Source organism: Falco biarmicus, chromosome 1, assembly GCF_023638135.1.
Source record: "Falco biarmicus isolate bFalBia1 chromosome 1, bFalBia1.pri, whole genome shotgun sequence".
Lineage (NCBI taxonomy): Eukaryota > Metazoa > Chordata > Aves > Falconiformes > Falconidae > Falco > Falco biarmicus.
In genome coordinates this window covers 119,338,703-119,410,791 of record NC_079288.1, presented here as the reverse complement: position 1 = coordinate 119,410,791, position 72,089 = coordinate 119,338,703, and positions in this window count along the sequence as shown.

Here is a 72,089-nt window from a genome sequence, read left to right as displayed (position 1 = left end):
CTCTGGTTACCTCGGTTAGGGCATTTTTTCCTATTCACTATTGCAGCAAAGTTGGAAATTGCTCTGTCGCTGCCAAAAAAGCATATTTATTTGCCACTTTAAAAACTTTAGTGTTTTGCTATCTACCTACCTAATTGGTATTATACAGTATTACAATACAATTGCTATTATACAATACTAATTCAGTTAATGGCAATAAACTCTTGTTAATTACTTGAAAAAGCAACTGAAAACCTCACTGCATTTAAAGCAAAATTGAATTTTGCTGCCCTGAAATGTGTGGCCAAGACACAGTTGTGTGTGATGAGATACATATGTGGACTTGAGTAACATGTTAGACTTGCAAGTGGCTCCATATGAAAGCCATAGACTATGAATTCTAGTTTTATTGCATCTAAGGTAATTTAATTTTTAAGTGTAAATTATTAGTGGAATGCGTAACATTTACTTGCATACTGTTTTTCTGCTCCTTATTTTCTCCATTGGCTACTATTTGGTGTATTTCCAAACATTAAGTCAAAAATGGAATCTTGGAGAGATCTCGGAACCAACTGCCTTACTATTATGGATATAGATACATCAGTTCCTACTGTCAAGTAATGGCTAAAACCCCTTGAAAACAAACATCTGGTCTGGGTCTCTAAAACTGTGTTGTTTTATGCTGAAAGCCACATTCAGGCAAATGAGCAAGTTTATAATCTATAATACACTTAATGTATTTCTTAGGTTTTGTATTGGTTGTTATAAATGATATTGTGGAGGGATAACTGGTGCTTTAAACTTCTCTTCGTTGTGCTTTCCAAATCCATCCCCTTAAGAGACAACATTTGAAATAATTTTGACCAGTTTTCTAAGTAGTGATGGCACTCATATTATAAAGCTATAGCTTAATCTCTCCAGTTCAGAGAGACTTGGTTGATTTGCGTTATGATACTACCAACCATGTGTTTTGTGACTAGTTGGAACATTTATTTATATAAAAAATAGCTGCTACCAGCTTACATTTTCTTCAGCTGTAGAGTAAAATTGTTTTCCAGAACATCAAAACATTTTGCAAAACATGATTTTTGGTTTTGAGTTAGTCATACTTGATAGTCACAAAAGCTGTTATAACTAATCCTCTTGTAGGGAAGGAATAAGCTCTTTGTAACAGCTGCAGTTTAATTATAGCTGCTGTGTACCTGTTCCTTTTGGATCCAGATTCTGACTTTGCAGATTTTTCGTGTAATGTATTTCAGAGTGACTCTTGGGAATGATCTTGCGGAGCTGCTAAAATTGGACTCTTTCCAGTAGCAGAAATGGAATTTTTTCTAATGAGATTTTCAGAATAGTGGAGAGACTGTGTAGGTTCCTCACTAATTGTAATGTACATACAGGAATATAATGGTAAATAAAATGACAGTGTTTATGAACAGTTTATTCTACATAGTCCATAAATTACGTCTCATGGTAATGAGTTAACTTTTCTTAGATCCCTGTGGATTTTACAAGATTCACGTATTCTGGAGTCTTTCACCTTTCTTTGCTCTAAATGGAAGCTTTAAGATGAAACTCAGTCAAGAATAAACTTGATTCATAAAACAAAATGTTACCTCAAAAAATAAAAGCATGATTGCTTTATACAGACAATCCTATAATGTTTTCAGTAACTCCTTTTTAAAGCATGGATTTTATAGGTAGCTGAAAAGAATGGTTAATAATAGGGCTTCTTTCAATTAAAAACAAATCAACTGTTGCCAATTACTGAGCATTGCTGAATGTTATTGTTCTATCAAAAAAGCAGACATTGGTATCATTACAAGTATCGAACCAGCTGATGATCATCTGTTTTCCTTTAGTTAGGAGCACCTTTTCACTGTGACCTTTTACCTTTCTCTGCAGTTGAGAACATTCCCCTGGTGATGGAGTTCCTGCAATGCATATGTCAGTTTTTCAATGGTAACAAAAAATGGAAGCATGTTTGGACATGTTGCTGCGTTATGTTGCATACTATCATTTGAGTCAAACCTTATCTTGGATTGCATACACCTATCTTCAAGTCAGCTATACAGTTGAGTATGGCTTGGAGTCTTTAAAAACATTCTCTGAAATTCCTTATAGTGCCACTTTAAATGTAAGTTTAGGAACTTTAAATGGAAGTGTGTTAAGTTTTCTTTTCAGAGTGTTATTAACTAGAGGGATTCTGGATTAATTTAGCAGCCAGGTCTGTTCTTTCAGCCATAAGCCATGCTGTCAGGGAAACTTAATTACACTTTAAGTGGGATGCAAATGAGTTGTGACACTACATCATTTCACATGAAAGGTTCATTACTTACATTAACTGCACAATGCTCTCTCCTAAGCATAGGGCTCATTACAATTTTTCTATTTTTTTAACGTGGCTACATCTGAATATGGCTTTTACTTTTAATACGTCTTTTCTTACTACATGTCCTTTCTTAAAAAGTTTAAGCTTTAAGCTGTTGAGTTATTTAAATGAGTTGAACCTGAGTAGCACAGAAGGTACTAAAATAGAGTCAAGACTTCATAGGCTTCCAAACCTCTCAGAATTCATTTGTACTCTTCTGAGGTTTCAGGTGTGCAGAGCTGTTGCATGTACTTTGATATGAGACATCTCCCTTAGTAGGGATGTACATTTCTTGCTTATTTCCCAGAAATATCAGAACAAAATAGATGACATTGTTCTTAGTGATTTACTGTATTCATTGGGTCATGATAAATAATGATGATTCTTTTACAAAGGAATGAAATGTTTTTATAATTACTCAAAATCAAGGAATTTGATTCAGTGTTGGTCATTCTCAAGTGAGAAAATAAAACGGTACATTTTAAACTCGTAGACCAACTCAGTAGTTGCTTGGTAGGTTTGTTCCATCAAGCAGTTTCGCCTGTGCTGGTGAAATAGATCAAAAAGGGTATTTGTTGGAAGCAGTGTTTAGTTGTTTTTAAGTTTTAATTCACCAAAAGACTTAATTTTCATCTTAGTGCTCCTCTACATAATGTCCTCTTTCTTGCTTTAAAAAGTGGAGGGGTATGGGAGAGAGAATCTTGCTTTTCTGGCACAACAGTGAGTGGCCATTTAAGTCCATTGATTATTCTTTCTTGCATGAATATCCCATAAATATCGACAGCTATTACAGGGTATCACTCGGGTTTTATTTTCAACTAGTGTAGTGCAACCAATTTATAACACTTTGAAATAGCGCTGAAATTGTCAATTCCCAGGAAGTCCTGCAAGTATATTTGATAAGAAAATAAAGCTTTGGGCTTATTTTATTATCAGTAAACATATTTTGCTTGCAAGTGTGCACTAAACTATATTCTAGTTAAACTATTGCTGCTTAGATAGGGTCTTGAAGTTAAGACTCTCAGGTACTATCATCATTTCACTGCTAATTTAATAATTGCCAATTACTCTAATAAACCCCATTCCATTTCACTGAATTTAGTGCTCATGAAAAATGCCAGCATAATATCCTTGCAAATATCTAGTAATCCAAGGTCAGTGTTTTACTGCACCTGTCTTTTGTATAAAGAGCAACTTTATTGCCAATTCCCTTGTGTTCCTGGGGAATGTGCTGTAACCCTGGCTGCAGAGGGTGAAACAGTGATTCTATCTCAATGCCTGCTCAGGCTGTTGTTGAGTGCGGAGTATGAATTCATGCTTTGGTAGCATCAATTATCCTGCTAAAGTCAGGGGGTCACTATGGAACGGAGTGGGACTGTTCCTTGAAATCAATGGGCCTTCCCTAGGTCTTGGTTTCGTTATGACTTTGGTAAAAATGATACCTGAAAAAGTTCTAATGAAAAGTTTATTAGATCAGCAGGCTACCTCATTCCTAATTTTATGCATCTCTGAAGTGTGTGTATCAATGGCTCATTAACTGCAAACCTGCAATTTTAAGAAGGGTATCCAAGTTCATAAACACTGTTTGGCATGCTGCTGTGGACCTAAGCAACAAACCAACTTGCTTTTCCTTAGGGGCACCTTGGGTATCATCAAGCTGTCTCTGAATTTCATATCTTTGCCTTCTATTAGATTAGAACACAGAAAAGTTGAGATCTCATGAGCTTCCCACTAAGTTTGAAACAATGTATGAGGTAGTTTTGTGAAACTTGTGAGGATGATTGCCCAAAAGTAATCTGCTGCATTGCTTTTAAGTATAAATGCACCTATAACTATTTTCTGGCTGAAAGCTGGTTCATACGTAACTATCACTGTACCATCAACAAATTTAGATCATGCCCCTTCTTTGAAAATTAATCACGCTGAATATACATTTTGTTTAAAAAATAATAGAACATTTTAGAACATGAAATCAAAACTTTTTGAGCTATTTATTCTATTTAATTAATTATTCCTTCTCATGTTTTATCTTTAAAGAAAATTATGTGACTTGTCTTATACCTTGAATTTTCTGAAGGCTATGTGAACAAGCTGGCTGTAATTAGATTCTAGAAAGAGTTCACAAAAAGCAAAGGCTACATACCTTGTTTAATGAAAAATTCACAAGAACTCAGGTACTTCGCTGGTTCTTCTCTAAGGCAGAGCAGATTCATTATAACAGAAAGGAGAAGCTTGTGCCATGTTGTTTTTCTGTAGGCGGTATGTTTGTGGATATGCCTATTCCCAGATCCAGAAAGAGAGGGATAGACTTGGAAAACTCCTCGGTTAAACTGAGTGGACAGAGAATAGGGCTTAAGAACTTAGTAACCTGTTCACACAGAACAGTCTTCACGAAAGTCACGTGATGCAGTCATGTGGATTATCAGGCCAAGGTGAACGCTGGTTCAGAAGCTCTGATGGAATGTTCCACAGGTTTTAGTCTGGGTCTGTAAGAAGAAATAGAGACCTCTAGGTGCAGTCAGGTAATGCTCAGGAGTTGGAACACTAGCTAACTCTGGCAATGCAGAAAAACGGAGTTCATATGGAATCACTGAGCAAAGCCAAGCAAGAAATGGGATTTTTAGTTTATGGAGAGCTTGTTTCCCAGAGTTGCATGACGTTTTGGTATTTTTGGTGGACTGGAGATTTGAAAGCTTCACTTTTCTTTATAGGTTTATTTGCTTTTCAGAAATGTTTGAAAGCTTACTTAAATAAAATGAAACTTCAGTTTCCTTTAACAGCATCCCTCAATAACTGAAGTATTCTAAAATACCAAAATTTCCCTTTAAAAATTCTTGTGATGTTACCTTTTTTAAGGTATATAATGCAGTGAAAAGGGAATTGTGCTTTATTTATGTAAATATAAGGTTACTTAACTTTTCGGTGTAACCTGGCATTCTCTAAAAATCCCCAGTGTTTCCCCCCTCATACATCTTCAGCTTTAATACTTTTTTGAATGAGATACCTGCAAGAGGTAGTGGGCAGATACTCTGCCCTAGAGCTCAAGAGGGAGTTTTGACTCTGAAAGCAGGGTATTGTTTACTGTGTGTTCCCATTTCTGGGAGCAACCTGAATTTGATGGCTCATGCACAGGAGGCTGGACTGCAAAAGGATGTCGTCAAATGTCCGTTACTTTCCCCTGAAGTAAGAGGGAAGGAAACAGAAAAGACTTAGAAGACAGGGGCATAAGGGGTAACAATGATGGTAATGGGGCTTTGGTGGACATTTTTTTTTCTTCTTCTTTTTTTTTTTCTTTTTTTTTTTTCTTTTTTTTTTTTTTCTCCAGACACTGCACCATTTACCTACACTAGAGTTTTTTCCAGACTAAGAATAGCCTGAGCTCAGAGTTGACAAAAGGAGAGCATGCTGCCTGTTAAGTCGAATAAAGTCCCTACAAATCATCTTACAGAGTGAGAAGTATTGTGATCAAACAGGTACAGGCAAATCTGAACATAGACCAGGACATGTATATTAAATGCAATGAAAGAGACACTGCATTAATCCAGCAATTATATTTAGGATTACCCTTTTTAATAGTTGGCATTGAGCAGCATTACTTAGGCATGTCTTTTCTGAAGAGGCAACTGTGCTAATAGTCATGCAAGTAGTACCAAAGAAGGAGGTTCTTAAATACTACAGAAGTGACTTTGGTAACTTTGCACTTCAGGTTACTACTGGAAGCTTGAGGATATTGTCTATAAGTACTGTTAAAACAGTCAATTTTGAATTTTAATATTTCTACTCAGAGTCAGTAGTAGCTGATTTCCTGAGAGGCTGGTGCTCAGGCCATTTATATTCCATTCGTGACTACCTAGATGTGAATATGAAGCACAAATACTTAGATCTTTTGTATATATTCTAAATAGCTTTTGAGGGAAAACAATTTACATTAATTTGCATTTTCAAATTTTTTCTCTTGTTAATATTTGAAACTTCTAATGAAAGCAGTTCAGTTCTTGAATTCTGCCTTGTAATAAATTTCTTATTATGTATCAGATCATTTAATTTTAGTTAAGGTAGAAAAGATGTCTGCAGTATCTGTGAGAACAGAATGATTCTAGGCAGGGCAGCTTGTCCAGTGCATTAATCATATTTAATATTTACATTTCAGATTTAAAACATTTGCCCCTTCACTAGTTATTTCTGTGCAAGTCTTTAGACTTTCTGGAATATTATGGGAGAATTGCTGATAACTTTTGTAAAATGCAGCCTCGTTAGTCCTTTCAAAAATGAGTGGGCAATAGGTTGGAATGATCTTGGATCTCTAAAGCTGGTTACTTGTACTCATCTAGCTAGCAACCTAGAGGCCATCTGAAATGCTTTGGTGTAAAATATGCTAAGCTGCGTGGTAGCGAAACAAATTATTGATAGAGAAGTATTCCTGTCTCATTTGATTGTGTCTAATCTTGGAGAGAGGATGAGACGCAAGTAAAACATCTGCTAAGAAAAACAAATTTCAGGACTGAGGTCAGCCTTCAAGCATTGTAATAAAGTAGCTGTAAACATATTCCTAAGGAAGCAGGTATTGGAAAAAAAATGGACTACTCTAATGTATGTTTAACAATTAAGATTCTCTAGCACTGCTGTTCAGACATAGAATTGCACAGAGAGTTAGACAGTCAGTACAGTTGTGGAGAAGTGTAATACCTAAAACAGTTTTGAGGAATAAAAAGTATACCAATAAATCACTTGTCAGTGTAGATAATGGAATACTGCATCATTTTCTATCAGCTAAAGTAAAGGTTATACACAATTGTTTACTCAAACAGTACAATCTTACTGGAATATTCAGCATTGACTTCCATGGTTGCTAAGGGCTAGAATGCCTGGGAGTAAGTGGGTAAGTGATCTTCAGTGCAGTCTTCTGCATGATTATTTTTCTCTGCTGCCCTTTTCCTGCTGTCTGTTCTGTCTGTTGCTTCTGCTTGAACGAGGTGAGTTGGGAGAAATGGGGAATGGACAGCACCTGTATTTTAGCTTTTGCTGTGCCGGCCTATCTAACTCATATTGGGGAGGGTGGGCATGGGGAGGGGGTGAGAATTTGGAATAACTAACCTATTGCTGATAAGGGTCTTGAGATAAAAGGTAGCAAGGAAATAATTATACTTATTTCAAAGATCCTGCTTTCCGCTCCTCCTGAGGCACAGCACTTATGAACTGCCCGATTTATTATTTACAGTGTGCTTTTGTAATTGAAATATTTTACCTTTTTCCGGCAGTTGTTATAATTTCTGAAAAAGATGCCATGGTATTTAGTAGCAGTAGTGATAGCGACATTTGAAAGACAATGATTATTGAAGTAAGGAAAAAAAAGTTTCCATGAAAAAATAAAATGTTGACTGTAAATATAATTCAAAGTGTTCTGAATAAAGAAAACGTGGTAAACGAATAGCTTGTTCTGGTTTGAATAGTAAGATGTTAGAACTTCCAAATATTTACATTTGAATAGAAGCGCCAGGGTGCTTCAATGTCTTTACAACTAATGGTCTGTAACCAAACCCAATACTTATAAAGTAGCCTTTATAAGTATTATTTTTCTGCCATGAAATTGTACAGAAGGTAGGGAACGTTATAGATTAAAAGTAAATTGCAGGAGACAGTTGAGACTAGGCATTTTCACCATTATATTGAATGGTATTTTATGCTAAATTAGTTTAAATGGGACTGTCTTGAGACTCTCATCTCAATAAGATTTAGCCCAAAATAGGAGTTGCACTATGCCCACAGTGATCTCTAATTTAATTTTTTCCTTTGTGGCTTGTCTTGATGAGGATTTTTTCCCATGTTCTTGGATGTAATGAATTTTCTGCCTATGTTGAAAGAATGTAGAGAATCTAACCCCTTTGCTGGTGGGTGAAATTATAAATTACACCTGCTTGGTTTTTTTTGTAGTTGTTGTAATCTCATGAAGTCTATTTATAAAGCAAGGCTACGGGAGCATTAAATCCTCCTTTTAGCCTGAATACTGTTCCCACTCAACCTCATGTGATGAAGAGGCTTAATTCTGTCTGGTTTAAAGGTGTCAGAAATTGTGATTCATTCTCCACACTGCAGACTTGAACTCTTTCTCCTGTCTATATCAGCTGTCACAACAAGCAGTGTAAACTATAAAAAGAAGTTTGCTTTTTTGTATTTTAAAAATTGAGACAGTGCTTAGCTAAAAAAAAAAAAAAGTCATTGATGATTCTGCATGGTAAGTGGGGTGTAAAAACTCTGTTAGGGACATGTATGCCTGAAAGCTTGTTACCCTTTAATCAAGATGGCAAAAGCAGCTTGATATACTTACAGTATTTAATTTTTTCTTGCTCTTCAAGTCATGGACACTCATCTCATGGCGTGTTCTCTCTCAGTAGTTCATTGCATCTGTGTTGTGAGGCCTCTGCTAATGTCATCCCCCTCCTGGATGTGCAAATGAAAGCATAAGAAAGCATTTAAATCAATGAAGCTAACAAATAAACAGCATGCAGCTGATGCATGACCTGTCAGTTAGAAAATACAGTGTGTAGGTCATATTGATGGCTTCTGGTGAAGAACCATACTGAATATTGACAGCAGAAGTCTGTATGTGATGAACATCTAGCTGGGATTATGTTTACATAGAACTATGCCAAGTTAACAATAGCGAGAAAAAACCTGTAACAGTAATGGACTTAATAATGTGTTCTAGAAACATGTTTTAAAACTTAATTTCAGACTTGCTATATGAGCCTTTCATTTCTGTTCTATATAAGAAAGAAGTTGATGGGAGTAACAGAAAATTACCTCTTCTCAGGAATTCTCAGTTTATTTACAATTTTCATTTTAATTTCTAGCTTTCCTTGGGTTACAGACGTTTTTAATGCAAATTGTAGGATTTACAGAGCATTTAAAAAGCAAAAAAAAAAAAAACCAACCCCCCCAAAAAACCAGAGGAAAACAATAAAAAATATCCTTATTACTGCTTGAGTGATTGAATTTCTTTTAGCAGATACTTATACTCTTGTCCAAATAGTAACCACAAATACACCGTGTTGATGAGGTGCTGATATGCTGTGAATTACCACAGATTTCTCTTTTGAACAAATTCATGTTATATTTTAGTTCTTAAGGATGGGTAACGCCAAAAAGAGGGTCTGTGTCAAAGGGATTTTCAGGAAATTATCATCTTAGTCCAAAGTCCCAGAGTAGTTGACTATTCCAGTCCAGACTAATGTGGATGAATGTTCCATTCAGCTAAGTCCTTACTCTGTGTGCAATGCTTTTATTTTGGTATAAGTTCTTTAGTAGTTCTGAAATATTGACATATTGACTCTTTTTTTCTGGATTTCAGGCCACATTTTATGAGGTTACATACAAAAATTCCACTGACATGTTTGTCTTTTCTCTCAAATTACTCCCTTCGACTGTAAAGAAATACTACATTTACTGTGTACAAATTAATAGCTACTTCAGGTTCTGTTCAGATTGGAAATCAGGTGAATTCCATCTAAAATAGAGGAAAAGTAATTGAGCCTGTTGAATTCCAAAAGGTAAGTATAGTTCAGCATTATTGTAAACACAGTGAGTACCTATTCTATGCATTTTTATGGCCGTGAGACAAGTGTAATGATCTTAGTGCAGGAAATCAATGAAAGTCACATTATTATGCTTTCCACTTTTTCTGGCAAGATTATTGCCAAGCGACTTTAGAAGAACCCAGTGAACACACACCTCATCTTTACCAACCTGTCTTTATTTAAATAACTGCAAGAATAAAAATAGAGCCAAATAACTTACCCAGTATACATAATTTTGAATGATTTTTGGCAAAACATTTCAGCTAGAACATGGAAAGATGTTTGTGTGTTTGCATTGTAGCTTGCCGTCTATAAAAGCCAGGGAAAAGCAGGATTTATACAGCAATGCTTGCCAGCAAGACAAACTCTGCAAAAGTCCAACAGATTAAAGACCTTGCTTAAATGTCACTAAACTTGTTTTGTGGCTTCTGTGATATATAGTACCTATGCTGGTCTTTTCTACAGAGAGAGAGAGTGTGGCATTGCCTAATCCAGTGGTACAGACCATTTCTGCCATGGTATGCGATACGTTCGTTTTCCTGTTGTTACCGTTAATCAGGGACTGAAAAATCTGGAGTGTAGATTCTAGACAATGGAACTAGGCTGCATTCTATACTTTTGATATAGGAAGATTCATAATAAAAATGAGAGTGCTAGTAGGGTATGACCTAGTTTTCACTGAATCTTATTTTTTAATAAAAAATAATTCTGGTAGTGTCTCCTTGGTGAGTTTTCCTTCACTGTTATAAATTATGACTTCCAAGATCTTATGGTTTTGGAAATACCAAAACAAAGTATATAGTATGTCTATAATCAGACGTACTGTTAGTCTTAGCAAGTTCTGACTCCTTTTAAAAAGATGATAATGAGACATATCAGAATTTAATAAGCATTATGTCATAGCCAGTTAGGACACTGGCTTGGCACAGGTCAAATTCATTTAGCTAATGAAGGCTACAGTATTGTATGAACGGCTCAAAAGGTGGTTAGGCAAACAAGGGGCCATTGAAAGTGAATGTAGAAAAGGCAAGTGGTATGTTTTGGAAATGGCTTTATGTTCAGATAGAAAGGTAAAGAACTTTTAGCAGTGTATTTATCAGTGTGAGTGTAGCTTTGGAATTGTGACCAAGGGAATGTGCATGGTATGCAGTTAAGAGAGTGAAGTACGGTACAGAATTAATACATTGGTATAATGTCAGGAACTATCCAAAGGAAGGTAACAGAAATGGTGAGAGGGATCAAAATATTTATATATGAGGGAAAAAATTTACTGTTGTGCGTGGCTTATATTAAGTAGAAATTACTAATTGTATAGCATCTTAAAAATTTTTGCTCTAGTCTAACGTTAGTCTTAATTTTAGGACAAATTTTCTGTAGTCCATTGTGTACAGCTGTGCACTCTGAGACGTAACACCTCATTACAGTTTTGTTAAAATGGATTCCTTAATGATACCTGATATTCCATCCACTTGAACTTGATCCTCTGATTAATAAAGGAGGAAGAAAGATACCATTACTACCTTCTCATTCTAGAGGATTTTGAACCTTTTTTTCACTGTGATTATTGCGTGCTTCTAAGGGGCTAGCAGTGTGCCTGGAATGACTTAACACCGTTTAAAAAAAATGAAAATAAAAACTCCCAACCCTGTAAAATACTTCCATTTAAGAACTGTGTTTTACTCTTTCTTTTTTTTTTTTTTTTTTTTTTTTTTCCCTGGAATTAGTGGAATAACAATAACAAAAAACTTCTTTGGAATGAATGTGTGCCATAAATATCTTTTTATAGGGTTTCCTCTGTAATTTAGTATGATGCTAAATAGGCTATTATTTTAAAGCACCATTTTACTTTTCTAACAAGCAGCTTGCAGGTTTTGCATCTGTAAGCCATCATGACACCCATGCTTGTGAATGGTGTGCAAACATATTTTGCTGATTATTTTTAAAAATGAAACTAAAGCCATGCTTACAGTTTGAAATGTTGCACCTCAGAGCAAAGTAAACTTTCAGTTGATTACAGGGGTTTTTAAACTTCCAGTTTTATAGCCACAGTATCCTGGAGGTGGCAGCAAAGTACATGCAAGGAAAGTAAAATGAACACTAATGCATAAACAAGCAAGAGATTAATGACGCTGTGCAGTACTGATGATGACTCTGACTAAATGCATCAGCCTCTTCTAGCTTAAAATGACAATGCAGGTAAATAGAGGGTTGATGTATTTATCTATTATTTTTAAATTATATTGGGTTTCATCCAAATGCACTGAATTCTTCTTTTACCTCTCCATTTTTAGCAGGAGATGGAAGTTTGCGTGTTCTTTCCCTTTCTTTTCCAGCATCATTACAAGCAACTAAGGCAAAAAAAAGCCCTTTTGATTAACATTTTTTCAGTTTTGCGCACCAATCCAACACAGTTCAAAACCTATCTTTGCTAGTCTGCCTGTATTTCTCAAATAGCTTTTCTTAATCTGGAAATATACGCATTTCAATCCCTCTTGGTTTTCGTGGCTTCAGCATTCATAATGGTATGATTAAGTGGCAAGGTGATTCATACTCGAATAACGGATTGCAAAGGACATCATATTAGACATCCTAAGAGCCCTCTTTACTCTAAAGTATACATACAATAATGCCCTAGCGACATGAGTTATGGCTGCTCTACCTTGAATAACAAGAACAGTGAGTGCTGGCAGAAGCATTATTAAAATGAAAGAGAGAAAACTCCTGGCTGCCAAATTGCAACTGTTGGTTTCAATGTTGAACTTGTTTGTCAAAATACTATTGGGTAGAATCCATAAAAGCTGCAGCCAGAATGTTCTACAGGTTAGCGGTCTGACGCAGGGAAGTTCATTTTAGATTGATCTAAATGGGATTTCTTTTGGTAAAGAATATAATGTAACCTTTTGCAAATGCATAGCTGGCTTTGTGGGTTAAAAGAGAAGGCCTGGAGCATGGAGCCATTTATTTGCTGGCACAATGGAGACGGTAAAGGAAAAATTTCTCTGTTCCCACTTTTAACTGTGTTCCTAGATCCCAGCTGGTGTGAAAGGCTTCAGGGGATCAAGAGATGTCACGTTCAAGAGAAGTTTGATATTTGGGCTCTGTGACACAGTATGCACACTAAAGCTTTGTATGAAGCGGTTACTGGAAGAGGGAAGGAGGGTTGCATCTGGCTAACATGAGAGAACAAGCTTTGAGGTCTTGTTTCCCTCCTTTGGCTTCAGTGGCGAGAGTGAGGAGCAGCCATAGCTATCAACTGCATGGAAGCGGTACTAGCAGGGCTGGCACAGGTACGAGTAAGAAAAAAAGGCTCTGCACCCTACAGCTGTGACATCTTTTGCTGGAGCTTCAGCCTGCAAGGCAGCCAGAAAGCAGAGTTCATTCTTGGCAATGTAGGGATGCAATGTTCTTTTCCTCATCCCTTTAGGAAGCAGGAAGCCGGACAGCTTTCTGAGATTAATGTATAAGGGAAAGGCTGAGCACATGCAGAGGCTTTGGGAAGGCAGTGTTTCTTTCCTGCTGAGTTAAAGAACTTGCAGTACAGTCGAATCATTTGTCTGCTCTCTCGGCTTGCCACTCTCTGTGGCAGCAACAGTGATGGTGTGGTTCTAGATTGCCCCTTTCGTGGCAGATATGACTGAAGTAGTATCTGTCTGCTACTCCTTCTCTATCTAGGAGTTCTTGAATGGTTTGCTATTTTATCTAACCACAGTTTCATCTGTGGCTTTTTGCCAAATAAAGGAGTCAAAAATGCCACTGATACTGTTTCTAAATATAGCAGTGTGATAGCAAAACTATCATACTAAACACCTAACTATATTATAGCATGAGCAGAATGAGACCCCTATGTTTTAAAATAATTAAGCCATTAGAAAAATATGTTAGATTTTTTAGACTATTTTAATCTTTATTGTTCAGGTGAACTGCTTAAAAGCCATTGCTGACAGCTGCTTTTTGCATTGATTGACTGTGGCTTGTTCCCAGATATAGGGATGAATGATAACTTTCTGATAGATTTTAAGTCTGTAAAGGGACCTTTTTATTATTCTATCTTCTTCACAATAAAGTGTTAATCTGTGTTTAAAAAAACAAACAAAAATTAAATGGATTTATCCTGAAAGATGAATTTAAACCAAGTTGTTCATTTCAGGAAGACCTCTCCTGAAGTCCTTAAAACTGTTTTTTTTAATAACCTTTTAGTTTAGCTCATGTGAAGTTTAAGATCACCTAGAACTTGTATACTCAGTGTTTCACGCCACTTTTGCTTAAACCACTTTGAAATAAGATTCAGGTTAATCCCAGACAACATTTTACCAAAGACGTGGTCGTAGATAACAGGATTCTGACCCTAAATTCTTTTATTATAACAAATTTCTGAGTTAAAATGTATGTTTTAGAAAGAAATCTACACTTTGACTCAGACATTCAGTGATGGGAAACCAATTGGACCAACTGAGTGTTGTCCCAAGTGATAATTACCTTTACTGTTAAAAAAGAAAAAGAAAAAAACCCCTCTTCAATAACATATTTTCAGCTCCCGCTCTTCAGTCATTGGATCTGTTTGTCAAAATGAGTTGTATCTTGTAAGTGGTTCTGTTGGCTGTTGTGGGCCTACACACAGTACAAAATATTTGATCTGAATGCTGATATTACAATCTGCCTTGCAGCATGTCAGTTCTTTGAAGGGGAAGGGTGAGATGTTCGCTTCCTGAACTCCCAATGTGTGCCAGTGAAACTGGAATAATCTACTAGGCTTTACTAATAGGCCAAATATTTATAAAAAGTGAGTGTAGTTATTTAATTTGAGCAGATGAATATAGACCACTACAATGTCTTGGTTTTGTGTGTTCCTTTTTCCCTTTGCTAATCAGACGGACCTAGAATTCTTTCCAGCAGTAAGCCATCTCTCTGATCTGTTCCCTAAGCCAGATGTGCCCTGGGTGCACATGGAATGTTTGGGAAATCTTTTTACTCTTAAAGAGATCTCTAAGTGACTAGCAAGAATCCAAAGATGTAACAGACATTTTATTAAAAAGGGGTGTTAAAAATTAGATTCAAAACAAGTAAACAGTTCTGTCCTTTATTGCTAGTTTTCTGTAAAGAAAAATAGTGTTGAAGGTGGTTGAAGAATTTTGATTTGAAATGCACCCCATAACTGTTAAATAATTTCATCCTAAAATCAACAAGAGGATGCCAATATATAAATTTATAGTGAACAGATTAAGTCAAGTCTTTCAGCCATGACTTCAAATAACAGCGTCTGACTAGGCTAGTTGCTTGTAAAAGGACCATTGGTACAGTCTTTATTTTGTAAACATGTTTATAACCACGACACATGTTGTGTGTCCTGCAAAACAAAATATCTCCACTGCTAGCTATGTAAGGTCAGATGGGTGTGTTTTCTGCTCTTACGCTGTTAAATGCTCTTGCTCTCCTTTGTGGACCTAGTTTTATGCCTTGTTCCTTATTGAGAAGGAACTCAGACATTTAACTTAACTTTGCATCTGCTCAGCTATATTAACTGGCTTCCTGCACATTTTCTGTGTGATACCAGTGCAAACCTAAATGTCTTTGTTGTCTGAGCTAACAGTTTTCATGCGTAGCCGGCCAAAATCATGCAGATACACTGTGACTGCTTCTCAGTTGATCAGTAACTCATTAAGCTAGGGATATAGCTGTCTGTATGATCTCTGAATTCATGACTGATGGAATCATATACCTTATTTTTCCTTTGTATTAGACCTCCTTACTGCATTGAGCTGCTCATATTCCTTATTATATAGTAGTAGCAAATAATAACTGCATATTTACTTAATTCTTTGGGCTTGACTACTCTATTTCTTCTGTACCTGGTTTCCTCACTGTGAGTGAATCAGACACTTTGTAGAAAGAATGATTGTTAGAGGTTAGCAGGACTGTTAGAGCTGATATAGTGAGCTAAGACAACGTTAAGCTGTATCAGTTATGGTCTTCTCTGTTTTGTATGGGTATTTATTTCACTTGAGAATGACAATTTAGTGAAGCTAGAATTTAGCAGAAAGCTGAGAAGCAAATTGAATGGCTTATCAATTACGCAAGTAGAGTGGCAGGTTGCTAATACAGGCTGAAATGAGGGTTGAAAATTCTTTGCAATTTATTCGCAGTTCTAGGAGACTTTGAAGCATTAATATTCTAAACCTTGGTCCTGTGACATATGGAACCATCTTAAAGGAAAATAAAAAACTTACTGAAAATATTTTTAGAAATTAAGACCAAAATGTGAATGGACAATCTTTATACCATTTTTTACAAGTTCTTCTCATTATGGTCTTAAGGCTATAATTCTGTCATGATACTCCTCAGATAATGACCTCCTGTTGGTGTACTCCAGCTGATGAAACCCGTTTGTATGTTTTTTATAAGACGTGCATTCACGTTTTTTCTTCTTGTATTGAATCTCTACTGATTGTGGCTGTCATCAGTATCTGTGAGTAGGAAGAATCTGATCAAATCTGTGTTGCTGAGAGGTACGCTTTAAGAAGATGTGCTTGTATTCCCAGTCTGCAGCTGGGAAGAGTAGCCTTTAGGTGAAGGCTGAAACCGTAGCTTCTGGCCAGTATAGTGGCTCATGGCAGAGCCCTGTTCTGGTCTGGTGCTTAGCCTGGGTAATTTCCCTGTCTCATGGCTTTCTAGCCTGTTTGAGGAACTAGGTTGTGACTACTTAAGTAATTTACCAAAATGTGAAGCACTCACATCTGCATATTGAAGGTGTGTTACGTATTTTTAGTTATACTTTACCTTCTCCAAAATGCTACTGCTATGAAGATTGCCGGGGGTTGGATGAAGCACATTCATGGATGTAAATCAACTGTAGATGAAACTAAGAATCAAGTAATACTGATGGGCACAGGACAGTATTTTGGGACATTTGCAGATTTGGTGTGACCTCCTTGGCAGAAGATGATAGCTACAGTTAATAAATCTGGGCTATAGCTTGCTATCGTGTAGCAGGAGCTTTCAACCATGTTCTTGGTTTTTTCTGTTGCTCCTTACCTGATCCAGACCAGTGCTATATGGATATGGATATATATTCAGTATTTAAGGGATTCTACCTGGTTAAAAAAACATTGCAGCAGATTTCAGCAATACAAGCATTGAACTCTGTTCTCTAGTGCCTTTCTGCAGAGTTTTTGATTGAAATAAAAGTCTTGTTTCTTATCTTTAGTGGGTTCCATGGCATGAATTGAGAATAACTGAGCGCTTAAACCTTTGGGATAAAGAACACTGCTGGTGTTTAGTAAAGGTAGAGACTGCCTTTAAGGGAGGCAGTTTCTGCAGTGGTGGCTGAAGATTGTGGAATGAATTGCATGTGACTTCTGCCTTTCCCTGTGGATAGTCACATTTCTTTGAACTTTGCCTTCTTTTATCAAAAAAGAGTTTTTCCAGCTCTCTTCCACTGCGAGATCTCTCATGGCAAAAGTGTGTAAAGTAATTCTTGTCCTGCCTTCAAAAGAGGGAAGGAGAAAACAACCAAATTTGTCAGAGATGTAGATTCATGCTGTGTAATGTATTAATAAACAAAACTCAGAAATAAGTGTTCAACACACCAGGAATTTTGGTGCAGCTTTTCTCTTTGTTACTAGTGGCCATTCATGTATCCTCTGCATGAGGTCAGTTTTTCATTTGTTTAAAGGTGGGATTAACGGTAGATTTTAACTTCAAATACTTTGAAATCCACTGAATTAACTCACATCCCTTAATATTTGAAGCAGACTTCTTTCATGTTTTCACCCTTTTGAAACTTCTTTAAACCTGCGTAAAATCACTTCATTTGCTGGCAACAACAAATCTCAGAATTACTGTAAATCCAGGCTGGAATTAGAGATGCAGTGCATGAAGTTACTTTTTCATATTCATCTGCGTATTATCAACATTCTGTGACACTGTTCCCTGCTGATATAAACAAAGGTCTAGTTGCGTCAGTGTGATTTCTCTCCTTGATGCTGACTCATCATCTACTGCTTGTATACAACTCTAAGTAAATTTCGTTGATGTGAAAAAATATTTGGTGCAATTTAAGTGAAGAAAAAGAAAACCCAAAGACTATCAGTATCAAGTCAAATGCTTTTGAAGGTTTCCAGTCACTTTGATATAAATAAACAATCCATCTATCCTCAAATACAAGTGCCTAGGGTCTTCTATAACATCACTCTCTAGCCATTACTTTTTCTTTTAAATTAGTAAATGTTCCAGACTGTTATCAAAGACATGCTGGCACTACTTCAAAAATGAGAAATAATGCATCTCTGCTAGCACAAGAAGCAAAAGTGATAACTTGATCCTAAAACAGTAATCAGGGAAAAAGGATAAGTGTACTATAAAGTGTTTATGTGGGCTTTAATAATATAGAAAACGAAATTAACCTAATCAGCGTGCTGAAATAGGACTTGCAAGATTCTCACAGGCATGCGGTATGGTCAGCTGTTGCTTCTCTAGGTGATTTACAAGGCTTCCTGCTGTTTGATGAAACACAGGTGCTAAGGCTGTCATCGAAGGCAATGTGTTACCTTTTGTGGTACTATAGACCTCATATAATGGGCACTAAATCTAGTGCATGTATACAGAAATAATGTTTTGTAGTGATGACCAATTGAGACCCTTTACCTGTTCTTGCCCTTTTACCATTGGTGTTGTTTTTTGTCATGTCTCATAATTATTTTGAAATCCATGAGACTCACTTTCTGACTTAATTTCTCAGCGTTGAAGGTTGCTTCACTGTAGTTTTATTGCTATTGATTTTCTGTTGATATGTCGTACGGCCAAGGAATCTAAAGTAATATTAAGAAGACGAGATACCCCAGGGCAAATGAAATCACTGAGCAATTCAGATGGCTGCAGCAAATCTTTTTCATTGTGCCGGTCTCTGGTAGTCTATACCATCTTTCTAAGCAACACTGGCAAGTGGTAAAAATATATCTCAGGTCGTAGTTTGGAACATATTATCTGCAGAGTTTTTCTTCAAGGAAATTTACTCAAAGGTTTCATCCTCCAGTTTTCATGACAGTCACTATCAATCAAAGTCACTGCCTGTTGATTATCTGTGTACCCTTTGAATAGACTGGAGAAATCTTTAATTACTATTAAATGCTTGCCAAGCACGGACATAAAGGGGGGAAAAAAATCAGTCAGTCATGGCATAGGTCAAGTGTAGACACTGAATTATAATGAGAGGACACTTGAGAAAAGTAAATGAAATAAAATAAAATGAATTAGTTGGAAAAGCAGAGATAATACACAAGGGGAAAAGAAGATTTGACAGGAGAGCAGAGACTTTATTTTTATGGCCCTGTGTGCAAGCTGCTTTCCATCTTGTGATCTAATATCCCTGCCTGTAATTACACTGATTGTATGTTGGGAAGGGAGCCTACTGAGAGAATGTTTTTTTTATTACTTTATTTTGGGGACTTCTTGGTTACAAACAAATGAACACATTTTTCAGTCTCTGCTCTTCATTAGTCTTCTGTCCTTTGTCTTCTTGGGCTGGAGTATCTTGGGTTGGTTTTTTTTTTTTTTTTATAATAAGCTTGCGTAAGTGGGGCCAGACTGAGGCAAAAACTGGATTTAAACCAAAGTTTTCTGTAGCCTGGCTCACTAGGCTGATGTGTGGGTTTTGTGTGTTAGGATTGGTTTGGTTTTTGTTGTTGTTGTTTTTAATTTTTTCCCTCATTTATTTATTTATTTGTCTAAAGAAACTACACAGATATTCAGAAATAAAGGAAAACAGGTCAAGTCTAGTATTTAAGGTTCTCATTTAGATCGCTGTTCTTCTCCAAGGCATGTACTGAGTCGCTGAGCCACTAGCACAGTTGCAGCTGTGTGACCCACAGATCAAATGAATCGATTCTGCGGATGTGTTCTGGCCCAAGTTGTGGGGTCAGATCAGGTGACTTTGCCCTGTACTGACAGTTGGGAGCTCTTGGAGCCATGCTGCAGAGGTACAGGGAGCTGTTCAAGAGAGGGTCAGGTGAGCTAGTGGCTCCTGTTGGGCAAGTGCCAATACCAGGTTTTATGTTGATGTCATCTTGCTTTACCACTAAAATAGCTTTGCTACAGCTTTTATCCAATGAACTGGTTGCCACAACACATCCCTAGTCTGTCACAGAGCTGGATTTTAGTCTCCTGCTGTAGAGAAGTTGATTTCCATCCTTTACCTCCATGAGGAAGGTGTATGGGATAGGTAGGGATTTTGGGGGTGTGGGACATTTCAGCCGCAGTTGCATTTCATGTGCAGGTATTAGGATTTTTTACATCTGTCGTCTTTTGTATTTTATGTGTCTTTAAACATGACTTTTAACTTAGACTGGCTGGGACTTGATGATCTAAAAGGTCTTTTCCAACTTAAATTATTCTATGATTTTATGATAGATGCTCAAAAGAAATGGAGAAACAAGTACTAAATGAAATTATAGGAAAAAGGCAAACATGCACAACAAGATGGTTACTGAAAACAAAAATATATCATCTCCCCATTCATAGAGTGCTGCTGAGTTATGAACACTTATGAGTTATAAAATAGGAGATAGCTACTGAATACTACAAGGAATTAAGTTATACTTCTTTGTCAGAAAGAGACATCAAATGTAATGAGAGCCAGCTGAAAGGTATTTGAGACTTTGCTCTTTCGCAGTTTGGAGTGAAACCAGATTTTGAGTTTGAAAGAACTCTCTAAGCATAATTCACTGAAACGAGAGCGTGATAAAAGACCTTTTGCTTTCTTTTTTCTAGGATAAATTACGCTCAAATGTACAGGAATGTTATTTTCTAGTTTGAGGGTAAGTGGGCTTGTATAATAAACATTTCTGTAACATTCAGCTACTTTAGCCCAGACAGCTCAATTAGGACTGTGCAGTAAAATACAACTTCTGTGCACTTTGTGAGCACTTAATGTGACTGAAAGCCTGTTAGCAAGAAATCTCATAGAAAATAGGTCCTGTCAAGTGTTTAAGGAAATTGAATCGGCATATATTTAACTTGTAGATCTGAAAAGCAAGAGATTTCTGGATGCTGAGTAATTTAATTATATTGTCATATTTGACTTCTCCCGTTAGTCTCCTTTATTCATTATTTTTAATACATTAAGAGCTGTGCAAAAGAGGATGGAAGTTACTCACACGAGCTGACAAAAGCAGAAAATATAAAATTAAGCTTGACAACGTTTTCCTCATTTCATCGTTATCCATAAAATCCAGTCTCCTCAGGTGAGTGATGGGCTAATGTTTTTCAGCTATGCATTCTTTGAAAAAGGCTTCTTAAGGAGTGTTCTGGTAACAGAGAAAAAATACTCTGTTACTTCTATGTAGCATTTTATTTATACCAGAACGTAATTCTCTGAAGCATAATTTTAAATAATCATAACATATCCTTTGCTCTTCTCTAAAACACTGTTGCCATTGTCCTACAATTAGGCCAGGGATTACTGGTTAGCTGTAGCCACTACTACATGAAGCCTGGTTCTGGTTTGGTTTTACTGGGTGTGTTTTACTTTGGACAAAGACAGGCTCAGAGAGGACTTTCTCATCTTTAGGTACCTAAGAAAGCAGGTATCCAATTTATTCAGTGGTGAACAGAGAGGTAACAGCAATTCTGTATCATAACATTTGTTTTGGGATGGGATGAATTGCCCTCTGGAGATGCCTGTTTCTCACTATTGACTCTAAGGATAGCCTAGAAGCCTTGCTTAGCCTATTGGTATGACTTCAGGTAGTCAATGTACGAAAAATCAGACCTTTCTGTTTACTTTTTGTCATGAAAAACTCACGGTTTGGGGTGGAAAAATGTTAGTACTGAAGGGATGTTTTCAGGCATAACTAAGGATTTGGCCCTTGATTCGTAGAGTAAGTATTTAAAAATAAGTGTCACATTGAATCTTTAAAAGAAAATAAATTATATCATCCTACCAGTCCTAGGAACAGCACACTATCTGATTCCATTATTTTGCCTGGTGAAGATACAGATGAGATTCATAAACCGGTACCAGGTGTATGCCTGCTAGGTGGGAGCCAGAAAATGAGGTGACTTTATATTTTGTGAATCATACCTACTTGTTTTAAATAGACATTTAATTCTGAAGACAGGTGTGGGCAGGCAGGCTATTGTTACTGCTTTAGATGAGATTTATTCCGAATGTTTTGAACGATCAAAATTGAAGTGACATTTTGGGGCATCCTTATCACCATGTATAACTGATGATTTACTCTCAAGAGACTACATAGTTGACGAGATAAGATATCTGTTTTCTGTCTTCTACTCAGACAGGATGGATTTTATACCAGTGATAATAAACAATAAGAGGACTCATTTTTGTTATGGATCAAATAACCATCTACAGGCAGCCAAAGTTACACTTATAATTGCCATTGTAGCATAAATGTGTTAGGAACTGTATGTAATGTGAGATAGATGCTCAGCAAGTGCTGATGATAGTTCATGCTGATAGAGCTTGAGGATGCCAGATCCATCTTGTCATAGTGAGAAATTGCTCTTTGCTTTAGGGGAGAGAGCAGATAGGAGAATCAAAGTTTGAGATGCTATTTTGAAACAGTAGCACTTCCAAATGTATTTGCAATTTACATTTTCTAATTCACAAACAATAGGAATACAGAGAATATTTTGGCAAATATTATTTTTTGGAAAGAAGATCAAGTGATTATGAAGGCACTTTTAATTTTCCTTTTTTATTGCTCAGCAGGGAAATCATCAACACTTGTGAGTGAAAGTAAATATTGAAATGCCGCAATTTTCTTTTGAAGAGCCAGTCAAATATTTACTGTTGTATATAGTGCCCTGTTTTTCATTACTTGCCAGAATACTTTGTTTATTGAATGCTTCAATTATACATTGAGGAAGGTGATTTTGTGTTACGGTAAGCAGTTTAAACATTGTACTGTTGAAAATAGTAGTTGAGGGCTAATAGAAATGGATTTAAAAATGGATCAAATAGGCTAGCCTGCTGTCTGCTAGTGCTGCTCTGACTCACCAATGCTGCTGTTTTGCTAATGAAGCTTGGCTGACTTATAACAATAATTCTCTTCCCTTACAAGGGAGTATACACACCACCACTTGTTCTTCTTAATGAGTTCACTTTACTATGAACATCAAGTGGCATTATAACCTGTAATGATTTTATTACAATTAACTAAATTTGATCTTGTTCAGCACGTTCTGAGGAAACACTTGGGCAAGTCATTACTATTTTTACATGCAAGTCTTACAGGCAAAAGTTTTAAAGGAAGAATAAGGGGCCATTTTACTGTTGGGCTTTTAAATCCAGATGCATCTGTTGAAATGAAGTTAAGAATGATTGTATACATGGGCACTGTTACGAAGAGCTCTAGAAAGGATACGGGATCTCTAAATGAGGTTAGGATGAACACTTGGTGGCTCTTGTACAGTTCGTAGCTCTGTTACGTGCAAATGATGTTGATCAGCTAGGTAAGGTCCCCTTACATTGGGTCCCTTAATTCTGTTCAGTGTTTGATTCTGAGAGAGAAACTTGCGCACCCATGTTATTTTTATCTAGTGTGATGGTATCTGATAGTCAGAAACAGCTTGGACCTTCCAACCACCTAACTTTTAGCACTAGGCAGACATACCTAAACTGAGAACACTGTTGTCTCAGGCTCCCTCTCTGTTCACTTAAAGGAGGTAAGCACTCTCCAAAAGCCATTCATTCCTTTGAAAATCTGATTTGCTTTCTGAAAGTGTCTGTCTCTGATGATTACAGAGGGAGCTGATGGTTATTGGAGCTTATGGTTATTGCTCATCTGCCTTTGGTACCTTGGTTAAGTGTGGTGAATCTGAACCTCAGTGCTGTAGGATTCACACTGAACAACAGTCCCTTCTCCAAATGTAATCTGAAAATCAGTGAAAATCTGTAGTATTTACCATAGCTTGTTGGAGAGGCTAGGAGATTTTGCAGAGTAGCTTTGAGGTGTGGTTTAATTTTGCAGTAAATCCAGTAAAGATTGTATACCAATCTAGTAAAGATCCTATACTCTGGAAGCATTTGAAGGAAGCCATTACGGATCTTGTATTTGAAACTGTGTACATGCGTACCACTGAGATTAAAATACTGATTTAGATAGGTATGACATTTACTTTCTGAAGAGACAAATAATAGGATACAATGGAAGGCTGAATGTTTTGCTCTTGACACTTGAGACCATGGATGCCCTTATGCATCCCAAGTTATCATGGCATAGCTATAGCCACGATGACTAGAAAGATGTTAAGTGATGCTGAAGAAGATATTGAAGTTATTGGCTTCTAAGATTCCCAGAGCGTGATGAAGGCAGTGCCTCAATTATATATTTATAAATTTAAATTAATGTACAGTTCACTGAAAGTGGAAGAATCCCCTAATTTGGCTAATAAGACTCAGAGTATGGAGGGTTGGTACCAGGCTGCTAGATGAAAGAAGTGATGAAGTAAGATTTCACAAGAATCAAAGCAAATAATAATCTGGAACTAGAAAGGTAGGGAATTCTTTGAGAAGAAGAATAAATCACCAAGACTTGTATTAGCTGCACCTCTTAGCAAGTGCAAGGACGTGCCTCTTGAAGGTGTGACTGGATCCATTATTAGTGGATTTAGAGGAATATTCTGAATGGCGCAGATGTCCCTTGTCAGTGCTTACAGTGGATTTCTTCAGGTATTCTAAATGTTTAACAAAGCTCAAGCTGCAATAAAGCTTAAACCCCAAGCAACAAGTATTGTGACTCCCTAACAATGTACCTTGTTGACCTTGCAGATTTCTTGGCAGGAAGCTGATGGAAAATTAAAGCTGCTTTAGAAATAGCCCTGACTGCCCTCACTTGCTCTCCTCCATGGGAAAACCGTGCCAGTGGTGGCTGAGGGATAAGGGAGATCAGTAGGAGACTGACATACTTCTGTGCCAACTCCTTTGTGCTGTGAGGGCAGAGGTTCCTGTTTGTAATGTAAGCTCCTGCTAAGAGGGCTGGTAGAGCATAAACACTCCTGTGGCTTTTACAAAGGAAACCTAGTTAAAATGAGTTTGTGTATAACCGATTCCTCTGATGTTTTTCAAAAGGCAGCGTTTGAGTAAAGGTACTCATTTTGTGGAAGGAAACAGAACAGCCGTAGAGAGAGTTTGCTGTAAATACATGTGAAGATGTTGCCACTTTATAAACAATAATATAGATAATAATTTTATACATAATCAGTGCTTTCACTGAGCTAAAGAAAGCCCTTCAGAAATCAGACAAGGGCAACTGCTTCATCATAGCAGGAAATCGAATAGAAAGGGTTCAGCCCCTAAGCGTTGAGTTGCTCAATCCTGATCAGTAGACCAGGTTGTTATTTTAAGGAGAGAGTTCAGTCTATTAGACCACATATGTAGATGCTTTCCAAACCTAACCTTTCAGATGGAGCAGTCCCCCTCAGAAGGGAAGGGTGTGAGAGCGCAAAAATTTTGGTTCTGAAAGCAAACTGCTCTGCTTAAGTTAACGCTCTTTCCTTCGGTATAAATATTGTACAAACATCTTGAATTCCTAGTAGTTTAAAGCTCTCACAATATCCTTATGAAGTGATGTTAATGAGAAATCTTAGTAAGGCGCAAATGCATCTTCTAGAATTCAGATATAAAAATGTCTTGTGCGCCAGTCGCCTCCAGGATTTGTTGCGTTGGTGTGTGTAAATGGAAGTGGATCCATTTCCCTGGCTTTAGAATCATAGAACCCAGGTTGGAAGGGACCTCAAAGCAGGTCCAGCTAAAGCAGGTTGCTCTCGTCAAACTTGAATATATATATTTGAAGCAGAGGAAAAACATTTAGAAATACTGAGGAAAAAAACCCACCCTTCCTTAGTGAGACCTGAATTCAAGGTGCAGTGTTCCTACCTGCAGTTGTCATCAGAATCTCTGATCTTTAGAAAACATGATTCTTCACCCTTCTTAAAGGATATCATTACAGTAGCAGAGAAAATCAAACCCCGCTGCTTGGCAGCTGAAAAAAAAAAATGTTTGCTATATTTTGATTCTTTTTCTGGCGGTAGAAAAAAAAATCACTCATTTACCAAATTCCTGAGGTAGAAAGTTAATGACTTTTAATCTGAGTGTGGGTTAACCTCACAGTCTTCAGATTTATCTACAGATAAATTCTGCTTCCAAGGATATGCTGAAATATGCTTCAATGTGGAATAAAGCTAAGGGTAATCTGGTTAGTCTAATGATTTGTAATGCAGATTCTTGTCCTATGCTACCATTAACTTTCCTTCAGCAAAGTTTTTAAAAGCCACAGCCAAAACCTACTGCTGATCTCAAAAACTTAGTTAACCTCTGGGACTCAACATTATTTTCTGTACAAGGTAAATATTAGCAAGTTATCGTTCTGTCTGTAATTAAGCTAGCTAGCTTCTTTGGGTGGAAAACACTAGAAAAGCCTGAGGCAAAGCCTACTGGAGCCAATGGGAAAACTAGGTGCAGCAGACTTCGGGTTGGTTGCTTTATGTGCAAAATACAGCTGTTGCCAATAAAGTCAGCAAAACCTGCAGTAGGGAGCTGAAATCATCCCCTAATTCACAGGTCAGTTTAAGCTGAATTTTAAGAATCAATAGTTTTCACAAGCTTAGAGAAGGCTTCAGAAAGGCAAAAAATTTTATTCCAAGCCTTTGACTTTTAGATCTTTCCTTGGTAGAGAAGGATACAGCTCACAGGTTATTTGTGACAATATGTAATTTATATTTCCTGTGTTATATGAAACACAAGCTTTATTTTTTTTTAGTTACTGAGGAACACTTAAATTCATATAGAAGCAAAGATTTTTTTCCTAAAGCATTTATTTCTTTTCTGAACTGGCTGGGTCATTTCTCTTGACACCTGTCAAGCTGACTTGAAAAAGAATATTGAAAACAAATCATCTAAGATTGCATATACCAGGATTAGAAGCAGAGCAAATAATGCAGAGTAATGCAATCCAAATTAGAAGGAATTGTTTCACTTGATACTAGGCCAGCAGATGGCAAATAGAGTTCAGCGTAGAGAAATGTAAGATAATTAAAGTTGAAGGAACTAAATAATCTGGGGAAAACCTGCTAAGTGGAACAATCATCCAGCACAATGATCAAGAAGAAGAGTTGGGGATTATTGTGGAAGCACTTGTTGGAAGCATGATCCCATCAAACAGTTACAGTAAAATAGGCAGATTGCATGTTAGGTTGTATCAGAGAAGTGAGATGGCACGAGATCAAGGAAGGGTATAGCAAGCACTTAGTGAAAGCTGCCAAGGTTGCTGAACACTTTCATTATAAAACTTTCTTTTGACAGTGCAATACATTTAGTAAAGTTGCAGAGCAGACTGTTGAATCTTCTTTTGGTTATTCTGTCATTTAAATTTGTTTTGTCATCCAAGCTTAGGATATGTTCTTTGAGTGATATGTACTGTAAGAAAGTACATTGGGTTTGCTGCTGTTTTCCACCCATAGCCCTATGAATAAGGATTTCAATGATATGGCTGGTTTTGTTACCTTTTTTTTTTTTTTTTTTTTTTTTTTTTTGGAGGGAGGATGTTGTTTTGGTTGGGGGTTTTTTTGGTTGTTGTTGTTGGGTTTTTTTTTGTTGTCCACCTTCTGGATTTTGGGCTGGATCCACAGTTAGGTCTAGTCTGAAAGAGTATTTTCGCTGACTTACCATGAGTGTATCAGGTTAATGTTCCTATCTGGTCACTTGTGCCAGTTGCAGGGGGGAATTTGTAAGCAACTGTAGAACTATTTTGTCTGTGTTCTAAGGCACGTCTGAGGGTTTGCTATGAAATCCTGTTTATGATTTCTTTGCATGTAATTTTCAGATTGGCTTAAGGACTGCTGCTTTTAAATTTTTGTTGAGACAATCACCTTGCAGGTGCAATGACTTCATGAAATATCTGTAACAAAATCCTCTAGAACATAAGGGACTGGAGGAATTTACAGGCTGATAATTTGAGAGCCCCTCAGCAAAAGGTTCCATAATTTCCTAAAAGTGTTAAAATTTAATTTCCCTGATTTCTCAGTGGCATGTATCTTCCCAAGACTTTGCCATAGATGTGTTTATGAAGTCTCTAGAACTTAGCAGGGAGGGTTGTGGGCAGGATTTGTTTAAGAACTTGGTCTATCCTTGGTTTGAAATAACTTTTATGCCTTTAAAAGATTCTCTTGCAGGTGATGGTTGAGGCTGGGTTATTCTGTTGTGCTCTATTAAGCAGCTCAGACCTTTTACACAGTCACTGAAGGAAGCAGGTCTCTGCCTGATTCTCAGCTGGCTCTGATTACAGAACAGCACACTGTATGAGAAGCAAATTGAACTACACAAACACCTTGAGAGGGAGGACAGAGAAGAGTTCTTTCAGAGAGGATAATTTCCAGAAACCGCAAGGACAACCAGAGCAGTTTTGAATCACACTTCATTGTTTAATATATATAAGCAAGAGGAATAAGAAGAAGACAGATGGTTAGAAAATAGTCTTATTTAAGATAACAGTGAGCTTGGCTCTTTTGGGATGTTTAGTTAGTTTTGAGTTCACTCATGCAGAGGAAGGCAAGTATAAAACTGCCCTCCATCTGAAAATGAACATGATTGATAACTCTTTTAACAGTTACTCTGAAAGAAAGAGGAAAATTCTGCTGAGTTAGTCTTGCAGAAAGCAAAACACGCATCTTTTTTAATACTGCATTTACAGTGAGGGACAGGTGCATTCTTCAGTGTGTCCTAGGGTCCTGACCCTGAAATGCCTAGTGAAGGACCTGGAGTGCTACTCTTACGTCTTCCAGCACACATTCTCGGGCTTCCATCCTGCAAAGATCAAGGCACAAGTTTCATTGCAGTGGTTGCAGCCAGGGTATCTCTCCAGCCTGGAAAACTTAGTGCTTCTACATCTACCATTTAGATAGTGGCACTGGCATCCTTGCTAAGAGCATCTTACCTGGAAGCTAAGATGCTACACTTGGAGTGTTTTTACACCATAGGCACACTTATACTGATAGCTACCTTGGTTTCCAACAGAAATGTTGTGATGTTTTTCTAATCCTCTGTCCAGACTGATTAACCCTACAGGGTACCCGTTTTAACAGAGAAATTAGACCCCATAGCTTTAAAGTTTCGGATCTATGATTTGGACACCAGCAGAGCCCACCTGGATCATGGCACACTAGTGTCCCAGCTGTCCGTTAAAATGTACTGCTTATTGCAGAAAGGGCTTTGCACATTTTACATTAGCCCAGCTTTGCATTTTGACTTGAGTTCTGTATGCAGCATTAATTTATTGAGGTGACCATGCTAGCCCTAGGCTTCTGGTTAATAAGTGCAGTTTGCTACAGGTATTGCTAGTGTTATAAAGAATATGTAATGCCAGCTATAAAAATGTAGGGTTTGGCCATTATACTGTTGGAAGTACTTAATCTTTGTGTTAGACTAGGTTCTTTGTTACAAGGTATCTTTCTTTCATTAGTTGTGCACAGCACTTTGAAAAATCTAGAGGTATACTCAACTCTTTCCAGGTTTAAATCACTCAAATGTGAAAATCCAAACGATGCAGGTCTGTTGAAGGGCAGTGCAGGGCATATGCTTGAATTTGAGACGTTTATGGATTCAGTTTCATAAATGCTAAGAGAGGTGTGCTTTTTGTGCTGCAGACAAGCGAGTACCATACCTGAAGATTAGAGTTACTGAGCTAGCAATTTACAGTGGTGAATAAAGTTGTCATTTTTGAGGTCTTGCAGAGAGTACTGTTGTATGTAGGACTTCTTTGGTATCCATTCAGCTGCTTTAAAGAAAGCAAAAGCACTTGATCTATGAGCACATCAGTCTCAGAAGTGCTTTGCAAGGAAGTGCAGTTTCCCAGGGGTCTTTTGAATCTCATGAGGACTATGTTCCTCCATTTGCAGTTCAATAATTAATGTCTTCTTTTCCCCACTCCTTGTATGCTTGCATACTTAAGAGATGGCAGAGCACCCAAAGAAAACTTCGTTTTGTTAATAAGACCCTATTATTTATATATATATATCTGTGTGAAACAGACCATGATATTTTTAATACTGAAGTTTATTACTGCTATTAGTGAATCTTGAGAGCTAATAGAAAAAAGCCAAAGACTCTCTCCCCTAATGTACAGAGGAGCACAGTACTTCATTCTTGCCTGCAGGTCATCTTACTATCCTTGGCAAACCTTAGAATAGCTGAATGGCATAGAAATAAAGTACTGTTTCACAGGAGAGTTTAAGTAAATTTCTACCTAAACAGGACTCCACAGTGAATGGCTTGTGAATAGGACAGCATGGTTTTGGGTTTGTCCTGGAGCAACCATGGGATGGAAGAAACTTCAATGGAAAAGAATGCAGATTTCTGTCATGGGTCAGTTCTGGTTCAAGAATGGTGACATGATTTTTTTTCTCCAACAGCCTTATTGGCTTTGAAGGCTCCTAATACAAAGCTGCCTGCCATCTCAAGAGTTAGCTTGCAGCTCTCTCAGGAGGTCTGTGGAGCTATGCAGTCCTCTGTCTCCTGAGCATTAAGGAGTCCCTGCACACATGGAAGGCAGTAGCTGTGGATTGCACCTTTCACAATAAGGAGCTGAAAAGAGTATCAAATTGATTGCACTTTTTTTCCTTGTCAGAATAATTGTATTCTTTTTGCAGTCGTAGAAAATCAGGCATATTGGGCAGATGTCAAAAGTGGTTACTGAAGAAGAATCCTGGCCTTAGACTGGTTGCTCTTAAACCTATTTTGAGATACCCAGTCTGAACTCCGAATGCCTAACACTGCCTGCTAGTGTATAAAACAGTCCACAAAGACAGAAAGAGTAACTGTAGTGAGGCACGGTTAATACCTACTCATACTATTTTCTCAATGTCTTGCAGATTTCCGCTGTACTCACCCTGCATAGCTAGTATCGCTTAGCCACGTAATTTTACAGATGCTTGACTAAAGCTTCTAAACTCCTATGAAGTGGATGGAGAGAGACAACAGAGTCATAGCTAGATGATGCTTTAGCTCCTCTGCCTCTAGCTGTTAATGTTACATGCAGCTTAGAGTAACAGGCTCCAAGATTAGGGTTCTCAGTAAGTCTTGCTCTCGGTGTCCAAGTAGGAAAGCAGGGCATCCCAAGCATTGCAAGAATATGTATAATGCGTAGGTATATAATAGCCTACAAAGTTAATATCTACCAGAGGAAATAAGCTAGTGAAATAAATCCAAGCCCTTCTAAACTACTTCTTCCAGTGGAAACACACATTAAAAAAATCTAAACTGCAATGAACCAAGGATACATGTGGAAAACAATGTCTGAAAGAAGGAATCCTCTTAACAGACAATTGGTATGGCCTGATGCTTAATGTCTAGCCAAGTTTCTGGGGAGGACTTTCCACCAAGTTCCAGTGAGATTGTTTGGACCTCTCTGAAGTCCCATCAGCTTCAAAGAAAGCCAAGAGCCAAGACAGAAACTTGCTTTGAGAGTCAAAACCCTTTGAGAGGGTTTTATAACTTACATTTCTCTTTTGCACAGCTGTCTAGAGGGAAAGGCAGTATGGTGACCTGTGTATAGTCATAGTGCTACAGCTGGGGTAAGAAAACATAAAATGACAAAATATTGCAGGTGATGATTACCTAGATGATAGGTAAAACAAATGTAAATGATAAGAAGATGCATCTTTTGCTGCCTAAACCCTTTCCTATTACAGTTTCCTTTATCTCCCTGAATCCCGCTAATGTTGCTACTGTCTTGTGAGCTTATGATTTGGTGAACAGAGAAGGATTTTCGCAAAAAAGTACTTGAGATCTAGGGGTCAGAGAAAATCTGGGTGAACTTGCATTTTAATTCATGTTTTTATTAAGAATGACTCACTCTTATAAGGTCATGACTTCCTAGACAGGACAGGCAGGACTGTTCAAGGTTGTGTCGATAATATTTATGAACATTTTCTCTGACTGATACTCATCTAACTGCCAACCTTGAAAGGTGTGGTACTTCTCCTGTGAGATGTGGAACAGCTTCAGCTGTTATGGAATGTGATGGGAATATCCTGGTATTGATATTTTGATTGAGAGTTCCACTTGTGATGAATCTCTGCAGGTTAATAGTTGTGGAGAAGATGGATGTTCCAAACTGCATTCCTCCTTTTCTGTATATGTGTAGTAGAAAAGAGATACAGAACAACAATGAAATCTGTTGGCTAGGTTAATTTCAGTTCTCTGCTATGCAGGTATATAGAGATTTAATAAATATATGCATAGTACATGTTGTATGTTCATTTCTTCTCTTATTTGAGGCTGGCAGATCTAACTAAATTAGATGTCAAGCACCTGCTGTTTTCTCCTCATCTCTATTACAACATTATTTGACATTCTGGGACATCTCTCTAAAAGTATTCAGAAATGAATATATCATAATTAGGTTGTCATAGATAGTGACAGTCTTAAGGAAAGGGGAAGTAAATCAAACACAACAAATCACAAATTGGCAAGGAAAACAGGAAAAAAAACCCCGCAAAAGCTCCCTAAAGTTCCCAAGTACAGTGGCTTGGCTGCTTCCCGGCAGGGTAAGCTCGGCAGGACCTTGCATTCCAGCTTCATTTAATCACTGCTGCTGCTGTCACTCCACAGAGCAAAAACTGCTTTCAAACCAATTGCAAAACATCACAAATAGATTGCTAACACATGGAGGTCTGTACAAATGTCACCAGAGAATATTCTGCAAAGGAAATGAATTACACATGTTTTAATTTTCAGTCTTCCCCTCTTGTGGAGAACTTTGCATTACTGCCATAGTCATATGGCTAACTCAGTGCTTTCCCGTGACTTTACAGCAGCACCTGTTTCTGCACCAGTCATTAACAAATGTAAAATCCAGCAGACAGAAGCAGTAAGATGTTTTAGCTTTGTAGCATATGTTTTGCATCTGTGATGGAGATGACAATGAGCTGCTCACTGGAATCGTTGAATAAGCAGTTCTGTGCCTGTCTGTTACTGATGTTGCAATGGGGGGCTTACAGTGAAGTGCATATTACAGTAAGTTACAAAACCTAAACGCACCAGTCAGTCTGAAAACTGTCACTCTACACCAAACACAACGCCTTGTAGTCCAGAGCCTAGCAACAACTTCACTCTGCTAGTTGTCCGAGTAGAGCATTGAAGTTAGAGCTTAATGTTTTTTGCTTCAAAAACCGGTATTTGCATTAAAAGAGTTGTTTACTGGCCATTATTGGAGCTACTACTATTAAATAGAGTGTAATAGGCGGGTTGATATGCTTTACCCAAAAGGTTTATCACCATGAGTAAACACTGGAGTTACCACTCTCCCCAGTCTTCTGATATTTTTGAAAATTATTTTATTTTGGAAATTTTTTTCCTCTTGTCTGATGGATGTAGTGCAGTGCCTTCCACATATCCAGGCAAGATGCGACCTGAATAAGAAAAGACGTGCTGAGATTGACTCTGGGACATAATACCGGAGTTTAAATAGAAGTCTTTGTTTTGTTTTGCTGTATTTTAATTTTTCCATACTCTGTAGAATGATTTCATTACTGTGGACTTAAGAGCTGCAAAGTGAAGGAACTGAACGTATATCTCCTGGCACCTAGTCCTGTGCCCTGCTAACAACTGCTTTATCCCCTAATTATTTCACAACTGGAACAGAACACTTCAAAGTGGAGGGAACAAGAGTGGAAACACAGGGAAGCTCCAACCATCAGACATTTAAGATACCTGCCTGACTGATAACGTTTTATACTCCAGTGGCAGAATTCCCGTGATTTCAGTCGAGTTTCACAGAATTCCTGTGATTTCAGTCGAGTTTCATCATTGTACAGCTGGAGTAAACAGATCTATCTATTACAGATAGATAAGCTGTTGCTATACTGTGCGCTTCTTGTGTCCTGGGTTCTTTGCTGGAACTCAGGGAAAATGAACCACCAGTCAATGATCCATGCATTTAAAGAAGCATTTACTGGAAGCAACAATGTACGAGGCTGCATGACTTTCTTTACAGGAATTTTCAAGATAACTTTTATAAATTAATCTTGTTGAGAGAACTGGTGGATTCCTTTAGAATGTTGAAGCAATGTAAAAGAACTTGATATCTTATGTGCAATCAATATCATGTGCAAGTAAACACTTCCATTTGGAAATGTTGCTTAGGTTTACTGTGCTGGAAACATGAATCCTCTAGGAAACGACATCTTTATCTTTAATAAAATAACAAAGTCTTATTTTTAATATTTTTTACTTGAATATTAAACTGATTTCTTAGAAATCTGGGTAAAGAATTACAGGACCATAATGTATTACTCAAATTTATACCATGAGAAGCGTACTACTTTACAAAACTGGAAAACAGTGGTTGGTGTGAAGCATGAAGGACAACTGGGTTTAAAATAATTCTTGCCTTTCATAAGGAAAAAGGGAAGAATAGACTTTGAGGGAGCAGTGATTGCTATACCATTTATACGTGGAAGAAACTTTTTATTTGTAAATCTGAAACCCAAGAAAATCTGAGTTATGAAAAAGAAACTTCAACTGTGGGAGCATAGCTTCAGTCCAAATTGAATCCAGAGTTTTCTGCAATGATGTTATGGATCATACAGACCAATATCAAATGTGGTTAGAACTCACTGTATTCCTTCAGTCCTAAAAAAATAAAAAAACGTTTTTTTGAGGGGCTCATTCTGTTCAAGGTGAATAGTGGCAAACTAATGCAAGCAGAACATTACTACTGTTTTTGTAACACCAGGAATTATATTGTCCTTTATAGACAAAGGAGGAAAAATGGTAATGTCCGTTCCTCAAAGGCTTATTATTGAGAAATGCAAAGCTGTGAAAAGAGTAAGTTGCTGAGAGGGGGTAAGATGCTGAGGATTGATTTCTCTGTGTGATATCTATTTTGTTAAAACTAATTGCTGAGACAGGACTCCGTTTTTATTTAACTTCCTGTTTGTCAGCATAAAGCTTCTGGGTGTAAAGCTCATGGCTCAGGCTGAAGCAGGACGTTTAATAGTGTAGGTTTGTGCTGGAGTACTGGCACCAGCTTCTGTGGTCACGTCGTCATTAAAGCTAATATTGAGATCTGTTTTGTGTTGTGGAGGGCATATATATACTGCTGCTATTTCCTTGAGCTGAGCTGAGTATACTTGGAGTGTTGGTCAGGGAAAGAAATCTCCCTTTAAATCACTTTAGAAATTACTAGAATAGTGCATAATAATCAAAGTAAATTCTAAATAAGTTTCTTGTTTAGAGATGATGCTGGCTTTGAAAATCCTGTGAAATCTGATGGAAGATATAGAAGATCGGTTGCTTGTCCCTCTCATTTTACCAGGACTATCCCTCAAGGCTGGGTCTCAACAACAAGCAGAATAAATTAGTTCAGAATCAGCTGGAACAGCTATTTTTTCCCATATGCACTTCAAAAATTGGTGTTTAATTTCTTTTTTGTTTGTATTGTAGTAACTCTTGCAGGCGAAGACCACAGTAAAACTTTCTTAAAAAACAAAACAAAACAAAACAAAAACCAAAAAAAAAGAGGCAGCCTCTCAAAAATTTTGCAAGGTGAGAAGGAATACATAGATATAAGAGACAGAACACAAGGGAAAAAAGCCAGCAGTTCTGGGTCAATAGTTGTCAGTCCAGTAGCTACCTAAATAGCATCAGACAGGTTTGGCATTTCTTGGTCTGCCTACTCAACTGATTGTAAAGTAGTATCAAATGTCAGCTATTTTGCTGGTAATTATTTCACATGTTCTGTTCTGTAAATAATTTTCATCAGACAATGCACTTTTGTTTCAGGTTCTAAGTAATGCTAACTTGGTTTAGTTTTGCTCCATAAATGACTGCTGAAATCAGCAAGAATCAACCTGCTGACTGGTGAAATTCAGGTCGCACCCTACATGGATAAAGCTATGTTTTGGGGGTAAAAAAACACCCTAAAAAAATAAACCAGTCTGTAAAAACTACTTAAGCATTTGAAAACCCTTCAGTTTCCAATGTAAGAAGTCTGGGCTTACTTTAACAGTAGAGGAACAGAGCTCAGTATGGAAAAATGCATTTTTTTGGTACAATGCAAATCAAAACTTCGAGCTATTACAGAACATCTCTTTCAATTTAAATTATGTGACATCACATGTAGGATTTTCAGCGGTATGGTTTGAGAACTGTTGAATTCTCATTTGCAAGTATGGCTCTGGAACGACTGGTAGTTATAAGGTGTAGGGCAAAATGAACCAGCTGTTACAACTTGAAATGTGCAAGTAAACAGAGATCTACGTGGATTCTGGGACATGTGCAGGCAGGAGAAAGATTGCTGGAGGAAGATGAGTGTGACCACACAGCTGTTTGGCACTTTTCCCTCTGAAGCCTGGCTGGATGAAGGGGTAGAATTGCAACTGTTGTTGTTGCCAGTAATTGCCAGGTAGACTGTTGAGCTGGAAGTCTTTTTTTGCCCTGAGGTGAGGGCTCAGAATAACCGTTCCCTGCTTTGAGTTCCCTTTACTACTCCAAACTGTGTGTGAACTACTGCATCACAAGATGGAAGGAGAATGGAAGGGAGTGACTCTTTCCTCCTTCCTGTCCATATTTTGCCCTCAAATTGCTGTAATTACCTTTCTCCTAAAATGGATCTTACTGTGCACTTAAGGCTTTGGAAAGAGGGGTGGATTTCTTTAGGGGGACTATTTTTGGAAAAACACTCCCCTCTTTTTAAGCATTGGATTATTAGTCAGTGATCTTATATTTAAAATAAAAGGTGTCTAGTATACATAGAATTCTGCCTTGAAAGGTTATTTTCTCAGTTTTTACTGCATTCAGTTTTAAAGCGGTATATACCAGTTCTTCCTTTGCTTACAGATTTTTCCTCTCTGAATTATGTTTGAATATATTTCTCAAGGAAATAATTGACATCTCAGGAGAGAGTCATAAGGACATAACTGTGAGTGATCCTGCATATTTAAGACTCCCATTGAAACTGATGGGATATCTGCATATTGAGAATTAAGACCAAGCCTTATATATTTGTAGGAAATGGCAAACATGCAGAGTGACAAGCACCCAAAGAGGTAGCAGTTTCATAACAACAGTGTTTCTCATCATAGATTGTGTATTTGAAACCTTCCCCTAGAAATGCAAACATGGATTCACCTTGCTTTTTATCCTTTACACTTGTAGTGTAATAAATGCATGGCACAGTTGCCAAAAATAAAATAAAACTAGTATATATGAAATTACTGGGTACTGCATAAATGTCTTGAATGTGCAATTACTGCCTGCTGTATTTAGAACAAAGAAGATGACCGCCTGCCCTTTTTGATGTTGTCTGGGAATATAAGCAGTAGAGAAACCTGTTGCTTTGCTATCTTCAAACTGATACAGGCTTTGTGATATCCCCAAACATTTGTACATGCAGAAAGCTACACCTTTGCTGTACACTGCCTGCTTCCTTTGCAAAATAATTTATCATTGGTCTAGTAATGAATAGTTCAAGATAAAAACTATTTTGTTCCCCGTCTTTTGCTTAGACAGTGCTGTGATTTTGCATTCAGCCGTGTGTACTTCCATTTTAGAAAACTTGTGGTTAATTTCTTTCATTATGCCGTGTTAACATGAAGAGGCATTAAAATAAATCCCAGTGAGTGATTGCTTACTTCCCATGGAATAACCATTCCTATATGTATGCTCTTTGCCTCCACAGGGGCTTAGTATACAGATGCCAAGAAACTTTTTTTAAAAAGACCTGCCTTTACACGATCAAATTGCAGCCTGCCAATCCGTAAAGGGCTAATTATAGCCAGCTGCAATTAGCCAGCCAGCCCCACAAGGGGCTAGCTGTAGCCACCAGCAGTCAGGGAGCTGACTGCAGAGGCCAGTGGGCAGCCTGGGATGAATGCAAGGGAAGAAAGATGTTTTTCCTTGGGATTCGGGGAGGGGAATGACTGGAAAGCACAGAGTCACCCCCGGAACTCCTGCCCCTGCTGGCCTGACTGCGGGGCTGGGGGCGGGATGGGAGAGGGGTGGGCCTGCCAGCCCTGCTGCGTCCTTAGGAGGTGGCCTTTTGCCATTTGAAAGCTTGCCATTTTTTGTTCATATATAACTTGTCTTCCACTTTTTAGAGCTCTTTGCACTTCTGGTCTCAGGGGAAGGCTGGCCCATGCCTGCCCATGGCCCCCTGACCCTGACCAGAGCTGCAGCCCTGTGCTCACCCTCCTGCTGGCTCCTTACCATGGCAAAGTCCTCAAGGCTCCCTTTCGTGGAGCTGGGCTCTGAAACAAAATAACACTTAAAAACAACGAGGAATGATGACAACAGGGGGTAATCGGAGGGAATGCTCGGGGTGGGGAAAGAGTGCTGTTCTGAGTGGTTTTCATTAGGAGCAGAGGTGCTGGCACTGCTGCTGGGGGGCGAGCAGCTGGATCTCCATGGTGCCCTGCCTGGCCATGTCCCTGGGCCTAGGGTCAGGCTTTGGTTAGCTCCCCTTGGGGAAGTAGGGAGCGGGGAATGGAAAGGGGATAGTGCACAGGCAGATTTTGTCTGGGGTGTGACTGGGATGAAGTTTCAGTATGTACTCTTCGTGAGACATGGCTTCTGACTGCACCCTTACTTATTTATAATGTTTTTTCAAAGCCATGTTTTCAAGACCTGGCCTATTTAATCTCAGTGACCACACTCGAGCTGAAGAAAAATCTGTGTCCCTTAGCGAAATACTGTCTTTTCAGGCACTCATTTATAAGACTTGAAGAACTGCAGAGGCTGGGGGAACACGGAAATAAAGGAGCTGGGCTTTGCCCTTTTGAAGTGTGTACGATGCCAGTCCTTTGTGATACCGAGTCTCATAGGGAAGCTGGGCATCTCATAGAGATAAATGTAGCTCCCACTGCTACTAGAATCCATTTTTTACTGAGTTAGATGAGAATGGGGTCATGCTGAACTGTGTTTAACAAACTAGAATATTATTTTGTGAAAATTCTTCATGACTCCTTCCTAGGATTTGTTTTATGTGGTGATAAATGGCATGGATATGCCCCTATAAATGCTTTGTCTTACTGAGATACAAATCTAGTAGTTTTTAAAATTCTTTTTCCTTTGGATCCAAGTTCTGCTGATTATTCCTTAAACTTCATAATTTTCTTTCCAATGTCCATTGTTGATTCACTTAAGTTTATATGGGCTTCCCCCCCCCGCCCCTCTCCCCCCGAATGACTTCCATTCATATATCTTAATCGTAATTCCTAATATCTGCAGTGAAGGGCAGGTATGTACTTCTTGGAGCAGAATTAGAGTTTATCCTTTAACATAAAATACCTATTAGTCAAAGGCAATTGCATTTAATGCTTTTTTGGTACTAAGTTACAGCAGGCCCTTGACACAAGTTAACATGTTTCAGAAGACTCATAGCATACATTTGCAAAATGATTCCTTTTTTAAAAATTATTTTTACTAGGGATAATTCAGTTTTTGAAAAATCCTTGAGTGTCATCAGACAGGCATGTGGTTTGGGCTCTTTTCTCTAAAGTGGAAAGCATTTTGGTTGCTGTAGCAGGAAATGTGAATAAATAAAATGGTGGTGACTTTTATCTATTATTATATTATACACAGAGGCTTAGACACTATCTACAACATTATTAAAAACCATATAATAATATCACCGTAATATTTGATGCTTACAAAATCTCAGTAAGGAGGCAGATTTTCCTTGGTTTTTAGCATTTGTGGGAAAAAATGGGAGGAGGGAGAGAGAGAGAGAAGGGGAGAGAGAGACTTCAGTAAATATGAGTCATAGAAACAAGATTTGGGGCTTAAGGTTCACATTTATCTTCTAGGCCAACCTGAAAACTATGTGAGGCGGCCAGCCTTTCATTTGATTTTATTATATCATTTCCTGTTGTCATGCTTTCCTGTTTTTTTGGTTGAAATAACACAAAAGCCATTCACAACATTTTGATAGAAGTCAAGAAATGTGCCCTTTTTTAGTTTGAAAAGAAACTGCAGCTACAGCCTGGGGCTGGTGTCAATATAATTTCACTTTTTTCCTGCTTCTTATTGGATGTTTACATGCTGGGTTTCCTCTAGCATATATATTCCCACGGCTTGTGCTCTCAGCTTGTGCTAGGAACGATCTCCTTTAGTGTAGTAGCTGGGCTCCAGGTCTGTTTCTTGCAGGCACTCTGCAACATGTGTTGTGGCAGTAGTGCTGCTGATCACACAGGAACATGGCAAATTCTATTAATTGCATTCTTGTTCATGAAGTTTCTACATTGTAGGGAACTGGAGCTGGTGATACTAATTTTTAATTATCTTTGTGAACTGCTGTAATTATACATTTGGAAAATGATGGCATTTTACTTTTCCTTGTTGTTCAAAAGAACAGATAACTGTAGACAAGAAGTACCTTCTAATGGCTCTGAATTACGTTTAAGTGTTTGGTGTTTAATACTGTTTAATCCAGTCTTATTACTTTTATTATTTTTGAGTGTTTGCTTGGGTTCAATTTGATGGATTTCGTAATGTCAGTATCTCTTAATTGTCCTGGCTTCAAATCCCATTTAACATATAAAATGCTAAATTGTCTCTGAGTGCTGTCGTGTACATATACATGCCATATAAACCCATCTCTGTTTATATACCATGTATGTGGAGCTGAAATGGATTTGATATCTTGTGCCCCTGACCTCTTCACTTGCTCTATGCCTTCTAATCTCTCTCTCCAGGACGTATAGTGGCATTTCAATTTCATGAGGCATTGTGACCAACTGCCATAAAAAACCCCCAAAACTCAAATGAAAAAAAAACCCCCAAAACCCAGAGGGAAACACTTTCTCTTATGGTGTTCCTCCTCCTCCTCCCCCATGTGGACCCCTACTCCAGCCATAACAGAGAACTTCATATTTTGCTGGATACTCTATAACTGGAGAAGTCCGTGCTGCTATGGGCTGAATACATGCAGTTGGTTAGTGTATGTGTAATAACTGAGTTTTCGCTAGTGACCAAGGGAGAAGTCTCTCTGTAGTTTTCAATTCGTAATACTTAAGTATAGAATGCAGGTTAATAGATATAATATATGTTATTAAAACATTCTTATTCTCAAGTTTTGAAGTTATTTGTTCTTTTTCTCAAATTTGTTCCATAAAGCCAGTTTTTGTAGTACCATGACTATAAATATCTCAAATAGATGATTTATAGGAAGAGCAGCAAAAATGTAGCTCTTTTTTTTTTTTTTTTTTTTCCTTTTTTTCTTTTGTAGTGTTCAGAGAGTAATGTCCTGTGAAGTCATGTCATTTGGACAACACTTTCAGCCCAGCTCACCACCCTACTCTGGGAAGCTTTTGTTTAGAAACCCCCACAATTTCAAAGTGATATTTGTAAATAAATTCCTAGACTTCTTCTGTCAAGATGAGCTTTTGAAAATAAGTTCACTTGTGTCTGCCTGAATCCCTTTTCCGTTGTTACTCAAAGTGAAGTATTTCTTACTCATAAATCTGAAGATGCCACCAGTATAACAGCTTTTTGCATATTGTAATACTGTACATCTAAGTCTGTTAGTATATAGGCTTTCTGGCGTAAGCTATAATTCCTATGTACCTATTCTTAGCTGCTTATTCCTACTTTAGATTAATTTGCAGCCCTGTGACTTGTACTGGAACAGCTGTATGTGGAACCACGCTGTAAACTGGATCACCGTTTGAGCGTCCTCCTCTCACAGAAGGATGATGTTGGCTGCAACTTTGTACATGCTTAGAGTGTGAATGCAGGTAGTGTCCAGGGGATTGATGCAGACCCGTCTTACACTTTGCTTGGATTTATGAGCCTGGAGACATAAATTCTGATGTTTTTAAAGATCTTTGTAGGCTTTTATTACATGTACATTGTGATACCAGAGTTATAAATATCCACAAATCAGGGACTATTTGAAGTCTAGTATGAAGTCTAAATCTGATTTTTTTGAGGCATTTTAAAGGTGAAGATTGAAGTCCAGAATCTGAAGACCACTTCAGCTGCAGAGTAGATGTGACTAAGATTGAAATAAAGCATTTCTGTTTGGATGCAGCACAAGACATCAGCAGTATACTGTTCCCAATGACATAACAGGTCATGAGAATTTTGGAGGGTGGAAATTCTTATTATAGAATCCAGATTAAATCTATGTATTTAAAATACTGAGAACATTTCCCCCTTTGCTTTCCTGTAAGTTTTATTTATGAACTTCAGTTATGGTTCTGAGCTTCATTTTCCTTCATGTACTAGAAGAAATTCGGGCTTATTAAATCCCAAGCCTTTTCAGTGTCTATCACAAATGTAAATGAACAGTCTGTAGTGTTGCATGCTCTCTGGATTGCTCTGATGATCATGTTGCCATGGTGATAACACAGTATACAGGTTCATGAGACAGTATTAGTAATGCAGCAGTTTGAAACTTAATCAATGTACTGCTACTTCTCTGTATTTCAATATCACTTCAGCAAAATTGAATTCTAGTCAGTTGTCAGTCCGGTTTATTTCCTATAGATTTCTTCTACAAAATTTCCCTCTTTATTCTAGACACTGATCATGATATCGTAATTGAAATCTGTAGTGGTCTGTCATACTAATTATGTGCCTGTCTTGTAGCAGGCAATCTTTAGCTGTTGTATTCAGCAGCAAACAGGTGAGAAATATTTTGGGCTGAATACATAAATTACAACTTTTGTGCGGAAGAGAGTCTTTTTTCAGAAGATTCGTCTTGGATAGTTTTGTTAATTTTGAAAAACTTTTAAGCATAGTGTAGAACTAGAAAATTACTGTGCCTATTAGAATTAAGTTAAAGCTGTCAAAACCAACCAAATGAATGCTGTCTCCTAGATATTAAAAAATACGTTGAGGAAAAAGTATTTCACCCTTATGAAACGTTAATCAAAAATATGTTCATAGCAGTACTTCAGATTCTCTTACTTGTGAGAGAATTTTAACTTTTAAAATAATGTCACCAAATGATTATTGATAATTATTCATCTGTTGATAGTATCGTTAAAGGCAAACATGACGTAGGGATCTATACATTTTTAAAGATGAATGTTGATAAGTAGTTAAAAAACTGCAGATTCTTCCCATGAGAACAGCTTTGATCATATTTGTTCAAGAGTAGGATAAAACTTAAGTTTTCTGTACTGCATGTCAATACTAAAAATTATCATTTGTTTGTTGTTTTTTTCAGAGTGCCACATTAATGACATTTGGTGTACAAGGTCATACAAAACTGCATTTATACCTGTGAATCGTAAACCACAAAAGCTATTCTCTGGAGGTTTGTAACATCAGAAAACATTGCACATGTATAACACAGCTGTCCCTAGGCTGCATGTAGTTCTGCAATTAATTTCAGGGCCTCTTCTTATACCACAAACATTCAGAAACAGCTTTTATTGGCTTATGAGTAGCAGCAGACTGCAGAGGGTAAATTCAGTTTGATAGGCTCTCCAGGGTCACTTCTAGAAATGGCGTGTCAGAAGACATTGAAGCTGAAATTAAAGTATACCAAAACATATCAATCCAGAGAGGTGCTACTCTTTTTGTAGTTAAGCAGTACCATTTATATGCAACTCATTCCAATTTTGTAGTAGTGATAGTTTAAATGTCTGTAGCCCTTTTGATTTTACTTAAATGGATTTAATCATTGGTTTGTAAAAAAATTAGCTATCTTTCTGAACAGAGCGAAGGGTAAAAGCTGCTGTTACCATGTTACGGGCTAGAAAGCCGAGTACTGAAAAGGGATCTGTCCTCTGTTGGGTTATTCAGGGAGTTGTCACCTTAGCAGGCAACAGATCTCTGAAGTCCTTGCTCATGATCACTTCTAGTCTCTGAACATGTTTGCTCTTCAGAGCTGAACAGCTTACAGTGCTGTGGCACACAGATTAGAGAAGACAGAATTTTTAGTTTTGCATATACTTGTGTGTGTTGTTTTAAACTGCTAAACTAAAACTGGTTTACATTTATTTATTTCAATTTGAAAACACAGATTATGGAAAGGCAGAGGTGAAGACCTTTAAAAACACATGCGATTGACTGCAAGGTTAAGTAGTTTATGAATTTTGGTGGACAAAATCGACTTTATTGACTCAAAACTAATCTGCTGGAAGTGTAGAATCTATTTCTTACTGGCTATTTAGTGTATAAGCTTTCAGAAGTCATTTAGCCTCTGTGTTTTAGTTTCCCCACCCAATAAATTGTCTTTTCCAAGTTATGTTGTAGGGCTACATTAATTCCTGGATGAAATCATCTGTAGCACACAGTGCCCTCCAAACTCCTTACACTTAGACTAACTATATCTTACATGATGTACCGAATAAGTACTTTCCTTTTAACCTCCTGCTGAACAGGTGGGATGCCTGTAAGAAACCGTTCTCACAAAAGCGAAGATTTAGAGGGCGGAACATGACCTGATGGGAATACAGGGAGGAAAATCACTCGGAGGCAGACCTGGAGATACAATCACTCCTCCAGCCTCATTCCAGTCCTCCAAAATAGCTTGCTAGTAACAGACTGGTTTGGGGCCAGATCTTCACAGCTGGAAAAGGTAAAGAGCTCTTACTTTTTCTTTACTGCCCTGTTTTCACATATATTCTTAAAAATCTGTAGGGCAGTAATGAGTCCTCCTTCTAAAGAGGATGTGTGCACGAGCAGTGTGCATAGTCAGACCCCAGTGAGTTGCAGTAAATGTTCGATCTGACTCCTTCAAGGCTCTGAATCCCACATGACCGTGTAGTTCGCCCCCCTGCCCCCTCCCTTCAGATAAGCCTATGGTAGTTTAAAAAGTTTGTCAGGGAAATGCAATTAGTAACAAGATTTAATAAAAGCAAAACAACTGAATATGAGGAGAGGAGTCGCTCTTCTTTTGTTCTTCGTATGTAATGTAAGATAATAGTGAGAAAGCGATTACATTACAACTAAATGAATTAAACAAAGCTCCGAAACATAAATTAGAATTTAACTGTGCCATTAAAAACTAATTTAATTTGCAAGCCATCATTACTAGATAATAAAGACCTACTGCAAAATGCACAACAATCTCTTGTGAACACAGGAAAAAAAGCAAGCAATAAATCTCGTTGAGCAGATGAGTTTCTGTTACATTAGTAGAGGAAAAAAAATGCTGAATGGATGTTTTAGTACATAATGACAATGAGGGAGTAATGGAACAATTGGGCAGCTTAATTTTAGCCATAAATGGTTTTATAGTTAAGGGAAGACCCTAGGGAATAATAGAAGAAAATGTATCTATTGATTTTCTTGGTATGTAACTTTTTTGAATCAAAATAGCTTGTGAATTTACAGTAGGAGTAAGTTAACATACACTAGATGCTAGCCTTAGTTTCACAAAAAAACCCAGCGAGTTGAAGGCTCCAGTCAACTTCTTATGTGGAAATGTATGGCATGAGAATACGCAGCATGGGTGTACGTCAAAAGCCACTCGTTTTCATTGGACAAAAATAGCCTTCAGGCTGATTAATATTTTTCTGTTTTGCTGGAGTTTCATCTAGTATTGAATTTGTGTGCTAGCTGGGGTAGAACCTGCTTGCAGGTTTGCAGATGCGAGCAGACATTTGCTCTGTCTCTGCAGTTTCCCTTTGCTTTTGGTTTACTTTATGTTGGTCCCTATTACATCTTGCAGCACATGTCAGAAACCATCATAGTCTCTCTATTTCTTGATGCATTTAATATGCATCATATTAAACATGCTGTAGGCAGCACATGCTTTGGCAGCGTGACCCAGCACAGTTATTTTGGCACAGTACCCCTGGCAGATACTCCCAAGAGCCAAGTCCTGTAGGAACTTTCGAAAAATGATGTTGCCATGCTTTCGTTATGTGGCAGTACCAGAAGATGGCAGTCCGGTTCTTTGCTTCGAGTCTGCTGGTGGTCTGATTACAAAAGTCTAGTTTTAATTTTGATACAATTGTTGCTAAAAGAAATGCTTTTAGCTTCATTGTTCCAATGTTGTTTTCTTTTCCTTCTCTCCCCTCTTTACCAAGTCTCTGCTCGGGAAGTCTGCCCCTCTGCCTTTTCTTCTGCGTGATACCAGGGTTCAGCCTTTATCTCCAAACTGTGGTTGTGTGAATCTGAGAGTAGGTGTATGGAAGGTGCTGTCTAGTCTGTCCCCAGGACTATATAATTCATAAGCTTCATATTTAAAGACTCATTCCATCTGGGTAATTTTAATCACCCTACCTGCAATTCTCCCTCTAGTGTCGTGAGGTCAGATACTCTCTCGCCTCAGTGGCTGTGTCGTGTTGCTGTATGAGGCTAGAACAGCTGCCATGCTCAATCACAGAGGCATAAGGAATGCAATTTGTAATTTAGGCCCAGCTCTTGCAAACGCTTAAGCTCATGCACGACTTCAGGCATCTGAGTTGTTTTCTTGGCAGCTGGAGCTGCTCATGGATTTAGCTATCTATACACTTACTAGGGCACTGGGTGGAATTGGGGCATTGCTTGTAAATCAACATGTGGAACTGGTCAGCGTACTCCAATCACGTTGGATACGAAGAGCTGTATTAATGACAGTTGAGGCAGGATATTTTCCAGTGAAACATTCTGGCTCATTGTAGCCGCCAGGTTAAGAGTCCGCAAAGAGAATGACACTTCTCATCTCTTAATCTTGCACTGTTCATTTTATTCTTGCTTTTGTTTATTATTTATGTGTTCTCATAAATGTTTCTCATGCTGCTTCTTTTGGTGCATACGTAATACCCACTGTAAAAACATCTTCCAATACAACAGCATGGACCTTGTCTTTTTAGGGGTGTGACTTTTCTTGATGAGAGAGAGCATTTGGGAACTCAGGGGATTCTGGAAGCTATGGCTGAGTTGAATAATTACCTCGTATCTCCTGGGCTGTCATTTTCACCAGCTTTTCCCAGTGCAGGGTTGTGCAGAGCAGCGGAAGGGAATGTGCTAGAGCGTTGGCAGAGGTTTCCAGAAGGAGCTTGAATCTATCAACACACATGATTGCATTTGGGAAAAGAAATAATAATATATTAAACATTTTTCTAATATCACTTCCCATTCTGTCTAGACATGACTGCACACTGGAGGCAAAGTTGGTGACGTGCATTAATGATATACTCTGAGTGTAACTTTATTTACAGAGATGTGCTGCTCTGAAACGAGATGGTCAATGCTAGTGACCAGTGAATAAGCTTACCTGATGAATGGATACAATCTCATCTCAAGGCCGAGGTTTTACTGCTTGTGTGGCTTTCCCTTTCCCCAAGCTGCTTTGACATGGAATCCTTAGAATTAAGCTACTACCACTGTGTTTTCTAGAAGTGAAAAAAAAAAAGCTAAACATAGGCTAAGAAAAAGAGATTGATATGTTATAATATCTCCATGGGATGATGCTTAGAGAGTAGGCTTAATAATACTAGTAAAGTACTGTTATAAAAAGCTGGGGTGGATGAGAATACGTGTAGATGTACTGCGCAGTACCGTTCCTTCACTCTTGCTGTGACACCAGTCTTATCTGAAAAAGAACTAAGATCAGCTGCCCCTGAATTAAATAATATCTAACCCTGCATTTAGTGGTGCGGAAACCAGCTGGACTTCATAGTGCATGAAATGTTGGTGTGATTTGTCTCAGAATTAAGGTATGGTGCAATACATTCTCGACGGTAAGTTGCCTTTTCTGGTATAATTCCACTGAAGAAAATAGGACTGCCTTTATGACTGCAAGTACTATTGCAGAATTAGTCATTAGATTGTACTAGCGTATCAGGACTGGGTAGTTTGTATAATGCACAACTATAACACAAAAAGTGATTAAAAAACAGGTAATCGCCCATAATGCTAATGGGCTTGTTGCCACTGAAAAGAAATGTCAATTAAAGTTCTTATGAATTATTTACACAATTTTTTCCCCCTATAATTTGATTCTAAATTGAGTGTTAGCTTTAGGTCAGAGTTTTATGTGGAGATCTGTAACCCTTCTGAGCTGCACATGCACTCATTAGCTACAGGCACATTTGCAAATGTGCTGGAGTTCTCTCTTGTAGCTGTCAGTCTATTAAATAAAGATCACTTTCCCTCCTTGAAGCCCTGCTGCTATGTTGCCTCCTACAGGAATGTGCCTTGTGCGGTTCTAAAAGCTGTCTCAGCCCAAGAATTCTCTATCAGACTTCAAGAAATGACCAGCTGTCAAATTAGCAGCTATGAGGGTTGCTTTTTATTTTACTTTGATTTCAGGCAATTAGTATTCAGCCTCTAGCAATAGTTGTAATTATCCACAAAATATTAAAAAATTTGCAATACTCTGTGTGTGTAATGCCTACCTTTTCCCCCTGTGGTTGTGTGAAACAAATGAGATGTAATCATCCAAGTAATTCTGAAGTAGAGATATTTCACAAATGTGTGAAATTTCTACATGCCACCTGCAGTATTTGTCACGCTTGGCCTCTTTAACGTGGGGGAGTAATACATGTCACCATTTCTGACACTGTCATGATAGAATAAATGAGAGACTTGGGATATCATGTACATGTTTCAAATGTCTGAAAGGAGCATAAAGGATGGTAACTGTCACAATGGAAATCATGGAATTTGAATGGCTGGTTGTTTTTCTTCTGTTGGTTGTCTATTGCTGTGATTTGTTTTTGCATGTCAAAACAAATATCTATAATCTGAAGGTAGCTGAGCAATGCTTTTCTTTTCAGGCACTAGTAGACAGTTGGGTGGCTCCTGTGAAGGCCGGGGGGCCACCGTTGAAACTGAGCCTGTGTCTTGTCAGCAAGAAAACGCAGTCTTTCCTGTCATATAAACTTCAATCTCTGTGTTGTCCCATCTTTTGATTGTTTTAATTATTTTTTTTTAGGAGCAGGAATTCAGACTTGAAAAATTCAGTTGCAAGTATAGTGCTCACCAGCGAACAGGATTTTGTTCTTCCCGTTCTATGAGTAGCATTGCTGGCCAGGTTTCACTGGTCGGATCAGTCAGGTTTGTGGCTGGTCAGATGATACTGAAGATCTTACAAGAGCGTCATGGACTGTAGGATCCGTTTGACTGTAATGGCTTGGGAAAACCAAACAGCAAACCATTACTGCTAATATTTAGATATTAAATGGAAAGACATTGCACAGTCTCTTTGGTCCAGAAAAACTTTACATTGTGGCAAATTAAAACAGAGCCTGTCTTAGCATGCAAAGTGTATTTGACCTAGGAGTCTTTGAAGGACAAAATGTTATTCTTTTCCCCAGAATAACTGCAGAGGTGACCTAAGCTTTCATTAGTTCTTTCTTCCCCAAATATTTCCCTGTTTGAAACCTTACTGGGGTCTTTTATTTGTTATTAGTAATTTATTGTGTATTAAAAGTCAGTTTCATTGCATTATTGAGCTTTCAGTACCTGGCCGTGTGGGCTGTGCCTTCCAGTGACAAGGGCATGTGTGAGAGGGGAACCATGTGCTGGTACTTGTTACATTTTGTGGATACTCACTGCTGTAGCTGCTTGGGTGAAGTAGAGAACTGGTATGTTGACCATAGAAATGTTGGTTCTCTTGCTCTTGGGGAATTCTGGAAGGGTGGGGTTTTTTTGCCTTTTTAATATTTCTGAATTGAATGGAAGAGGGGATGGATGAGGAGGCAGATGTACGTTTTTTTGCTAGTATCTCAGTCTTGTGAAGTGCCTGCTGCAATATAGCGGCGGGGAAGTGAGTGTTTTTCTCCTGAGGTGTGTTACGGTACGGACAAAATACTTGAGGTCTTGTCTCTGCCTCAACAAACACTCAGGTGTTATGTGCAAAGTAGAAATATTCCCGCAGAAAAGGCCAACAGAAGTTCATCAGAGAGTACCAGGCAATAGAGCATTTAGGATGGCCTCCTGCAGAGTGGGAGAGGAGGGTGCAAAACTTCCTTCCCTGTCAAGCCTGGAGTGGGACCCAGATGTAAACTGCACACTGCAGGTCAGTTTACTGCCTGAGGGGATATTGTGAAAGAAAGGGAAGATCCAACTCTCACTACGTTTTCCTTGGCTTTGTGACATTTTCATACCTCCATTTCTTAACCCTCCCTAACATCTCTTCAGAACAGTTTTTCATCCAAAACCACAAAGGAAAGTTAAGCAGAAATCAGTTTTGTGGCAGCTAAAATGTACTACTGAAGAGTAAAATATTCAACAATAATGGTTTCTTAGTATTAACGGCATGGCACAGAACTTTGGGGTCAAAGCCATGTTACCGATGCTTGGGAGCTCTCAATAGTACAAAAGTTACTGGGATAATCCTGACAGATCTGGGATTTTGTATTCCTTAGTAAATCCTGTCTCAGATGTCAGGGTTTGGTTTTTATTTTTTCCTTTTTCCTTTTAACAGTATGTTTACGGGTTTCACAACAATATCCTGGGATTTGTGCTTCTGTAAAGCCGGTAAAAATGATGTGGTTAATCTTCTTCACTGCTTTCCAAACATATACCCCGTTTCTCAGACTTCCTAAGTAAGTATTTAGTAGTAGCCTATATATTTTTTCTCCTTGTTGTCTTTTTCACATCCTACTTTTCTAATCCCGTTTCATTTTATTAATCAGTGATATATGTATTATAAATGTCACTTTCATAATACCTAATCTAGCCCAGTATTAGAGTAATCTCCTTTAATTTCTCTGTGCGTAAACATTGTTTCCTGTCCCTTTTTTATATATCGAGTCAATTGGCCAAAAGTTGAAGAATTTCATATATTCTTTCCAATCCTCTTTTTGAGCTAGTGCCTTTTCCCATACAGCAGCAACTGCTGTAAAAAAACCAGGGCTGGCAGAAAGGAAGGTTTTTTAGAGAAACCTGAGTTTGCAGTGTACCATTTTCTGCACTGGAATGTTAAAATGCAGACCTTTTCAGCAGTCACCTCTCAGTCCATTGAAGATAGAGTTCCCTTTTCTTTTTATTTTGTCTGTAGATTCATTATCTTACCTTTTTTGAAATTGAATTGCATAAACCACTTATCTGCCCATGATTCTAGTCTAGCCAAGCCCCTGTGAATTTTATTGCTTCCCTATTGTGTACGTGTTGATTCACCTATTTCATATCATCACCGATTTCATCACTTTACTGCATTTTCCTCCTTTCAGTTTTATAAAGTAAACAAAATCAATACTAATGTTATGGTATTCCACAAGTCAACTCCTTCCGTTTTCTAGTCACAAGTACCTTCTGGCTCTAGTATGCTAGCTAGTTTTCATCCACTCAAGCACCTCATCTCCTGTATCTCACATACTACAATGAATATGCAACAATATCTTACAGCATTCTTCCTTAGAAGTTGAACGCTTGTTCTGGTCAGGTCTGAAACAGGCTAACCAAAAAGTTGTGCAAGCTCTTTAAAAAGCAAACAAATCCGGAGAGGTTATCCCTATAGGTTACCTATAAAGAACAGAGGAGCACTCTTATCTGCTGCCTCTTTGTTCATTCTTGTGTCTGTGTTATGAGGCTCTTCTGTATATTGCTGTATGACAGAACAGTTTTTTCGCTGGTGAAAATTGGTGAAGCTTGACTAGTCTCTATGGTGTTATGGTGATTTATGCTTGATTAGCATCTGGCTCTGGCTGCTCAAGTGATGAATGACATCAGTGCCCTGCCATGATGATATTTGCTATCCCTGAATATGGTTTTGTGCTTTTGATATCAAGTGTCATGGTTATATGCCTGCATGATGATCTTCCATCATGATCAAACTCAAGATGCTCTATATCAAGAAGGCCAGTCCCTGACATTTGTTCAAGGGCAACTGTTAACTTCAAATGAGTAGTAGACTGTTGTAACTCCTTGCTTTGATCGCTGAAGAAACTAGACAAACATTATCAAACTGCCTTTTTTTTGCTTTTTCTGGAGCAGGCCCAGCCTATTCTCCAAAATCTTTACAATCAATATGAAAATAAACATGTCTTAAAAAGTCAAAATATTACATTACAGCAATGCCACCTATGTAATTTTTAACCTGGTATTTAATGAGAAGCTGAGGCATGAACCTCTATCTGGAATGAGGTTTGTTAGTCAATGAAACTATGAAGAGCTTGTGAAAAAAGTAGGAAGATCTGTGCGTGCCTTTCATTTCTGTAAAATGAATGAAAACAGCTAGCATGAATGAATATGTTCTAGGGAATTTCATTCTGAACAAGAACTGGACCCTGACATGACAGTTACCTTCAGATGGGGCATGTGGTCTCATAGTACCAGTCATTTCACACGCACAAAAAATAATGTCGAGGGACAGTCTACCCTTGGAAATACAGTTTTAATAAACAAGATGGTCTGGAAGCGAGAGGAGGGAAACATCAAGACATGAAATAAACTGATTACAGTCACACTGTAAGTAAGTGCCTTTAAAGGAGTTTTATTTATATCCCTTGAAAAATAATACATTTTAAGCGAGCCTTCAAAAAAAGCTGATTCATATCTTCATGAAGCCCATCCTATTATATTCAGTGGCATGTACAAATCAAACAGAATTTCTTCAGTGCCCTTTGACTCCACAATAAATTCCAGACAAAAAAGAGATGCTATCCTTTCATTTCCACAATATGAATGTTATCTTCCTTTCTATTTCTGGTTGATGTACTTGTGTCTGGTGTTAACAGGACTGTCTGTTGGCAGTAATGCCTAAAACAACTTCTGGTGTAAAATACAGTGAATGAAGGGCTGGTCTGCATGTTGCAAGCATTATGGACTGAATTTATTTGCCTTTAAAAAAGAAGAAAGTCTAATCTTTGCTTCACCAGCAGCAGTACCCTGTCTACAACTCTCTGGCTTTTGACGTTTACCTGATTCAGTTTTAATGCTTTATTGTTATTAAGGTGAGCTCTTCTTTATCATTATTTCAGGACTGTCTTCAAGGTCTCTGGACAAGGTAAGAAGCAGGGTAACAGCAAAGAGCTCAGTCTGGGCATGTTTAAATGTTTGTCCTTTCACAATAACTATTCTTATACCTACTGTTCTATCCCTGAATTGCACAGTTTAATTGTGTTTGTCAGCAAAAAGGACAAATTGTCTTTTAAAGGTCCATTGGGCTTTTTTGCTCCTGACAAGCCTGTTGGCTGTAATGAATGGAGGCAATGCCTCCTGCATTTTGCAAGACATTTGGACTGGAAGATCTAGCTAGTCAGTCATCCACTTCATTCTTCTGTATTCTGTGTTTCCTAATACTCCATCAAAGAGTGGATTCTCTCTCTTCAGAAACCCCTTATTCAAAATTACGATGTTCTTCCATCCAGGAGTCATCAGTGTTACCATTAATAGAAAGGAGACAGCTAGCCACCTCACTGAGACCAGTTCTTGGCTTAGTGAACCTTATGGTTTGCATAATAGGTTCTGTAGGCTTGATTCTCCATTGCTTTCACCTTGAGTAGCCACGCATGCCCATATAAAATGAGTGTTCAGAATGGTCTGATTTAGCATCCAGTCAGGATAAATGTCAAGGAGTGCAGGGCAGTGTGGAATTGAATGTTTCTGATTCCAGTGTATTTCAGTGAAAATGAAGAATGCTTTTCCTGGGTATAATTTCCTTGATAATCCTGTTTTGAGGTGCCTGTGTTAGTCAGGAATGAAGAGTATAGATAATTCAGATACTGCCCTTCATAATTGTATAATGCAGCTTGTTTTGCATATTCTTAACTAGAATACAACCACCGTCATCTTGTTCAGTGCAGTGTTAATTCACCACTGCTGCCACAGCAGGCAAGTACCTTGCACAACTACAGAGCACCTCACCAGCTGGCTAAAGGAGTCAGCCACAAACTAATGTACAAGTTTTGTTGATCTCGAGATATTTCGGCCCAATAGGGTTTCACAGACAAAGCAAACACAAATTGCAGTCATATGAAAAACACCCAGGCAGTTTTTTAATGGTTGCAGCTAGGTTCATACTAGCAGTCCTTAGTCCTCAAAGAGATTTTGGTCTTGAAATTTTCAGGGGGTCGGTAGACAGAGGAACCTGTGAGTTCCTATAAGCTGTTACAAGTCCCACATTGCTCTTTAATTAGCAAGTAAATAACAGTGATGGAGACCAAGAGGGCCGCAATTCACAGCGGTTTTGTGAGACAGCAGTAATGAACTCTCCCTTTTGAGGTGCATTAGCGATGCAGTTTCATTACTCACTGACTGTACCCTAAGCTACAAATTAATTTCTTTTGTTCCAGATGCAGTTAGCCATGTACCCATGTGTCGGCTGTCTTGAGAATGTAACTGGATTAGGTGCTGGTGGTGAGGAACGCCTCTCCAGTTTTCATAGCAGCTGACCCATCACATATACTAAATGGAGTTCAGTTGCTTTTTGGTCAGAGGCAGAGTATATTAAATTGGTCAGATTAAAGTAGACTGTTACTAGTAATGCATTTCATGGCTGGCTCCTGCTCTCTGTCTGACTTGATCTCTGTGAGGCTGCTGCCTATAAAACACTCAAAAAAGACAATTTTATGTATTTGAAAGAGAAAAAAAAATCATAGCCTGGAATAGCACGTTCTTTCTTTCTAACTGACAAGCAATATCGTAAAGGCAGCTGCCAGGAACACAGCGTGTCTGTCAAAACGTAAATTGTTTGTGACTGAAGCACCCTTCTGCAAAGATAGAGCACCTACATCTTCAAAGGAGCATCTTTGAAACAAAACTGTACAGATATTATACCTCATTGTAGGACAGCCTATGCGTGAGCCTTTAAAACTATCTCCCATGATTTCTGTACAATTTATGGTAGATTGTATTCCAGGATGTGTTACTTTTAGTGCAAATTACTACAAAGTTGGTTTAAAAAAAATGTATAAATGCAGCGAACCTGAATGGAGTCCCTGCCTTCCTCCCAAACAACATCAGAATGGAAATATTTTGACTAACAACCTGATCCTGCCTTTCAGAAAAGTGGCTAGTGCAAATTCTCTCTAGATGGCAGTGGAGCTCTTTCAGTGACGGGTCTGCTTCCTTCCCCCACCCCCTTTCCATTTCTTTTGGAGACTCATTTCCAGCTGTACTGCCACTATGATTTAACAGGGCTTTGATGCTGTAAGACGTTGGTGAGCACAAATCAGACTTTTTTTTTTTTTTTTTTTTTTCTAAAAGGATAATATACTGCTTTTTCAAAGTCAATTAACACTTAGGGCAAATGAAATGGGGAGAGCTAAAGGTCAATTACTAAAGGATGGCCACAAAAACCTTTCTGGTTTACACAGCATTCATCCAGGGATTGCAGATCACTGGGAAAAGAAAGGAAGTAGTAATTAGCTCATTTCATTTCTTGATAGTTACCAATAAGATGGTTTAATACAGCTTATCTGTTTTATTTTCAATCAAGTGTGACTGGTGCTAATAATAATTCTGACCAGCCTGAAACTGTTGTTTCAAGGCATTGTACCGACTCCACAGTAGCTGCGAGATTGTTGTGGCAGTTTATGTACCAGACAAATGTTAACGTGGAGAAGAGCATTAAAACTTCAGGTTTGAAGTGCACTTAATAAGCTTTACGTGTAAAAGAAATATTGTAGCTGGGCAGTCCAACCATTAAACAAACAAGGGAATGAAAGATGTGAAGAGCGAGTCCCATTTTTGCCATCATTCATCATCCTATTTAAAACAAGCAGATAAGTTAAAACTTGGCCTTTGGAGGTATATGTCGTTGAGTCGTTGGCTCACCAGCTGATGACTTTTCATGTCATGACCATGATGCTTTTTTACAGGTGAAACTGTTATGGATATGAAGATTTAATCAGACAGGGGTCCAGTGCTGCTTAGATTTATCGGCCTTCACGTTATGCATGTGAGTCACTCTTGACATCAGTGAGGCAACTCACGGGTGTAAAGTATGAGCAACACGTAATTCCTTTTGAGACGTGTGCCTTGTTTAGAAAAGGGAGATGCATGTCATCAGAACATACAGCTTAAAGGAACTTTTAATAAAAATAATAATAACAGCCCCAAATGACAGGACCATTCCTAATGAAATGGTGACTATACATGAAAATGGCCAGCTTTGAGTTGAATCTGTGCTTTCCACTCACCTTTTGTGTGTCAAACAGCTTTCCAGGCAAGACTTACACTTAAGATTGCAGTCACAGTTCATTTCTATCTTTTTTTTAAATAACTCTGCTGAGTTTAATAACCTTTTCGTTTTTGAATAAGGAGTTTCTGTTTGCAATCACATGAAAAGAAAAAAAAAAGGGCAGTGCTACAGGCAGCAGGAGATTATTTCATGCCTACCTGCTCAAAGAGGGTTTTACAAGAGCACAAGGGCCAGGCAAAGCACATAATGAGCAACCTCTTGTGAGGTAAATTATTATTTGGGATTCTGAATGGGCCCTTAATGTGTGTGGGAAACTATACTGCTAGTGGGAAACTAGTGTGTGGCACTTGACTTGCAGGTAGGTAGCAACTTATCTGATAGCTGTCATCCCTGCCTCATTTCACAGCAGGGAAGGGAAGAAAAAAGTGTTGGACCTGGAAGTCATGGTCTCTTGTTTGCTGCTGTGCCAGAGAGCCAGACCTCCTTCTAGCCACGAGTGTGCACGTGTAGGGCACTAATTGTCTGCCCCTGCCTACGCGCAGCCAGCAATCTTTGTCCTTTTGGTTTGAAAAGCACAGTGGCCGGGCTCTCGAGCAGCAGGCACACTGGCACAATGCCTAGTCTGTTTCCTTGAGTTTACAAAGGGAGTGAAGACCACACGTGGAGCTCCAGTTCTTCAGGTGCAGACTGCGTCCCACTTTAAGGATATATATAAATTTTTGTTACGGCGGTGACTGTAGTGTGGTGATGCTTGGGCTAACTAGAGTACAGTGGCTGCAGGTACATTTGCTTTGCGCGGTCCAATCCAAAGTGAGATGTTTCGCTTGAAAACATGGCAGTTGTGTGGGTGCAGTGTTTTCCCTGGACTTGATTCATGCTGTCGGAAAGCTACTGTAGGTAGCTACGGTATCTTTCCAGCTAATTGTAGCATGTAGGGCTATTTCTGTGGTGTGCCTGCTGTGGCAAAACATTTGACCAACTTCCTTGGCAGGTTTTATAGCACGTGTTAAGCTACATACTGGTGTAGGATCATGCCTAGCTTACATCTTACTCTTATGATCACGTTCCTCTGGCTGTATCCACTTATTTTGCAAAAGATTTTGTTGAGGAAGAAAACAAGGGTTCAGAATTCTTTTGGAGTGCCGAATATTCAGAAAGCCAGAACCACTGAGCGCATTCACATCAGTTGTACTGTATATGTATCATAAGTCAGTGCAAGGGTTGTCTGTGGTGAAGAATATGCATGTATCTCTTTGTCCAGGAAAAATACCAGCTCTGCTGAGGTTGTCTCAGGTTTGTCACTGTAATGACCCTACAGGAATTTTGGGGAACGGTCGTCAGGATGTCAAACATATCACCACGGTATCTGTTCTGTTGGCCACGTGTTGGGGAGCAAGAAATTCCAGCAGCGTGTCTGTAGATACACATGCAGGGAGATACATTTTCCTACAACTGGCAGAATTGTGGGACTAACTCCCCTCCCTCCCTTTTTTTGGACTTATTTTGTTCGCCACTGAATGAGATAAGATCTATACTATGCTATTAAAGAAAAAGGAAATTTGGATGCAACTTTTGTCTTCACAGCTTTGAATTGGTAAGCTTGTGAGAACAGCTGTTCTTTATTTCAGCAAAATCAGGAAATGCAGAGATGAGCAACAATAAAAAAAAACCCTGGGTGATCAAAACCAGTCCCTAAAGCTTTGTTTGTGTATAATGTCTTTGCATCTGAGCCAGCATCCGTTGAAATCAATGATACCTCCCTTTCTTTGTTGTTGATGGAAACTGCTTTAGGCAAAATTGGCAAGGTATGTTAGACCACAGTTTTCCGCTGTGTTATGTTTTAGGGAACCCACTCTCCCACCAGCATATATAGTGTGCAATCCACTGTTTTACATGGAGTAAGCAAGTGAGAAATAGATATACTGCAAGCTTTTAAATTTTTTGGCTTTAGTGTATGGATTTAGCAAATATTTTTGAAATATATTTTCAATACATCTTCATGTAAACCTTACAAGCTAGAAAAAAAATATAGATTAGTTATAGTTCTCTGCAAGTTTCTTTGAAAAAATGAAACCTTTCCTCATGAGCTGATATCATGGTTCATTTCAGACAATCTACCTGAAGAGATGGGTAAAAAACAGGATGGCATGTGGCCATTGCCATTTAAGACTCCTCATGGTCCTACTTGTGAGCCACTCAGATCAGTCAGAACCTTTCAGAAAACATGCATTTTATTCTGAAATCCAAATGATCAGGTAGCTAGAGAGGAGTGATTTATGAGAAAAGATTAAAGTCTCCCAAGAGTCAGTCGGTAATGCATTTGCACTCTTCACTGCTTTGATTGCTGTTGATAGTAGTGCCAGAGCTATGAATGTGTGTTTACCAAGTATTTCTAGTATTTCAGTATTTCCAGTGGATTGTAAGGAGAGTAACCAAAGTGAAGTTAAATTAACAGAATTAATATTTCATGGCCCTTAATTTGATAGGGAGGTTTTTTGTGAGATTGACAAGGCTCGTGAATTCATCTGCTCTTCTGGCTGGAAGACATGTCTTTCATTTTCATTTAGGCTATGAAAGAAACAACATTTTGGTTTCTTAACTTCCTGGGAATCTGCTCTTTTGTGCCTCTTGCCTGTTATAAATAGGGTTTGGATTATTGGAACAGATTTTTCCAGGTCTTTTTGTTAGACCCTGGGCTAATGTTACAAGGTCAACAGGAATTAAAAAAAAAAAAAAAAAAAAAAAAGCACAGAATTAATATCTGTTTCACTCATCTTTTGTGTAGCTAAGGTGATAATTCAAAAGGTCTGTGAAGGTGTTTCTGCAATGACAAAACCATGGCATGAGGATAAGGAAGTCTAATTGCCTGTCTCAATGCTATTTCTCTGTCATCTTGGAGCTAGAAGGAAGTCTTACAGTATCAGAAACCACACGGAAGCATATGTTATGGGCTGCACAGGCTTTGTCAGGGCTGGGAATATTCATAGACATTTCCAGTCTTTGCTTTGCTTTTCATGTAGAAAGACCCTGAAGGATGGTTCCTCAGGAAGCTGTAGCTACCAGAGTCTGAGCAGTACAGCTTTGAGGGAGGAGGTAGAGAACAGCATGAATTGAAGGTGGCAGGTGTGTTTGTGGAGGAGGCTCCCTGCTAGAAAGCTCAGGGTAGCCTCTTTTCCTTGGATAGACCTACAAGAAAGGAAGGAGAGGCTTCCCCCCCACCCCCCACTTTTCTTTTTAAGCTGTTTTGCAGACCAACCTGAAAAGGAGAGGGGGAAAGGCTGTGATAGAGATCTTCACCAATGGGGAATTTAAATGAAATAGTTTGTCAGACTCATCTGATGCAACAGCCAACAGACAATGCTTATCTGTACAGGATTTGAATGCTAAAGGGGTGCTCAAGATCCTTATCCGGTATAAAATAGGATTTGAATACATATAAGCTGCTGCTTTGGTTCAAGCCAGCCCCAGAAATGGTTGCTTACCCATGTGGATACAAACTCTTGATGCATGTATTCATCCTATAACAAGAGATCCCTAAAATACTGTTGGAATTTGGAGCAATAGATTAATTAATCACAAAATTGAATACTCTGTGAGCTAACCTTTTAACATAGCCCTAGTTTCGTGTGCTTCAAAAGTGAAATAAAAGCCCACCTCATTCTGTTCCTAGTGCCAGACTCAGAACAGTCATTGCCATTCTTCTTGCTCCTGGAAAGATATAATTAAAAAAAAAATATCTTATTTTGCCATTCCTGAGGGAAGGAGTAATACTCTGGTTTTACTTTTTTATTTTCAGCAATGGTTTAATTCAAATGCCAATTAAGCAGCACATATTGAATGATGCTGAATTACTCCTGTGTAATTCCTATGGTATTTCTATCACATTTCCTCTGGAATGAGTTTTAAGCAGGGGATTTAGTGATACCTTCCTTGTCAAGCAGATACAGTTTGATTTTCTGAGAGTGTAACATTATGTTCTCACACTGCTGAAGAAGTGATCAGTGATCTTCTTTCTTGACACACTTTAGAAAATCTGTGAGATAGTCCATTTGTGTTACTTTGTGTTGACTGTTACATGTTTTATCACGCGATTCTAAACCTTTTTTTTTTTAAGGGAGGAGGTATTTTTTTGTTTTTGTTTTTGTTCTTTAATACCATAAGGAATGATGTACAAGAGGATATAGAGTGTGTCAGAATCCTTCCAGATTCATCATTTCAATATTTTCTTCTGCTACAATGGTTTAATTAGAGTAGTCTTCTTTTGGTAAGGGCTTTTGTATATCTTTAATGAAACTGAAGAGCATGAAATGTGGTTTCCCTGCTTTTAAATGAAGCCACTTTTAGAGAAATAAAATGAGAAACGAAGAAATTGTTGAAGTCACAGTGCATGAAATTAAGAGAGCCCTGACTATATTGGCAACAAGTTTTTTCTTTAGTATTTTGATGACCATATAGCTAGGTGGTTGCAGGGTAACTGTGAAGAAATTTTCTGGGTTTGGTTCATATGCCTTTGAAAGTTGTGTTTGCTTCAGGTTCAGGTTTTGAGAAATTCATGGTCTTGATCATGCAGTTGAGTTGAGGCAGGCGGAGCTTTGTGCTCTGGTGGAGCCTCGCTGACTCCAGCTAGGTCTTCTGCATATTGAAGTTGCACTTGCAGGCAGGTACATTGAAATCAACAGGGCTCTGCGCAGGCCTGTGTCTTTTCGTGGACACAAAGAGTTGCAGAAGCAGAGTCATTGCTAGGATTTCTGAAGTTGTTCAATGGAGTTGCAAGTTCCCAGTCCTCTGTGAAAAATCTAGTCCAATGCAGTGAGGTGAGTTAACCTTGGCTAAGGCTAACACCCACCCAGCCGCTCTCTCACTACTCCTCCTCAGCAGGATGGGGGGAGAAAACAAATAGGGTGGGAAAGCTTCTGGGTTAAACTGAAGACAGGGAGGCCACTTAGAAGTTGCTGTTGCAGGCTAAACAGACTCAACTTGAGGAAGACTAATTTATTATCAATTAAAATAGATAAGAGTAGTGAAACCCAAAGACAAACATTAAACCAATGCCTGTCCTGCCACCCTCTCCCAAGCTTGCCCTCACTTCTTCACTTTCTCTACCCACACCAAGCAGCACAGGGCGATGAGGGGGTATGTCATGCTTTGAAAATTTCCCTTTTGGAAGTATTTCCCATGAAGAAATCTGCTTGTTGTGAAGCTAGTTCACTTGTCTGTCTAAAAGAAAGATATTTTTAAAAAAGTAAAATAATAAGGAACTATTTTTTTTTTCTCCAAAGCAGACTTGCCTCCAAATGCTCACTATTATGGTATTTTCCTTCTGCAAATGGCACTTTCATCTAAATCAACATGTTTCACAGAAATTTGCCATTTTGAATTTAAAACAAAATATTCTAAAAGTAAATGAATTGAAATTGCATTTTGCTTACACGTTTTATGTTAGAAATCAACTTAATGTCTGGGAGCATGTGCTTAATACCCCATAAACAGGGGCACACAGGGCTTTAAGGCCAGCTGGTGTGCTGAGTACAATAATAGTGGCGGAAGATGGTTCCGTACATGCTTTCTCCACTTCCAGTCAGTCACAGCATACACTGCAAACCACAGAGCAACTTCAATATCTTCCAAAAAACTTCAGACTTCCAGGGCTCTGGAGACTCAAAAATGAGAGAATCCTGCAGGAAAAGGGGATAGTGAAATTACATTAAAAAAAGCTGAGGTCTTAAATAGAAGTGGGAGAGTAAAATCAATCAAAATGCAATAGGGTTGAGAGTGGGAAAGGGGAGTTACGTGTTCTGAGACCTAAACCGAAGATATGGCAAATTAAAATGCTACCTTTTTGGACTGTTTTGCAAGTACTGTTTTTTAAAATGGAACATTTTGTTGTTGTTGTAAAAATGTTGTTTGTAAAATGGAACTGAAAAAGTTCCAATTTTCCACCAAAAAAAAAAAAAAAGGCAAGAGATGTTTTAATGAATAGAGTCCTAATTTTGAATGAGTACTCATCAGAACAGATCAGTATTCTACCAGTTTTGCTAAAAAGACAATTTCTTTTTTAAAAGCACATTGACAGGTGTCAGCTCCTTTTGAATTGTGACATTTCCCCATTCATTCGTTTTCAGTTTTGGGTGTGTCTCTGAGCACTCACTCTTTTGGTAACCTAAAAGGCAAGGTTAATATTCTGATCACAATAAAACTGTGAGCCCACAGTCCGCTGGTATTAACTATGTCCTTACGCTGCTGTTGAACTTTGCATATAGACCGACTGACTTAGAGGGACTGCAGTGCTGGGCGGATTTGGGATCTGATCAGGGTAGTTTCCCTGAAGGCAGAGGAGATGTAATGATTTAACCAGCTGAAGGTCTGGCCTCACACGAGCACAACCTTCTATATTTAAATCAAAATTCAGTGCCTTTTCTGGTATTCTAATGGTTTAAAATACATACCTCCAGTAACTGCTGTACAGTAACATACTTGATGGGCATTCAGCACAACAAAGCTTGCAAGCTTCAAGCGCTGATAAGCCAGTTTTATATTGTTTCAGTGGGGAAGATGAGAACAGACCAACTTTTCTTGATGAGGATGGAGTGGGAATCCATGAGGTACCTTAAGAATTTAGCAGAGAAGAATATTATTTGATCATGTAGCTTAAACTGCTGGCAGCGTAAGCTTGACTATGCAGTGACTAAATGGCAAATCACTAACTCTCGTCAAAAATGCTGCCTTTTTCCCTGTCTTGGAAAATAAGGATCAATTCAAGTAACAGAAAAATGATGGTAAATTAGAAGTACTGATGCATGAGAAAGGAAATAATTGTGATTTTCATGAGAAGATTGCCAGTTTCCAGGATTTAAATTGCATGCAAACTGTTTTTTACATCTCTAATTGAAGATGTGTTGTCTTTAGGGAGGGTTGACTTGACATTGACAAACTTCAATAGAATACAACGACATGAAAATGGGCTTGTGTTTGCCTTGAAAGTGATTCACTGGCTCATACTGTGATGTTCCTTTTATTCATAGGAATGCCGTAGGATGCTAAATTTATTTCTGTGTGAGACTAAGGGTGCTAGTTACACAGCAGTGGTAAGAGGTACTGAAGCACAAACAGGCCATGCAGAAAGACTTTGATTTCCAAAAGAAAAATCTTTCATTTTTGAGATTAAAACAAGTACAAGGGATGATTTTGAAGTGTTCATGAAGTTTTTTTAATAAGTAAAAATAATTCTAGAGCAGACACAAGGAGTTCTATAGTTTGTGGTTCTTTTATAAATTTAAAACTTGATAGTCATTAAACTAGGAGATCTGTATTCGTTTAGGAGAGCTTCATCCTGTACAGACATAATTTTGGGACTCTTTATCTCATTTTTTGAGGTGATGTGGCAATGTGCATTACTCATACTTATTAAAATACAACAGGTATTCCTAAATAATGAACTATTTTTTGCAGTGTTTTTCCAATGTTCCTGTATTTTTTTCTTTCTAAAAATTGTACATCATGCTGGTGGTTGTTTTTTTTTTTTTTGGTGTTTTTTGTTTTGTTTTTTTTTTAACTTCTCTAAAGGACAGGGTTGGATTTCTCCTATACCTGTTAGGATCACTTGTTTTTTTCAGAGGAGTCATTGCTAGGTGATATAAAATGGTGTAGTTTCTAGGAGATGAACATTTTGTCAATAAAAGACAAGGCATGATATGAGAAGATAGGGAAGATAGTGTGAATTCTTAAAAAAGGGTGCTGTTAGCTCAAGGACATTGTCGTTTTGATATCTCTAAGCCAGGACTGAGTTGGCTTTCCTGAAGTTAGCTTTGAAAAGGGACAAAATTTGCTGCAGTCTTTAGCTGCCTGTGAAGATGTACTTATTTTTATTGCAACTATATGCTTTGGTACATATATGTTGCTGCTAAACGAATGTTAGACTAATTTTCTTGCTTTAGATATTTAATAAAAATTATGCAAAATTACATATTGATGTAAACTTTATTAAAAATGATGCAAAAGCACAGCTGGAATATGGTAACTAGTAATGTATAACACATTTCATTTGTGAGGCTACAGATTTACAGCAGAGCTGCATTTTGCAGCATGCTGAACATAGAGTATAGAGCAAATAGATTTGCAAGTGTCAATACAGTGTTATTAAGAAAACAGAGTTAAGCATATTATTTCAGGCCCAGATAAGGAAATTACAGAAACTGGTTCAACAAAAGGTTTAGTGAATGTTCATTATAATAGAAGCATACCATTGATAGTCTCTACTAGCCTGGAGGCTGGAGGTGTAAGAATGACTTTCTGTTCTATTTCACCCACTGAGTTCTCTTGTATTGATATGAGAAAGACGGCAGATCAGCTAGAAATTACAACCTAACCTTGTATTTTCAAGTGGCAGTTTTTGAGAAGTGAACATCAATAACATGTTGTTAGAGTCCATGAGACCGTATGGGTTTATAGGGGCTTCTAGAGAACTTCTTGCAATGAAGCTATGTTTCCTGACTGTAATCTCAAGATTTACACTGCCTATTTAATCACATTGTCTGTCCCTCTTCTGAAAAGGGGTAGAAATGGATGAAAGATATAACAGATCCATAACAAATAATAACATATAGCTGGTTGGTCAACGCTTATATTTTCATCTGATTGTGCTTGAGGATGAATGAGTGGGTTTTCCATGCCTTGTCTAAAATGAATTTGCATTTATGAATTGGCAGAAACAGACGTATTCTCTGGATGACTGTTGAAGTGCCTGGTATACCACCAAGGACTTCAATGACTAAGCTGTCAATGGATATTATTATTAAATCCTAGGGACTAAAAAGCCTCAAAGAACCTTGTTACAGTTTTATGAAGATTAGATTTTTGTCATCTTTACCTGAACTGGATTTCACCTTACTCTGTGTGTAATCTTTTGATTTCTTAGTTTGCTCACAGAGTGAGAGTCTCTGAAGTACGCGTAGTAGCCCTTAGGTTAAACATACCTTATTACTATAGTCTGAGCTTGGCCCTTGACCCTCACCCCTTCCCCCTGCCCAAGAAATTGCAGTTTTTCATCTAGCTTTAGATCATAAAGAAAAAGAAGTGCAAATTTCTGAAGCAAAGCACCTTCCATTGTCAAAGTAGCATGTTGTGGACACATCTATTGTGGTCATTAAGCCAAGGAAAAAAGAGAAATCATTGCAATAATACTGTGTATTTCAAAAGATTACTTAAAATGCTCAATATGCATGTAAAGAATATGTGAGTGTATTATATTATTCTGTGTTGTAATATCTTAGTGTAAGTAGAGGTGGACCTCTGACACAAAATTTTTTTAGGAAAGGCACTTTTTGACTGCATAAAGAATTTTATTTTAAAAAATAAGAATACAGCTGCATAAGAAGACAGTCTATTAGACTGTCTGCCAATCTCTCACAGAGGAACCATGCATGTGACAGGGCTCCATACTGTAAAACAAAACATAAGACAACAAACTATTCCATCTTTTGAAAAAAATGTTTGGTTTTTTTTGCATTTATGTGTAATTTCAAACTACAGTTAGGGAAAAGGATGTCTTGATTTGGCCACAGGTGATAACCCAAAGATTAATATTTTTCTACTTTCTTAAAACTCCTGCACAGCAAGCAAAGGAAAAGAGCTTTTCTATGAATATATGAAATTTCACATCTGTTCAAAACTTAAGATTTTCATTATATTTATCTAAATTATCTTTATTCCACTTGGGAATAATTTATACGTAAAATAATAGATAATAAAACCTCTGTTGTTTCCTCAGGTAATAGCCATCATTTCAGAGAACTGGAGTAGTTTCAGAAAAAAACAACCAGCAACAAGCAAACAAAGAAGGTACTCTTTGGAGCGGCAGTTTTGGTGCGCACGCGATCTGAACATGTCAGTACTTGCAAGAAGGAATGACAGATTAACTCCTGAAGAACAGGAACTGTGTGTTAACTTTTCATTCTTTCTAGCCACACATGTAACCTTGAATTAAGACTTTCAAATTGGTAGGATATTTTAAAGCACTTTTTATTGGCCATCATGTGGTCTGGTGGTTTCAGGCAGATCTTTACAGTGGATTTAGTGGAAGCAGAAGCTTCCCAGAACACTTAGTAAGTCTGACTACTTTTTACACTTGCTCTCTCATTTTACATTTAAACAAAAAAAGCTGAAATCTGGCCAAATAAAATAAACCTGCTTTTTGGAAGTCAATTTTTCTAAAATAATCCCTATAGCAATATAGTTACCAGAATACTTTGCACATATCAGAATGGTTAAATAAAAGTGGTGCAGCGTTATATCAATAGTAACGTTTCATTGACATGGTCTGCCTGCATCTACAGGTTTACTATGTAGCATACTCATCCCATGTAATAGTTTCCTATAATCTAAATCATATTATAACAGCTTTCTAAAGTCCAAGCTGTTGATGTCGTTGAGAGCCTTAAGGGCCTTACTTTGTTTAAAACTGTTTGTTTTTCTAAACTATCCTGTTTATGGGACCGTTCCCAAGAAGGGAGAGCTCAAGAAATCACTTCATTTTTGGATGAAATGGATAATGAATGGATACTGAAAAAAAGTAGAGAGAGAAGATGAAATGCATCCGTCCCGAGACTGGATTCCCTTCACTTACCTCTCAAAGAAAACGTCTTTTTTTGAGGTAAGAATTAACTGTGTACTACTTCTTTCCCATTCCATTTGAAATAGTAATACAGCTCTTTGATTTTTTTACTTTGGCATAGCTTCAGTTAGGTAGACAGTCTTTGATGATTTTTTAGCTTCTTTGAAAAATGACTTGTGTAACTCAGAGGTTTTCCTGGACATTATTCTTAAAAACAACACTAGGTTCTTAGAAGCTTTTTGCTTAAGAGTTGTTTGGAACTTGTTGATGTTAATTAAAAAAAAAAAAAAAAGAGGCTGAAAGTATCAGGTAGTCACTCGTTTGCTGCTCTTAGGCTGTTTGGGAGAAGCATATGATTTAATTTTGATTGGAGACTCTATATGTATGCCATGTTACACATCAGCTGATGCCTAATATAGCATGTTAGAAAACAAGTCTGTATTACTTCATCTCAGCTTCTAGATTCAGCATATTAATTTTCATGCATGTCACGTAGAGTATGAACCTTTAAGTGAAGTACATTTCAGATACAGAAAAAAAATCAGGCTAGTAATTAGAACCCAACTTTCCTTGCATTGACAGCAGCCAAGTCATTTATTAAGTCAATGTAGCAGAGTAACACGGCAACATCACACTTGATTGAAATCGTGGCCAAGTCTGACAGATGTTTTCAACTCATTGTCAATCTCAAGTATGTTTTAATGAGTTTCAAGTGGCTGGAGCTCCCCTCTGCAGATGCCACTGTTACTGAAACCGTGAAAAGAATCTTTAGGGCAATGACAGCATGGAAAATTCTTTTGAGTAAGTGGTGTGTCAGAAGAAATCCTAACTAGCAGCACAAGTGCTGTCCCTGAGGACGATCTTCACCTTTTGAATACATTGAGCTTGTGCAAAATCAGCTGGCTTTATGTGAATCCTCAAATCATTAAAGCACTTGATTCTCAAAAATAAAGGTGAAATTTTGGAAGTGAGAATTATTCAAGGGTTACTGATAGTTCCTGTTTCCACATAACTCAGACAAGGAAACTGTGGAACAATCAGTTTTTCTGCTTACACTTCTGGGTATGGCTAGGAGTCAGAACAAAAGCATATCAGAACAGAAACAACAACGAATATTTTATATTGGGCTGAGCAGAAATGACGGTGACTTTTCAACTGCAACAGTATGGTAGATTCAAACTGGATCAAGTGCAAAGCTGCTGATCACAGCACTTATCTAGTTGGACCAGTGGTTATGCACTGCAGAGCAGGTAAGTGTGATGACTGAGAGAAAGAGACTGAGATACTAGGGATGCCTAAAGGTGGCAGTCCATTTAATTCTTCACTTTGATAAGGTTTATTAAGTTCTTTGCCGGGCAACAGACCAAAGTGGTGTAAAATGAGTTTTGGGCAAACCACGTTTTGGTAGGTTGCCATATGAGTAAAGTAGACCTACCTAAAAATTGGTGAAGTGTGAAGTGACTGATTGAGCCTTTCCATGACAATGTTCTCTTCATTTTCCACCTGCCCAAATGAATCTGTGTGCTCTTCCTAGCTCTTTCTTCTCTCTATGCACAACATTTGCCATGTTAGAAGTCTATTATGTCGTAGTATATATTTTAATATTTAGATTTATTTAGAATTGCATAAAGTTTTGAGAAACCAGTTAATACAGGGAACAGATAAGTTCTTCTCATTCTGCTTAAAAAGTTAGACAAGAGCAGGTTTATCCCTGAGTGGATGATAAATTTTGAACACAACTCATTGTTATTTTCATGGGTCAGTTGGATGTGAGCAGCATTACGTCTTTTAACTTACTTCTTAACAGCCAAACTGAAACACCATTAAATTTCCCAATGAAGGGGAAGCTCGATATTTCAAGCTTAATCATACTAAAAATCATCCTGAACCAAAAACACGTCCTGGAAATTTGTCATTTAGAGGTCTATTAGTCTGTCTAATACAGTAATACTTAGATTCATATGCACGTAGTTTTGAAACTAAAATTTTGTGCTTCAAGCAGGGCTTGGTTGTTTGGTTTTTTTTTTGGTTGTTTGGGTTTTTTTTGGTTTTTTTTTGTTTGTTTGCTTTCTTGGGGGGGTGAGGTGGGGTATTTTATTGGTTTTCCTTGTTTCTTTATCACTTTAGCAGTGCATGTGAAGGGTTAAAAACTTACTCTGATAGCAGAAAATGTTTTGGAAGTATGAAGCTGTAGGCTCTTTGTTAACATATTCTCTTTTGACCTAGTTGTCATTCTTTGTATGAAGCATTGGTGTTTGTTGAAGCAGCATGTCAAATGGAGTTCATTTATGCCCAATTTTGTGTAATGCTTGCTTGGAATTGAGCATGTTCCAAAACATCCTTTTAAAATGGAAGTAACCTACTAAATGTGCTAACTGAAAGCTTTGCCTTCTTTAATGACCATATACATCAGGGCAAGGAAGAGGGAATTAGTTGTGAAGAGAAGCTGGCCAAAGCATTTCCTGGTTTTAGAGGTTTTTTTGCTTTAACAAATCATGTCATCTCTTATCTGTGGCTTACAATAGTTCCTGAATAAAATATTTTTTTCAGAATCTTTTTGCTGATACTAGAAACAACTAAAGCACGTTTTGAGACCCAGTTTAAGTAAATGGGATGTATATAAAGTGGTAGCATATAGAAATTGAGAAGGAAAAAACCCCATACAGAAGAGACTTAAAATTGGGTTCTAGGTCTCAACATATATCAAGGAGGACTCACATTTATCAAAGGATTTGGTTTAGATCCTGAAATAACTAAACGGTGTAAGTATAGAAGGATATAATTTTTGAAATTATCATATTTATTACTAGGTGATTTAACTTACAGATGCTATTGGGACACCTATGAAAGTCAGGGCTTACTTCTAATGAAAGGGTTTATTTGACATATGTAAGAAACAGAAGATTCACACCTTAATTAGGTGTTGCACTGGTATCTGAATTTCATGTCTTGGAGAAATATGTTAAAGGTAGCATTTCTGGATGATGAATCCAGAATTCACTCTACAGCAGGGTCTAATGGCATCACTTGCCCAGAAAAGTATACTTGCATTAATCTCTCTCTGAAAACTGCATGGAAAACAACAGTCAAACTGATTTTGTGCTAACAAGTGCTCGTATCTGTTCTTTCAGAAAGTTGGAGTTAGGTGCTCCGATCCAGCGTCACCAGAACTTGTACTTCAGTCTCACCAAGGTACATGTGAAAATATGACCTTTAAAATAGCTCTTACAAACATTCTTTGACATGGACATAAACAAGTGAGATATCAGAATTTCATTGAGAAAACTTGCTCAAACCAACATCTTCATGGATTTGGCCATTTGGCTGTTGCTTATGTTAAGCTTGTTGAAACTGTGTAACTCCTTTTTCGGCCTTTTTTCTTCCAGCTTTACTGTTAACATCTGATGCATATGCTATGCATGGCTGGGGAACATGAGAACAAGCAGTGTGTGGCCAGAGGTACTAAATAGATCTGTGAGACTTCCTTGCAGCCAGTTACAACGGAGAAAAATGTGTGCTGCAGTGACTGCAGCAGGTTTGGAGGTAAGACAACAGGGAAGAACTGTGGTGTTTGAAGCAATTTGTTGGGTGCAATTGTCTGTAACGCAAGTTATGAAATGAGGCCAGTGTGTATGTGTCTGTTCCACTTTCAAAGCTGTGGCTATCAGGCTGGACTGTAGAACCAGAAATTTTTCTGGCAGTGTGCCAAACCAAAGCTATGCTGATGTTCTACTGTATAGAAATTAGTATCACCGTTCTTAGGTAATCAGAACCTGTCACAATCAAGTATGTAACTTACTATTTACTTTAGCTTCAGTCCAAAGAAGAAAGGACAAATTGCCGATATTTTAATTTTGTTCCAACGATCTGTTCATCTGTTCAGATTCTCTTAAGGTTACTGGAAGGCTTACATAAAAAATAATCAAAGTTAACTCACACTTTCACCACCTTAATTCAAGAACAGGATATTCTAATTCAGTTACGGTGAAAGTAGGTCTCTGAGAAGTCCAGGATTAGAAATCTGGGTTCATGTTTTCATTGGGGAAAAAACACACTTTGGATTTTAACTTGTAAGAAGGATAAGAAGGAAAACCAGGCATTTGCTTGAGAAGGCTCTGGTGCCTCTGGAACACGTGCTGATTAGTACTGGTGTGTCACCAGCTGGAACTATTTAAGCTAGAGGGCACTTTGTATTCTTTCCCTCTCTGTCAGTAACTGGCAAGTATATTTTCTGCCTGCAATCAATTGCTTTTATATTCTGAGTAATATTTCTAAGTAAGAAGAAATATCGCAGCAGCTAGAGAAGCTATTGATTTTAGGTGGAAAATGCCCTTTCCAAATGCCACTCCAGATGACTGAAATACAAAGAAAATCTGTGACATCACTAACATGGCCAATAAACCTATCACTTGGAAAACCAAGGAATGAACACAAGTAAATGTGGTTCTTAATTTAGGTTCTGTATAAATCGTGCCATACAGACAAAGGAAGGATCAAATGAGAGCATCACATGTAAAGACCAATCTGTTGAGCTAGTAAGTCAAAAAAGCCCAGATCTATATTGTGTAAGAGAGCATCAGATGTCCTGGTTTATTTTAGGAAAGAGATTGGAATGGCAAATATAATTTTCACTATGCTGGAGACCGACAAGACATTAATAGTGCTCTTGTAGTCCATGGACAAGTATGTGCGTTGTAGTACAGTTCTAGATTGACAGATGATGTAGTTTCAGTCTTTGGTATATTCACCATGGTCCTTCTTAGTACCGTAATCCATATTGCCAGTGATCCTTGTCAAGAATTGATTATTTTAGCTACAATTGGAAATGCAGAGTGGAGAATAATGGGAGTAAGCATCTTGGAGGTAATGTGTCCAGTCGAGGCCCTGCTCAGTTTAGCAGAGGTCAAGATAAGAGCCCATGCAATCTTCTGGTTGCCTTTTTTATTGTAAGCACTTCAGTCATCTATCTGGTTATACTGTAGCTGTGTTATCCTGAAGAACTGCATAGAACTTTTTTTGTTTAGAAATTGTGCACTGTGAAGATTCTGGCAAAAGGAGTGGGAGGAATGATTTCCATTTTTTTTTTTTTTCTTCTGAAATGTGAAAGGTTTTTGATCATTATTTTGTGCTTGAGGAAAAAAGTTACTTCCTAAACTGAGGAACCAGCAGTTTCTAGACTAGTGAACTTAACTTGCCCCGTGACAGTCTCATTGCTTTTACAAATTACAGAAATCTCAGAAGCAGCTGTTCGTGATAGGAGCAAAAGCTTGAAAATAGTCAGGGATACAGTCCTTGAGAATTATAAAGCTCAACATCTACATTTTACATAGAAGCTTTTATTTGTCTGCAAGTCAGTTTACCAACAAGAAAACTGAAATGATAACTGAGCATCCCCCGTGTTAACAGTCTGGTTGCTGCATTTGGAAGTACTTGAAGCACATAAGTCTTATCTCCTGTTCCACTCCCAAGTGGTGTACACCCTGTAACTGCAGCTAGAAGCTATGAATGGAGGAACATCTTAGGAATGGTCTGCGAATGCATGATCTCCTGGTTCTCTCTAAAATATGTTT